Below are 72,089 nucleotides of genomic sequence, written 5' to 3' on the forward strand. Positions count from 1 at the left end.
ACTGGGAAATACGGGACTACCACCACCTTCCCGCTTGCCTTTACCCGTGAAGCCTCCCTCCTCCCTCCCTTCCTCCCTCCCGCCACTCACTCCTCACCTACACCACCCACTTCCATTAACAAATAATCCCTTCCAACTGATGAAAAGGCGGATCTAAGACCACAACATCCTTCATACCATCATTTGATTGCGAGCATGGCGGGGATAAAAAAAATGTATCAGCATCGAAGAGGTTATGATAAAAAGAAAGTTGAATAAAAGGAGAGCTGGGTATGTCCGAAGCAAGAGTGACTTGGGACCAAGGGAAAAGAGCCACATACACATGCGCGTAGCCACTACGCTTAGTAACACACTGGCACACTCACTCACCACCACTCCTCTCTCACTTTATTGTGCAAGTGATGTGACTGCCCATGAAGAACTTTATTATCCTTACCCCCCTTTTTTGTCAGCAATCAACCTTATCCATCATAGTTCTATGTATGTCTAGATTAGTTTTTAGTTCTTTTTTCTAGCAACGAGGGCATTAAACGATACTTGTTCCTAATTTCCATACATTTCACTACTGTACTATGTTCAAATATAAGATAATCATAGTCCTCCCATTATATAAATATTAGGTTAATTTTAATAAGTTCTCTTTTATTCATTAATCTAACAGCCTGCACAAATTTTGTTGTCTTCAAATAAATTGAGAATCACACACATAAGCACTCAGAAAAACAACTACAAAAATATTACATCCTATGCGAATAGTTATTGTTTGCATATCAATCTAAAATAATATGACCTCCAGTATATCTATTGGGAATACTGAAACCCCGTATATGAACAACCTTCCAGGATAAATCTTGAAAAGAAGTATGATTATCCTTTCCTATTGAAAGTAATACAGCGAAAAACAATTCCGTTACTGAAAACAAGCTAGTTCAAGTGTGTCTTAACTTGTCAAATGTTGAATACATATCAGCTTCATTCAGTCGTGCCAACGTTCCACTAAATATACATAAACAACGTCACAAACTACAAACATCAATTACAAGTATATAAAGTCATTTGTAGTGAAAGTGGCAAATTCTTAATAAATTAAAGAAATTTAAAAACTGTGTAAAGAGTTCAAGCTCCCAAGGAACTAGACTCCTAGAGCTTTAGACTTGTCATGATTAAACTCTACGGTGAATTTATCCGCATTTCACTAAGGCTTCCCCTATGATCCATGGATATTAACAATATACGGTAATTACAACCAAACAAAATTTCGTTACTCCAAAATATATAAAACAAGAAAAATTTCTAATTATTCTTGGACTCGACCCAAAATTATAAAGTATGTTCCTTTCCTGCAATGATACAATATACAACTACTTTAATATCTAAAAACCTAAAGGGTTAGTTAGATTAAAAAGTCAATGCCTGCAAGAGTTTCTGCATCACCTAAACTTTGAAAATTACCATCTTTCATTGCTGATATTTTTTCTATAGCAGTCATAATACCATCCTGCTTGCTGTGAAGATAGATGATGCTAAAGGGAAGACATTTTATATTTTAAAAAAAAAAGAAAAAAAAAAAAAAAAAAGATTCTATGACCCAAATCCAAGGCAAGCGTTGGAATAGAAGCGTCAGTAAACATTAAGTTGGTATCCTTATGCTTTTGTGAATATTCCAAAAAGGTATATCAAATTTCTTATTTTTTGCTTTTAAAAGAAATAAAATATTCACAAGAGATCTCTGGAAGTTTCCAGGCAGGGGTAACTGATACCTTTAAAGGTAGCTCCCGACTCCTGAAAAGATTCGGAGTATTCAGCAGGTGTTTCACTCCAAATCCATAAGGCTTTTCGGATGTAGAAGGGGCCTCATAACAAGAAAAGCTATTCTCTTCATTGGCAGTTTGAAAGGCGAGTAAGTTAGGCAGGCTCTGTAGCCTATACATGGCGAGTCGACGTATATAACGACTATAACGTTCTTGAAAAAAAATGAGATAAATTGTGCCATGGGAAGAGATTTTCCTGATACTAGCCACGACCGAAGAAAGTAGTAAGTAAATTTAATGGGTATTGTAATCCAGACTGTGTAACATACAGTAGACAGTTTTCGATTAACATTAAATATAAAAATCGTGTATTATGTTTTTCTGATTGAAATTTACCTTAGTAATCTCAAGGAAACAAATGTATCTAACACAATCTGCCGCTACGCTATATCTCGAATGACGCCTGGTCCTTGGAACATAAGCATATCAATAAGCGATAAGGTAATCTAAACTAATTTAAATGTATTCGCACCTTTTTGCTAATTAGATTATTAGTTTTCAAGATTATCTTTTTTATAATCCTTTTAGGACCAATATGCTTTTCTATATAACAAAAATGCCTGCAATAAATTCCTGCAAAACCATAAACCGGACAAAAACGAAAAAAAAAATTGTGACAAAGCCAGATACATAATCAAAAACGTCTAATCCTAAATGTACAAAGTACGTAAAGGTATAATTATGTTACCTTTCAAAAAAAAAAAAATAAAAAATAAATAAGTAATATCTTAACCTTAATCACTAGAATTTTGTTCGACTTGAAAATTTTGTTAAAAACTATTCACAGACAGAAAATATCATCAAAATAATAAAAATTAACTTTTTATAATATAGCAGAGGAAAAGTATCAGCTCGCAAGACATCCTTCCTGAAAATCTCAAGACAATTCTGCTGAGCTGCGTCCAGAGATTTGTCCCAAACGATCGGCTTCCTTATAATTTTTGTCTTCATCGATGAGGGTGTTAAGATATTTGGTAACTAGCCAAATTCTCTCTCTCTCTCTCTCTCTCTCTCTCTCTCTCTCTCTCTCTCTCTCTCTCTCTCTCTCTCTCTCTCTCACAAAAGCGCAGTATCAATTTATCAAGATAACATTTTTGTGAAAATCATTCTATTGTCTTTATTTCAAAATAAAAACGAATATATCTAAATGATATATACAGACAATCAGCGTTAAATAAGTAAAGTCAATTGAAACAATAACTAGGCATCATATAATTTCATTGCGAACACAGAACAAAAAATATATTTTAATCATATAGATTTGTTTTTATTCACAAGAAATGTAAAATTATTCATAAAACAAATACATGATTCCTGTAATGTTTTCATAGAAACAGATATAAAAATGGTGTTAAATGATAGAAGAGTGAAAATTTCAAAGTAATCAATCACGTTTACAATCTCCGCTAATTACTTTGGAAACGAATAAAAACAAATGAAGCAGTTATATTCACCCAAAGAATTGATTATAAAATTTTGAACTATATCAACCTTTCTTAAATAGCAAAGAAAAAAACACAGACTATCAATATGTAACACACACGAAACCTATAGAAAAATACCCCTCCATACAAATGTTACTCGTTTATAATAAAGAAAATAAAAAGGCATTCCCTGCTTTGCTAATGTTTAACATTATTAAAAGGGAGGAGATTATCCAGCCGACTGAGTCGAACCTCTTACAGAGCTGGCTCGAATAAATTAGGAAAGGAGTTCTAAGTGATAAAAGTAAATTAGAGAAAAACCTGCTATAACCAAAAATTCGAATTTTCTTCATTACCCGTGTGCTTCTTAAAAAAGTTAAGATCTTAAAAACAGAAACTTTCTGAATCCGATAAAATATAAGTTTTTTCTGACTAAAACATACTTTCATTGCTTTCTAAAAAAGATTGCAGAGAAAATGTTTAATAGCTAAAATCATGTCACACTCACTGCACTTGAGAATTATCTCCTGTGGTGTGCACATAAAAAACCATGGGTCAATCTCGCATGAGTAATCCCTAATCTTGATGACTTCAAGTTCATTTGTCTTTCTAGTCTGATGATTCCAACAGGATGACAACTGGTTTTAATTGCTTGTTTCAGTTAAACTTCTTATTCATTATTCCACATAGTTTGCCTTTTAGTTATCGTAAAATATTTGTGGTTACATAATCCTTATTGGAGAGTTAAATGTCAAGTTCTGATAAATTCAACATGGGCAGGAGTTCAATATAATTAATTATTCACCCTAGTAAATGATATTCATTAAGAAGCTCTTTGATTTGTAAAACCAATTGGTAGTTGTGTGCATAACCTTTAGAGGCTTCCAAGGCCCTTCCCGAATTACAGTAGATGACAAATTTAAAAGTTAGCTGATCTTCAATTGTTTTAATATTGTTGAATGTTATTAAAATAACTACTAGTTCAGACCAAAATGCTAATGCATCGGTAGGTAATGGGAACCGACTTGTTCTGTCAGAGGTTACTGCAGCACAGACAACACCCATCAAGGATTTTGAGCTATTGTATATATTGTATATAAAGGGGAACTTTCCTGTAAATATGTTCTAAGGCATTTCATTTGTGGTGACGAAGTATAATTATATTTCTTTGATAAATATAAAAGATGGAAACATATTCTAGTTTGCAACATGATAGAAGGTGGAGAAAAAAATAGAGGACTGATTAAGGTTTTTGTGGATTGTAATAACCTATTAGCCCTAACTGGAAAATAATTTTGGTATTGTTAATAAATGTCACTCAAGCTAAAAAGCTCCTTTGGAGGAGAATTGGCGGATAGTATAAGGATCTTTGAAGCACTCCAGAGTTACACAAATCTGAGTCATTTTGGTGAATATCTACAGGTTCCACAACAGTCTCACGCCTGAAATGTGCACTGGATTTTAAGACCTTAAAGTAGCTTTAGATCCTGTTCCATATATTGGTGTCATCATATATACCCCCGATAAGAATACTTTTCAGATCATCAGTAAAGTTCATCTCTTAGCAACCCATAATAGAGATTGTTTCAACATTAGGTTGAGAGCATTATTACATTTACGTTTGATATAAGAAATAAACATTTTCCAAATTGAGGGGGGTATCGAACTTCAGTCATAAAAGTTTTACCTTATCTTGGGATTGGATCTGAGTGCTGCCCAATATCGATTTATGTCTTGGTTTTATTTCCATCTGCTATTTTTGCAAAACAATACTGCTGGAGTTTTTCTTTTTCTGTGGAAAATAAGAACCCAAACATAGACCAAGCTTTAAGAAATCTATGCAAGTGACGAAGAGTATTTGAACAATAGTATATTGCAAAGTAGTCCACATAAAGGCTACTCTATATTCTTATGACATATGAACACATATGTCATTAATTGGCAATGCAAAGTGTGTTCCCTTAAAACACTACCCCGATATCAAGGTTGAAAGATTCAGAATAAATTGTCGTTACGAGTTTAGCATTTTCTTTCACCAATAAACTTTCTAATAAAAATAGGAAGGTGTCCTTGAAAACCCTTATGATTAAGGATTAAATTATTGAATTCCTCCCAGTAATATAGTATTGTAAGTCTTCTGAAAGTAAATAGAAAACATGTTACAGTTACCTACTTTGGTTAAAAAGCTTTACTTCTGGACTTTTCCAATTGTGAGCCACAATCCAAAGCTGATAAAATGCAATTGGATGTAAACACAACTTCTGTATATAATTTACAATTCTAATCAGTTTGCTTACAATATTTCCTAACATCAGGGGCTAGGTACTCTTATAAATATTTTAGGTTTCTGATTTTTTATTCCAAATTAAGTGTTTTCGTTTAACAATTGGGTTAGTGTGTTCGACCACCATCGGACACCCATTGTATTGTTTTGGTCGAGCATTTGTCAGAAACAGATTCATCAACTGCTTGTGTGATGAAGTTTACAAAAAAAGTCGTTAATTTCACCATGATCTTGTGAATAATTAAAAGGAGGCACCTGACCTGCATAAAACTTGAAACTTTCCTGGGCAGCTTTACTTGCATTGTACCAATAACCAGAAGTCGGTCTATTCTCTAACGTGATTATTAAAATAGGGAAACGGTCACTGCTATAAAGGTCGTCTATGACGTTCAAATTACATCCATCAACAATATTAATGGAATAAAGACTTAAATCCATTGATGTGTTTCATGACTCTTTGAATAGTAAGTGCTAGTATCACCTTCATTTAAAATAGAGATAATAATAATTCACTACGAAAACATTTTGTAGGGAATTGTGGGCATTGAAGTCTCTTATCAATAAGAGATCTTTTTGCATATTTGGGAATTCTTTGGGTTAGTTTTGCGAATATAGTTACAAAGTTTTTTGTACATATAAAATAAATATTACAGTTACTTAAATGTAATTCAAATCCAAATAATTGAAATTTTGTATGTTAGATATCATAACAACATGAGTTACATTATTATGGATATAGATTGCAGTTCCAAATGTATTACCATCAGGAACCGCGTGAGTTATTGGTGTAATTTCCTATTGAACTGCAGAGCGGTTATAATTTTTCAATATTCTTTGAACATCACCTAAAATTAAACATGTTTTAAGACCATTACTATTCCACAGAACTATGTATGGATTGACTATTAAGGCAACGGAAATGGATTTCAACTGAGGAATACATTATTTTTCCTTATCTTGCTGAGTTGGGTTCCTGTTTGAATGCACAAAAATTACTTTTCAGAATAGATTTGGGTTCTTTGGGTATAGTTTATCGATGTTTATTTTTATTATTAATTTATTTCTGATGATCATTCATATTATGGTTGTGTTTTACAACAAATTTTTCATTATTAGAAGTTGTTCTTACTTGCTTCCTTATCAGATGACCAATACACGTACAACTAGTATTGTGAGTTTTTAATTTACCATACTGGCTTTTACCAGTGTGGCAATATTTTCATTGATATTACTAATTTTATGCACATTAATATTTTAACGTCCTAAAATTCCGATATCAAGAAAATCATTGTAGCCTCAGGAAATTTGATGGGGAAAGGGTAACTATTAACTGCTATTTGCATTTTCACTTACCATATTGAAATACAAGTGTTTATATAGACAATTTCTGAGTAACAGCAACAGTACGAGAATGGGGTGGTTTAGTAGAATTCAAATAGGTGGACACCGTATTTGTATCTGATGAAACTGTAGGAATAATTTTCTCATTTATCCAGATGGTTGGTTTTTCACGGACTTTATAATGAAGTGGTGGGAGTCATCAAGATTCTGATGTTTAGCACCAGTAAACGAATAAGCAGTCATTGAATTAGTCGAATCCGGCTGATTTGACAATACATAAGCATAAGTTGAACTACTACTTGATTTTTTTTTTTTTTTTTTTTTTTTTTTTTTTTTTTTTTTTTAATAGCTGCAGCAAAGATGATACGTTCATTATTGGCAAAGATGATACGTTCATTATTGGCAGATTCAAAAACAGCGTTTTACAGCTTTTATATCAGACGCTTTCATGAGTTTGGAGAGTGAGCTTACTTACAGTGGAAACCAATTTATTTTCTGGACAATCAGTAAACGTGGTAACTTTTGAGCAAGAGAAACAATGTTTTCCCTTAATGCAATTGACAGTAACATGGTCTAACTCATATTACACACTTTCTTGTATGACGCCACATTCGAAATTGCTTCACTTATGATCCTAAAGTAGTTTCCATAACTTCACCATATATGGCATAACATTTAGGTTTATAATTAAATTCTGAATTAATTTTGTTTTGGACACTGCAAATTCACATGCTAGGCGAGGTAAGAAACTTGACCATATCTTAAACTTGAAAAAACAATATTAGCTTTGAAAAACTTAGCATCGGTAATGTATTCCTCCAAATCAAGTTGCTTGTCTTTAGAGAGCTTTAATTTTATTCTTTCAATATCTAAGTCTCTAAAGAGTAAATGAGTCGTCATAATTCACAGTGGGAGCAATGTCTAAACAATGTAAAAATCTTACAATTCCATTCATACTGCATGAACTTTATATCCCCTGCCCTCCCTCAAAAGACGGAATAAACACGAGGTACTGGTTTCCCAAGAATTAGTTTTTGGTGCTGAAGTATCAACAGGAAGGACGATATGGCCAAAGCAAAGTCAAAATACACTCCTCTCTGGCAGTAACGGAAGTCATTAAGTGTCTGGGGCTCAACATGGGATCAGTGGATAGCAGATATAATATCTTCTATTAGATTTCTTATTCTTGATTTATATAACAATCTCTGGCACCGTAGTTCAATTAATTCTTTATGCATGTTGCATATGATTTTTCATAATTCTGACCAACCTTTGCATTTGGATCTTCCCGGATAGTACTATCCTGTTAGTAATACTAGGTATGCAGTTAATTCTAATAGTCATGCCTTCCCCATCATGAAGCTCAACAATACACAGTATTCTAGAAATTTAATTCCAGCTGTGAACAGGTTGTGGAATGATCTTCCTAATCAGGTAGTTGAATCGGTGGAACTTCAAAAAGTCCATACTTGCAAGAAATATTTCTATGTTGAACAGACTGACATAAGTCTCTTTTTATACTTTATATATGACAGATCTGTTTTAATGTTACTGTTCTTAAAATATCTTATTTCAATTGTTCTTTACTTCTCTTGTACATTATTCAATTATTTTGTTCTTGTAGTTTATTTATTTCCTTATTTCATTTCCTCGCTAGGTTATTTTCCCTGTTGGAGCCCTTGGACATAATTATAGCATCCTGCTCTACCAACTAAGGTCGTTATTTAGCTAATAATAATAATAATAATAATAATAATAATAATAATGGGGATGATAAAAATGAACAAAATAAATAAAAAAATGTTTCATGGCAAGAAAATTCTAGACCATCTGATAACCTAAAAAAAAAAATAACCTCCAACAATGACACCCGTGAGAGCCTACTCCCATATGTCCACTCTCTACCATACTCCCGAAGGGAGTAGGTTGGCCAGGGCACCAGCCACCAGTCGAGATACTACCATTAGAGAGTTATGGGGTCCTTTGACTGGCCAGACATTAGTACATTGGATCCTTCTCTCTGGTTACGGTTCACTTTCCCTTTGCCTACACGTACACCCAATGGACTGGCATATTCTTTACAGATTCTCCTCTTTCCTCATACACCTGACAACACTGAGATTACCAAACATTTATTCTTTACCCAAGGGATTAACTACTGCACTGTAATTGTTCAGTGGCTACTTTCCTCTTGGTAAGGGTAGAAGAGACTCTTTAGATATGGTAAGCAGCTTTTCTAGGAGAAGGACACTCTAAAATCAATCCATTGTTCTCTAGTCTTGGGTAGTGCCATAGCCTCTGTACCATGGTCTTCCACTGTCTTGAATTAGAGTTCTCTTGCTTGAGGGTACACTTGGTCACACTATTCTATCTAATTTCTCTCCCTCTTGTTTTGTTAAAGTTTTTACAGTTTATATTGAAATATCTATTTAGATGTTGTTGCTGTTCTTAAAATGTTTAATTTTCCTTGTTTCCTTTCCTCACTGAGCTATTTTCCCTGTTGGGCCCCTGGCCTTATAGCATCCTGTTTTTCCAACTATGGTTATAGCTTAGCAAGTAATAATAATAATAATAATACCATGACTGGAAGCCTAACCTGTTTGGTGGTGCTAAGAGCATCGCAAGAATATAATTATCCCAAAGCTATTCACAGTATTAGGCAAAGCGGGCAAAATGCTAAGAAACAACTGGAATCCATGGGCCAGCATTTTTGAAGAGATAGCCTCCAAACACACACCCCCCCCCCTCACCCCCCTGGGTGTCAATATGGGAATACTGAAATTTCTGAGGTCCAAACAATATCAGGTAGTTAACAAAGCCCCCACAGCTCCAACAATTGATTTAAAATTAATCCCAATCCCAGTATTACCAATAATCTGCAGTTCTAAACAATGAAAATGAGGTATAGAGGTTGGACAACGAGGTGGGAGGCAGTTGATAACATATAAAATAAGAAGTAATAATAATTAATAGAAGTACATAAGAAAAATATTTGACTCAAAACTGATGAAAAACTATTCCACAGTTCGATAGCCCTCTTTTTCCGCCACAGTCATCAACATGGAAACAATGCATCCAAGTCACGACTATCTCTCATAAAGGGTATTTACTCATGTTTATAAACAAAAAATCTGCTTCACAAGAGGGGAATGTTAATAAGGCAAAACATCCCGGTCTAAGATGTTAACAGTAGCTACATTAAACATCAGTGTACAATACAAATGCATAAAAACACGGATGTAAAAAATTATCTAATTATGAGAAATTCTCGCGATATCTGATAAAAGAATAAGAAAAAAATTAGAAAACTAAAAGGACTGTAATGAGATTAAAAGTAAAATTAAATTAAATATAAACAAAAACTCCACATATTTCATAGTGCAAAGCACCATGACATATTTGAAGAACCCTATTTATCTCTAACCAGTTCATGTAATTAGTTTTCGTTATAGACACAATTCTGATGTCCTTTAAAGCTGAATATATGTAATGTATTACAATATGGTCATAACAAAAACAGGAGGAAGGTTACCCACTGATGTTAGCTAATTTCTTTTTTTTTTAAATAAGGAAAAATGAATATGGTTTTAAAGCAAAAAACACGAAAAAATATCTTTTACTGATATTTTATAATATACATACATACATACATACATACATACATACATACATACATACATACATACATACATACATACATACATACATACATACATACATACATATATATATATATATATATATATATATATATTAAAGCCTGGAAAGTCATTCAGTGTCCACGAACAACAGGAGGAAAAGAAGCAATTGCTGTAAGTATTACAAGTTTCGAGGAAGGAAGGAAGCAGGAGAACGAGGGTATAGTAGAACGCTAAAAACTGAGGACAGGTGGGGGCCAGATCGATACTACAAAGACCCTTAATTAATCACTATAGCGTACCGCGTGAGGTGCAATAATGGCACTACCAGTATGATGATGCGTATATTCTATATTCTGTACTCTATAATCTCATTTTGGTTACCAGAAGTTCTCCATCGCATGCTTATCCTTTTCATTTCGGTTTCATGTCTTGGGAAAACACTTACTCCCTGTCCGAAGTACGTATATACATTAACAATCTCTAGATGTTCGTACATTATCCTTATTTGTTTTCTCTCTCCACTTTCTTACATATAGAAATTTATAAACTTACATATAAAAATAATGTATATCTATATCTATCTATCTATCTATCTATCTATCTATCTATCTATATATATATATACATATATATATATATATATATATATATATATATATATATATATATATATATATATATATAATCACCTCCTACGCCTATGGACGTAAAGGGCCTCGGTTAACTTTTGCCAGTCGTCTCTATCTTGAGCTTTTAAATCAATACTTGTCCACTCATCATCTTCCACTTCACGTTCCATAAGTCTTCAGCCATGTCCATGTAAGCCTGGGTCTTCAAATTCTTCTAGTGCCTTGTGGAGCACAGTTGAAAGTTTGGTGAACCAATCTCTCTTGGGGAGTGCGAACAGCACGCCCAAAACATTTCCATTTGCCACTAACCATGATCTCATCCACATATGACACTCAGGCAATCTCTCTTACATTTTCATTTCTAATCCTGTCCTGCCATTTAAAACCCAACATTCTTCTGAGGACTTCGTTCTCAAAACTACAAAATCTGTTGGATATTGTTTCAATGTCATACCATGACTCATATCCATACAGTAACACCGATGTCACTAAACTGATATATAGCCTGATTTTTAAACAATTTCAGGCGATTTCATTTACAAATTTTACTTAACCTAGCCAGTTTCTGATTTGCTTTTTTCAATCATTCATTAAACTGAAATTCTAAAGATCCTGTATTAGAGATCATAGTTCCTAAATATTTACAGGATTCCACCTAATTAATCCTTTCTCCTTCCAATGTTATTTAATCTTCCATTGCATATTCCGTTTTCATCATCTCTGTCTTTCTTCAATTTATCATGAGCCCAACCTCATGTGATATTTCATGCATTCTGGTAAGCAAGCTTTGCAAGTCCAGTGGTGTTCTGCTAAGAAGAACAGTGTCATCAGCATACTCTAGCTAAGCTAATTTCCTGTTACCAATCCAGTCCGATCCTTCTCCATAAACCATAACTGCTCTATGCATTACAAAATCCATGAGGAGGATAAACAATATAAGCGACAACACATTCCCTTGGAGTACGCCGCTGTTCACCGGAAATTCATTTGAAAGGACTCCATTAACATCAACTTTGCACTTGCTATGCTCATGGACAGACTTAATCATATTTACATAATTAAGAGGAACTCCACAACAACGTAGGAATCTCCGCAAGGATTTTATAGTCTAAAAATGCCATCAAAAATGGATTTCTATATGCTAAACATTGCTGTACCACATGCCTTGAAATGAAAATTTGGTTTGTACAACTTCTTACCTTTTCTAAATCCTGCTTGTTCATCTCTCAGCTTTCCGTCAATCTTTGTCTCTCGTCTCTTTAGAATGAGCATACTATATATTTTCATGATAACTGACTCAAGTGCAATGCTTCTATGATTATTGCAATCAGTCAGACCTTTTTTTTCACCAACACTCCTAGCTCGCATTCATTAGGTTTTGCCTCTTCACGCCGCAATCTACGAAATACTCTTTCAGGTATTCTGGGAGGTACTTCATTTTCGGCCAATATCATCTCAGCAGTTATTCCATCGTATCCACGTGTTTGCCATCTCTTTAGTTTTTTAATGATACACTTCAAACACACTGAATTCATACAAGGTCTTCATCAGCTTCAGGTATATTAATAAAATTATTCCCTCCATATCTCCAATTCATGACTTCACTAAAGTGTTCCATATAACGCTGCCTTTCTTCATTTCCTGTTGTTATAATAGACCTAGCTCTCTTTTTGATAGGGTATATGCTTCTTCCTTGCCCCAGTAGAGATTTTATTAATAATTCTATGAGCAATTCTTACACCAGAGCACTCCCTGAATTCATAGCTTTGTCACGCTCATCTGCTATCCTGCCATTCTTGGCTTTTCTTTTGACTTCACTATCAATACTGGAATAGTTAGCACCCTCTACCTTTTAATTTTCATTACTTCCCCGAAATCTTTCCAACAATCAATTTCTGTCCATGTCTCCTTTTTATAGAAGCCAAGGTATCACTTGATATTCACGGTTTTCTCCTTGTAACTGCATGCCCAAAAACTTCACTACCTACTGACCGGTACATATTCTTAATATCACACCATTCTTCATAAATTATCCCCTTTTCGTATCTTTTAAAGTCCTCCTTCTCTGTTTATTAATGGCTATGTGATCTATTTGATTTTTGTAATTGCCACATGGTTAAGTCTATGTATATTTGTGGATGTCCTTGTGCTAGAATAATAATAACAAGATTGTTTGTTGAACAAAATTTTATGAAATGTGCCCCATTTTAATCCATAACATTCTCTACTGTACACCATGATTATTCCTTCCAACTGCTAGCACTGAAGTCATCGATCAAACTTTCATATATCTCTCTCTGGGATCACATCTATTAAATTTTGCAGTTCTTCATAGTATTTATCTTTCCTTTCTTCCGGGGAATCAATTATTGGTGCATAGCAAACTATAATACCCATAATGCACTGCTTTCATTTAAACTTTGAAGGTAACAATCTATTACTTATAGCCCTCCACTCCGTTAATGCGTTTTCTGCTCTTCGTGTAATCATCATTCTTAGCCCTTTTCTTCCAACTCCATCTGTTCTTCTTGAGTAGATATATATATATATATATATATATATATATATATATATATATATATATATATATATATATATATATATGTATGCATAGATATATATATACATATATATAATATATATGTATATATAATATATATACGTATATATACATATATATACATTGAATATATGTATATATAGCCTTGATCTAAGATTTCTTTATGATTTCCCTTTTATCGTGTTTCAGTCAGTGCCAAGATAACCAAACTATATTTCATAAATTCATTCTCCACTTGCTGTAACTTCCCAATCTGATTCATGGTTCTAACATTGCAATTACCAATTTTCAATTTTTCTTTAGTATTTATAAACCGGGAGATTCTTAGCATCCAGCTACGTCCTGGACGGGTCCATTCTGTAATTTTTGCTTTCCATAAACTGACTAAATCCACAGAGGATTCATTGGCTAATTTCCTCAAAGGATAGCCAGTACCTTGTGACGCGTAGTGCCTATCTAACTAAACCAAATGACCCCTGCAGGCCCATACTACAGTAATTTCAGTAAGATCAGCCGCCACGTATCAATAGTAAGAGCTGAAGAGACATATAGTCTATAGTCTTCAACCCCATCCGTCACCCTGCTGGAAGGGACTTTATCGACATTTAGGGGGCATTTTCTCCACACCCAAAGTTGTCGTTAGTCCACCAAGTGGCTCATCCGCTTATATAATCGTTGACAAACAAGGATTGCTAAGATATATATATATATATATATATATATATATATATATAGAGAGAGAGAGAGAGAGAGAGAGAGAGAGAGAGAGAGAGAGAGAGAGAGAGAGAGAGAGAGAGAGATCCATATATATACATATATATACATATGCATATATACAATTATGTATATGTATATACATATGCATATATACAATTATGTATATGTATATACATATATATAATGTATATAAATATACACAGAGATATATATATATATATATATATACACACACAAATATACATATATATACACATACATACATATACATATACATATATATACATAAATATATACAGTATATATATATACATATACACATACGTATACATAAATATATATATATATACACATTCATATATATTTCCAAATACATATATATACATATACATATATATATATATATACATATACATATATATATATGTATATATATATATATATATATATATATATATATAGATATATATATATATATATATATATATATATATATATAGATAGATAGATAGATAGGACATTGCTGCTTAAGGAAGTGAAAATGGTTGAGGGAGCATCTTGCTACTAAATCTGACCATACTTATAAGTGTTTGTAAAAATGTCCAATTTCAAAATGTAACATAGAAATGCAACGATAGCCCTACCTATGAAGCGAATTTTGGTTCGTATCTGAAGGCTGTGTGGTAAAAGAATACATCTCTGATCTGCAACTGACGAGAATAACAACTCCGTCGCGAAATAACGGAACGCAGTAATAATTACTTGATTAAAGTGGCATGCTTCATGATAGCCTGCACTCGAAATGTTGCCTTGCTAATCACAAGAACTCGACTATTTCTAATTTTACCTCAACTAGTAAATTTCAATTTCATTGTATTAGGGATTGAGCTCAGTTTAAGAACTAACATTTTACTTTCTATCTTGATAGTGGATAATTTATGAAGAAACTATTCCAGCAATCGATATATTCCGTTTCGGCATTTATCATTACTATAAATGTTAAAAAAAAAAATTATTGACCAACAGAATTTTTCAGTAATTCAAAAATTCTTTAGTTACTGTTCCGTACAGTACAAACTAGTTATGCAAACCCTGTTATTCAGAAATATGAAAGAGCTCGAACACATTTTGAATATGGTTTTCCTCAAATATGTAATACTCTATGATTCTCAAATTCTTTCCAGAACATAAAGGACCATCCATAAAGGAAAACTACCCTATTTTAAGGCCCACCCATAAAGGAAAACTATTTTTTTTTTTTTTTTTTTTTTTTTTTTTTTTTTTTTTTTTTTTTTTTTTGCTTATCAAGTGATGAACGCTAAATGCTAATAGGGGGAGAGGGTGAATGAATAATTTCCTTGATGACGAAAAATCAGCAAGCCATCAGGGGAGCCTTAGCGTCTCATAAAAGCGTTATTAAAGGATTTACTACTACTACATATTTGTCTTTGTACAATATAATCATTCAATACGTTTTCGAGTACTGGAATTTTAAAACAAAAAATTTCTAACACATACCTGTTCTACTATCAGAAGTGTTATCTTAATGCGAAAAATGAAACAAATTGAAAGCTTAAAAACCTGGCATTCAGTTTATAAAATAAAGAAAATCATCACAAAGGGAAATTCACACGCATGCATACACATATATACATATACTGTATATACAAATACAATATTTACATGAATATACATAGATATATACACCAATATATAAATATATAAATATATAAATATATATATATATGTTTATATATACAGTATATATATATATATATATATATATATATATATATATATATATATATATATACGCATATACAAATATACATTATACTGTATAATATATACATATATTATATATATATATATACATATATATATATACATATATATATATATATATATATACATACATAAATACATACATACATACATACACACACACACACACACACACACGCACATATATTATATATATATATATATATATATATATATATATGTATATATATATATATACATATATATATATATATATATATATATATATATATATATACATATATATATATATATATATATATATATATATATATATATATAGTTTTGGGTGACTTCAATGCTAAAGTAGGTCAAGAGGAGAGAATCAGCAGTACGTAAATTTAGAGTACGCGCAAAGAATACCAGAGGGGACATGCTTGTAGATGAAAGAAACAATCTTAAAATCATGAACACCTTTCTTAAAGTGGAGAAACTTAAAACGAAATAGATTTTACTCTTAGTGAAAAGGTTAATTTAGTTAAAGATGTAACAGGGTTAAACAAGTTAAAAGTCAAGCGACCATAAAAAGATGAGAAGCAAAATTTTTTTAGATCTAAGGAAAGAAAAAGAAAAAGTAATTTTAAGATAGAAAATAAACACTTGTAAAAAGAGAAAAAAAAAAACTGATGAGTTTTGTTTAAAAATACAAATTAGATACTCCCAGCAACATGATGAAATGGAGGAAAGTAAAGAAGAAATGAACAAGTTATTTAATCAAATTTGTATTGGAATCAGCACAAGAGATCGGTGGGAAAGTTTCTAAACAAGATCAGAAAAGACCAAAAACTAATAACGATTAGACTGGAAATGGGGATAAAATTCACGAGATGAAATAGAATTAGCAGAAATATCCAAAACAATAAACAAAACAAAAAAACCAAGACATTCGTTAACACAATCAGACCAAAATTGATCAAACATTAAAAAAAGTAAGAAGCATCAAATTGATGAAAAGAAGACTTGTAAAGGACGCCAACCGATGTCTGCTTTAAAGGACGAAAATGGATGCTATAAAATAGTGATATAAGAAATAGCTTTGCCAACAGATAATGAAACACCTGTGCCGGTACAAAGCGCAGCAGCATATAAAAAACATTAAAATGCATAAAATGAGGCAAAGCAGCGAGAGAGGATAGCTTAACAATTGATTTAATAATAAATGGAGATTTCATAGTAGTTAAACTGGCTGAACTTTACATAAAAATGTGTAAGAATGCTCTATACATACAGCATGGAATAATCTTATTTTATCAATTCGCAAAAAGGGAGACAAAAGATCTGAAAAACTACCGCCCAATAAGTTTACTCCCTATAATATACAAAATATTTAAAACAATCTTACTAGGCCGATTAGAATGACGGCCACACTTTAATCAACCAAGAAAACAGGCAAACTGTAGAAGTGAGTATCTAACAACTGACTTTATCCATGTAATTAACCAGTTAATGGAAAAATCAACAAAGTATAACAAACCACTATGTATGGCATTTATAGACTATGAGAAAGCTTTTGATTCTGTCAAAACTTCAGCAGTAATGAAAGCCCTTAAAAGACAAGGAATAGATGAATCTTATGTTTGAACACTTGAAGATATCTATAGAGGAAGTACAGCAATCCTAAAACTACATATAATGAGAAAATAGACTGGGAGCCCCCGCCTTTCCTAAATTATTCACCTAAATTATTAGGTTTAGTAAAATTTGTAAATCAAATCCCCTGAAATTACATATGAAAACAAGGCTGAATATCAGTTTAGTGAGAACGGTGTTACTATATGATGAGACGTGGTAAGACAATGAAACAATCTCCAACAGATTTTGTAGATTTGAGAACAAAGTCCTCAAAAGAATATTAGGAGTTAAATGGAAGAACAGGATTATAAATAAAACTATAAAGGAGATTACTCGAGTGTAATAAAATATCTGGATGAGATCATGGTGAGAGGTAGATGGAGATGGTTTGGGAAGACTTTTCGCACTCCCCAAGAGAGATTAGTTCACCAAACTTTTAAATGGGCTCCATAAGGTACTAGAAAAGTTGGAAGACTCAGGCCTATATGGCTGAGGACGATGAAGCGTGAAGTAGATGATGAATTGAGAGGTATTGATTTAAAAGCTCAAGATAAATCACCTTTGCGTCAATAGGCGTAGGAGATGATGATGATGATGATGAAGAGAAACAGGCTTCAAGATAATCTTAAGATGCTCTAGGAGAACCAGAAAATTTTAGACGAACTGGGGAAACATGGTTTAACCAATATAGAATGTAATCAGAGAACCACATTTGCAGAATAATTTAAGTGCGCTAGAACAAGTTTTATGCACAGAATTACATGCAATGAGAACACCAGATTTACACAACTTTCGATGTTTTATGAGATCTACGCTTACATAGCAATTTCAATGTGCTATGAAAAATAGGCTTATGGAGAACCTGACTTGAGACAATTTTGGAGGCACTGGATTGGATTACAAAATTTAGAAACCAGGCATTGGGACTGGTGAGATTCTTCAGTGGCGTCATGAATACTTGGATATTAACAAATTAAACAATAAGACAAAAAAATATTTTAAAATCCTCATTCACTCAAAAGCATATCATTCAAATATTAAGAAAAAATAAGTAAAAAAATTAGTCAAATTTCATTAAAAAGACCAATTTCATATAGATACCTAATAAGACCATCTACTGAACATAAGCGAAATACAGCGACTGACTTACCATAAAGACAGATGATTCAGAAATTCTGCGGAACACAAGAATGTGTCACAATGAGCGCACACTGGTGCACTACAACTGTCATGAATGAATTTGTGTCGGAGGTGGCTATGACCGATCCTTAGTCTGGTTAAAATAACTTCAACTTCCGGTTGCTAAAAAAGCACTTCAACACGGGGGTTATTGGTAAGCCTGGTGTTTTTTATTATTGGCCAAGAAGCGAAACAATCATCTCTTTTCATTTCCTTAAAATACTACTGTACGCAACCCGTCAAAAATGACGCAGATACAACCCTTCCCACTCCCTCCCCCTTCATTAACTAAAACAGGCTGATACGGCAATTTGTGAGTGATTGTGGATTCCGAGTGTCGCTCACTGGGGTATGCCTACTTCCTCATGCCTCTACTGGAGGAACAAAGAGAGACCGAGTAGTCATGCATTTGGCAATGCAGCTCAGAAGGACAGTAAAGATATATATATATATATATATATATATATATATATATATATATATATATATATATATATACAAACTCACTCTCTCTCTCTCTCTCTCTCTCTCTCTCTCTCTCTCTCTCTCTCTCTCTCTCTATATATATATATATATATATATATATATATATATATCCTGCGGCTTTTGACGCAAATTGTCTACTGGTGAAGTCTACTTCACCAGTTTTCTTTATCTTTAACTTTTGAATCAATACTAATTCATTCATCATCTACTTGACCCTTCATTGTCCTCAGCCATGTAGGTCTGGGTCTTCCAACTCTTCAAATGCCTTGTGGAGCCAAGTTGAAAGTTTGGTGAACTAATCTCTCTTGGGAGTGCGAAGAGCAAGCCAAACCATCTCCATGTGCCATTCATCATGATATCATCCCCATATCGGACTTGAGTAAAATCTCTTACAGTTTCATTTTTAATCCTGTTCTGCCATTTAACTCTCAATATTCTTCTGATGGTTTTGTTTTCAAATCTACAAAATCTGATGGATATTGTTTAATTGTCATACCACGACTCGTGTCCATACAGTAACACCGATCCTACTAAACTGATATATAGCCTGATTTTTATATGCAAGTTCATGCGATTTGATTGCCAAATTTTACTTAACCAAGCCATTTGATATTTTAAATCTTTCACTAAACTCTAATTCTAAAGACCCTGTTCCAAAAACTTTTAATGATTCTACATCATTTATGCTCTCTCCTTCCAAAGATATATCAATTCTGACACCATAACCACTCTTTATTCATAGCTTTGCAGCCTCATCTGCTTCCTGTCTAAATATTCTCTCCAGTTATTCTTGGTTTTACTTTTACCTCACTAACAATACTGAAATTCTTAGCATGCTCTACATTGTAATTTTCATTACTTCCTCGAAAACGTTCAACCATCAATTTCTGGCTTTGTCTCCTTTTTATAGAATCCTATCATTTGATATCAATGGCTTTCTCCTTGTAACAACACGTCCCAATACTCCACTACCAACTGACTGATATATGTTCTTAACATCACACCATTCTTCGTTAATTGCATGCTCTTCGTCTCCTAAAGTCTCTGTCTGCAAATCGAGTCCTACATTCAATTGCAAATGTTTCATTGCGCTTATCTTCTAGCAGCTTAGTTGCATCAAACCTAGGTATTCTATTTACATTTTTGTTGGGTGCTTTCAGTTTTAATTTCAGTGTAGCAATGAGGAGCTGGTGATCACTACCGACATCGGCACCTGTGTAGCTTTTTATATTTTTCAGAGTCCTCCGCCTCTCTTTATTAATAGCTTTGTGATCTATTTGATTTTTGTAATTGCCACATGGTGAAGTCCATGTATATTTGTGGATGTCCTTGTGCTAGAAAAGAATACCTCCAATAAGATTGTTTGTTGAACAAAACCTTATCAAATGTGGTCCATTTTCATTTGCAACTTCGTCAAGACCCTCAACACCCATCACAATCTCTATACCTTGATTATTCCTTCCAACTTTAGCACCGAGGTCACCCATCACAATTTTCATCTCTCTCTCTCTCTCTCTCTCTCTCTCTCTCTGAGAGAGAGAGAGAGAGAGAGAGAGAGAGAGAGAGAGAGAGAGAGAGAGAGAGAGAGAGAGAGAGAGAGAGAGAGATTGCAATACAAACCCCTCTCCCTGGTATGTATTATACATAAAAAATAAAGCTTCGAATCAAAGAGCAAAAGTATTAGTCACTATAAGCTTTTAACATTATAACTAAACAAACATACACTATTTATAATGTACGTAAAAATAACCAAATAAATATATATTGAAAAACAAATATAGCAATCTTATTTCATTTGTATTTGGAGAACTTATCACGCAACAACTGCAAGTAGTAGCTTTTTATAATCAGGCGCATGCCAATTTGCAATTTTCATCTATTACAGTTTTCGAATGAATTAATTCTATTTTAAAAAGTAATGGTTCAAGAATTTTTACATTTTACTGCCCCAAGATTGTAAAAAGTGCTCCCATTTGACATTAAAGTTCAACCATATAAGGTTAAAACTTTCTTATTTACTTAGGTTTAAAAATAACATGAACTTGACAATCAAAACAGAGGAGCCTTTGTTAATCAGCGGCCAATTACTTCAGCGAGCATAAAATATGGACACTAACTGACCTAAACTTCCCCTTAACCTAACCTACAAGCTGGGTCCTTAACTACGAGGGGGGGGGGCGGCCTAGCGACCCCCTGCGACTTCCCTTACACTGCTAAATTCTTAGGCAGCCGTCATCATGCATACTGTATAAGTGTACGCTATCATACATACACCCCAACATAGATTACACAATTTGAATCTCAAAATACTTACAGAATGTATGACAAATTTCGTAACTAATGAAGGAACCGCTACCCACCTAAAGAAAAGAAAACGTATTTAATCTATGAGACAAAAAAGAAAACGGAGAGTACTAAATTGTATCATAGGCTAGACCAATTTGATTCTTATAACAGGACCAGTTACATGCATAAAGAATGGCATTTTTTTTGGCGTTTCAATGTTATGATTATCTTAACTAATATAAATTGATATATAAATTGAAGCAAGTAAATATGTAGAAAATGCACGATAAAAAGAAATTCTTATATAAGTCTGTGGTAAATAAAAATTCAATCGTATTTATACAACCCGTCTCTTTAAATAGTTATCTCAACAGAGAAATTGTCAGATGGAATGTCCATAAACTTTCCCTGCCAAACCAAATATCTCTTAAAAACTTTACAATGCCTAAAATTATGCTGTATGTTTAACAAAAAAAAAAAAAAAAAAAAAAAAAAAAAAAAAAAAAAAAAAAAAAAATCACACACTGCATCTGAGAACTGCTTCATGGGATGTGCACACTAAAAATACACATAGTCCATTTAGTATGACCTATACGTAACCTGGCTGAAATTACTTCGGTCCTTTTTATTTGATTGGACGATTCCCATAAAGAAACAATTGGCTTTATTTGTTTCAATTTATTTGTGTCAGATTCATTACTCCACTGAATTTGTCATTTTGTGTCAGGGTGTAACTACTCACCGCTAGTTAGCGGAGAGGGATCCGGCTCACACCAGCACTAGCCCCTAACCGTCACTTGTTTAATTGCGACAGGACTTTCAGGGGGTTGGTGCTGGAGAGTCAGTATGTGCTAAGAGCTCCAGGTTTGTATAGCTATGAAAAATACAAATTACTTCCAAATTTGTCATCTGTTCTTGAGCAAAATACAAACCTTCCACTCTTTACTGAGGAGAGACACCTTTAGGTGGGTGGAAGTCCAAAACTAAATAGCTGGCAACTGTCCCAGGACAGTTGTGATATTTTGAGGGATCCTGCACCACGTTATCCTCATAGGATAATGGCCTGGGTAATCATTACTGGAGAATAAGGATTTAATCTGTTGAATATACATCGTAGCTATTCGGACCATGCCCTCTGCCAATGCATATTTCTTCCTGCCTTCCCCTGACAGGAGTACAGGGACATAACACACACATACATGTATATGTGGTGGTCCAAAGAGTGTGAAACTCACCCACAAAAGAACAAGGTCAGCTGTGTAGGGTTCTCCGAATGCTGCACCACAAGAGAGGGGAAGATGAAGTAGGAAGTAGCCAGTCACTGCCACATTCATCCTAGACTTACTCCGTGGGTAACCTCCGCCCTTGAACCTTTGATATTTGTCCCACAGGGGAGCCAAGGTGTTGAGATCACGTTATGAGCAACCACCAAGGGACCTATTGAGAATGTGTCTGGGCACCTGTGGGTTATGTCTTGCAGGTAGTGGGAGGTGAACATGTTTTTATGTTTCCACCTTCCTGCTTGCAACCTGCTGAACAGAAAAATTCTTTTAGAATGCCAGGGAAGTACTTACTCCCGACAACATTGGCACAGGGACGTCTTCCTGTCGTCGAGGTGTCTGAGGCCCCTGCCCTTTCTAATACTCACCTGATCCAAGAGGAGATCGAATTCTTCGTGATTCTCCTCTTGGTCATCCCCGTGCTGATGAATAGCTTGATGATCTGGGGTCGAATTCTTCTCATCCTTATGAGATATAACTTCATAGTCCTTACAGAGCATGGTAACAGTCGATCAGTATCGTTTGTTACCAATCAGACACTCAATCCGAAAAGTCCCGAATCTAGGATTCGCTAAGGACGGATTTTGAGTCAGCAATAAACTCAGGGACGAAACTGAGTGTGATTTGCGACCAATCCCCCTGAATGGGTGATGTCATATGTAAGACCACGTAGCTCACGGACTCTTCCTGCAGAAGTCAGGGGAAAAAAAAAAACCGTCTTTAAGGTCAAGTCCTTATTCAAGGCTTCACGTAGAGGCTCATAAGAGCCTCCTTTCCGTGAACGTAAAATCCTGACAACATTCCAAGGAGGTGGTCTAACTTTTGACTGAGGGCAGGAACGCTCAAAGTTCCGTATGAGGAGTGACAATTCCGTTGAGGAGAAAATGTTAACTCGATTCAGGTCGAAAACAATCTTCAAGGCTAAATGAAAACCTTTCCCTAAAGATACTGAGCGAGTAATTCCAGTCTGAGGAACAGTAAAAACTCAGCTACTGCTGGAATACAGGCACTGTTGGACCACTTCGCCTGATACAACGCAGACGACGACTCCCGGGGGTATCTTGCCATGTGCCTAGCAACCACCTTCGATAAGCCTCTCTTGCGAGTAGTTGGTGGATAGCCTCCTCCAGGTGTGAAAAAGGGGACGAGTAGTTGCTGGATAGCCTCCTTCAGGCTTGAGAGAGAGAGAGAGAGAGAGAGAGAGAGAGAGAGAGAGAGAGAGAGAGAGAGAGAGAGAGAGAGAGAGAGAGAGGAGTTGAAGTTTTCTGGCCTCCTGACATTGAATAAGATAGATAAATAATACAGCAAAGAGTTATAAATGTATTATACGAAAATTATGAAAGATTATAACACATCTGGGTGCTTATGTAATACTATATTAATTATATATTGTAGATGTTTTGAATAAGTTAAGATATAGTATACACAATACTCTGTTATTGATTCGTACGTGCACCAGCTGATCTGATCACAGCACTCAAAATACTTAGATTGATAAAATACACCGGAAATTTAAAACTAAAGTACATAAATGTTTTATTAAAGCATAATTAACTTTCTAAATAATGGTAATTTTCTACAATGCAATTATGCCAGAGAGAGAGAGAGAGAGAGAGAGAGAGAGAGAGAGAGATTTCAGCTGTTGAAAAGTAATGCACATTTTGGTTTGCTTATTTAAAAGAAGCAATTATGATCAAGATATATGACAAATTCGTGGATAATTTGTATTTTTCCTAACTATACAAACCTTAGCTATTTAATAGGGGTATTACTTTCGGCGTAGCTGAAATGACGAGCCATTAATTTTTAACGAGGGTTTACTACCCACACCGCTAGTTAGCGGGGGTAGGGGAGGGTACCTTGCTAGCTCACCCCCCTCTCAAACACCTGTGCTTGAGCTCACTTTGCTTGGAGGTAGGACTTCAAGGGGGATAGGGCTGGCGGGCAAGTTTGGTTAAATAGCTAAGGTTTGTATAGTTAGGAAAAATACAAATTATCTACGAATTTGACATTTGTTCCGTAACTAGAATACAAACCACGCTATTTAATAGGGGTGACTCATCCATTAAGAAGGGTGGACGTCCCAGCCAGTCAGGCTTTTGGCTTTGCCCGGGGACTCCTTATTTGAGTGTGTAAGCACCCAAGAAAAAAGGAGTCCCTGCACCTCGCTAAAACCTTCCTATGCAAGGTCTGCGGCCTACACAAGCTGTGTGTGAAGGTATGAAGTGTGACTCGTCCTAGAAATTGTTCTGAATTTCTTTAGATGGAAACTTGTAAACTAGGACTTTCCCAATACCACCCCGTCAGGGTATGGGGACGTAACAGTATTAATCTTAATACTAGGAACACAAGGGAGCATGGTTTACCTGCAGTGGTTTTAGGTCAGCTATGCAGAGAACCCAGGATGCTGCTTTCCCCAAGAGAGGGGATGATGAAGAAAAGAATAAAGGCCAGTCAAACCTTTTCATTCATGCAGACTAAAACCGAGTAACAATGCCCTCAACCTTCTGCTACTTGTCCAATAAGGAGCTTGAGGTTTTAAACCAGCTGTTGTGCAGCCACCACAGGACTGATAGAGAACTTATCGAGTCTCCTGTGTGTCAAGTCTTGCAGATAGTGGGATGCGAACGTTGTTTGACCTTTCCACACACCAGCTTGATGAACCTGCGACACTAAAAAATTTCTTTTGAAGGCCAGTGACGTAACTATGCCCCTGATATCATGTGCTCTGGGGTGACGTGATGGAGGAGGGTCTGGGTTCAGTGCCAGGTCAATAATTAATCAAGCGAATTCATGCAGACAGTGTTCTTGGTGAACCTCCTCTTAGTCCTTCCTGTGCTGACGAATAGTGCAGGCACACGAGGACTGGCTGCGGCTGTTCTTTTGAGGTACAGCCTCAAGCTCCTTACTGGGCATAGTAAGAGATGGTCTGGGTCACCTGTTACAGTACGGAGACTAGAAATCCAGGAGTCGAATCGAGGATTCACTACTCCTGGATTCTGAGTCTTAGTAATAAACTCAAGGACGAAGCTGAACGTTACCTCCCCCCATCCCCTTCAATGGGCAATGTCATACGAGAGACCATGAAGTTCGCTGTCTCGCTTGGCCGAGGCCAAAGCTAGCAGGAACACCGTCTTCCAGAATAGCTGGCGATCTGACGCCTGGCGTAATGGTTCATAGGGAGGTCTCTTAAGAAACCTGAGAACTTGAACCACGTTCCATGGGGGAGGTCTCTTAAGAAACCTGAGAACTCGAACCACGTTCCATTGGGGAGGTCTCACTTCCGACTGAGGGCAGGTAAGTTCATAACTACGTATGAGTAGAGAAAGTTCTAGCGATGAAGAAAAGTCCATTCCTTTCAGCCTGAAGGCGAGACTTAAGGCTGAGCGATAGCCTTTCACTGCCGAGACTGAAAGGTGCATTTCTTTACGCAAATACACGAGGAACTCCGCTATTGTTGGAATAGTGGCACCGATTGGAGAGAGACCCCTTCCACGACACCAACCACAGAAGACTTTCCACTTTGCCTGGTAGACTGCTGCTGAAGACTTTCGCAGGTGTCCAGACATCCTGATTGCAACTTGTTGCGAAAATCCTCTCTCAGAGAGGAGATGCTGGATAGTCTTCAGGCGTTAAGACGTAGTGAACCTATGGCTTTGTGGAAGATGTTGGCATGTGGTTGTTTGAGTAGATTGTGTCGTGGAGGGAGTTCTCTTGGTGGCTCTGTTAGGAGTTGCAGAAGGTCCGGGAACCATTCTGAGTGATGCCATAGCGGAGCTATGAGGGTCATTGAAAGATTGACCGATGTTCTGGGCTTATTGAGTACCCTCCTCATCAGACAGAACGGGGGGAAGGCGTAAACGTCAATGTTGTCCCACCGTTGCTGAAAAGCATCTTGCCAGAGAGCCTTGGGGTCTGGGACTGGGGAGCAGTAGAGCGGAAGCCTGAAGTTCAGGGCCGTTGCAAAGAGGTCCACAGTCGGAGAACCCCACAAAGTCAGCACTTTGTTGGCTACTAGATGATCCAAAGACCACTCGGTACTCAGTATCTGAAATGCTCTGCTCAGGTTGTCAGCGAGCACATTCCTTTTGTCCGGAATGATGCATGCCGATAGTGGTATCGAGTGGATTTAGGCCCATCTCAGTATCTCTACTGCTAGATGGGATAGTTACTGCGAAAAAGTACCTCCTTGTTTGTTGATGTAGGCCACTACTGTGGTGTTGTCGCTTATCACCACCACAGAGTGACTTGCCAGGTACTGTTGGAACTGTTGAAAGGTCAGAAAGACGGCCTTCATCTCTATGAGATCTATGTGGAGGTACTTTTCTGACTCTGACCAGAGGCCTGAGGTCATGTGGTGCAGCACATGGGCCCCCACCCTTTTTTTGAAGCATCCGAAAACAGCATCAAATCCGGGGGGAGGACGAGAAGATCCACTCCTTTTCGTAGGTTCTCGTCTGTCACCAACCACTGGAGATCCGTCAGTTCCACAGGTCCCATGGGGCTCTGGATGTCCGGGGAGTCGTACGCTTGATTCCACCGGGACTTGAATCGCCACTGGAGGGATCTCATCTTGAGGCGACCAATGGGAACTAGACGGGCCAGCGATGAAAGGTGACCGAGGAGACGTAACCACGATTGGGCTGGAAGTTCTTCTCGTCTGAGAAAAGGTCTTGCGACCTTCCTCAGTCTTGCTATCCTGTCATCTGATGTGAAGGCTTTGTGGAGAGTGGTGTCTATAATCATGCCTAGGTATACCAGTCTTTGAGTGGGAAGCAGTGAAGACTTCTCGAGATTTACCATGATCCCCAGATCTTGGCAAAGTCTCAGAAGTTTGTCTCGGTGTTGAAGACGGGTTGACACCGAGTCTGCTAGGATTAACCAGTCGTCCAGATAACGGAGGAGATGGATGCCAATCCTGTGTGCCCAAGATGATACTAGGGTGAACACTCTGGTGAAGACTTGTGGTGCTGTGGAGAGACCAAAGCACAGGACCTTGAACTGGTACTTTCTGTTGTCTAAGCTGAATCTTAAGTACTTCCTTGAAGACGGATGGACTAGGATCTGGAAGTGCGCGTCCTTTAGGTCCAGTGTGCACATGAAGTCTTGCGGTTTTATTGCTAGTCTGACCGTGTCTGCAGTCTCCACGCTAAACGGAGTTTGTTTAACAAACTTGTTCAGAGCTGAGAGGTCAATGACTGGCCTCCAACCTCCAGACGCCTTCTTTACAAGAAAGAGTCGACTGAAGAAGCCTGGGGATCCATCGAGGACCTCTTGGAGAGCACCCTTCTTCAACAGGGTCTGGACTTCTGCCTGAAGGGCTTGCCCCCTTGCTGAACCCATGGCAAGGGAGTTCAATGACACTGGATTCGTCGTCAGGGGAGGTAGAGATGTTATGAACGGGACGCGATATCCTAGACTGATCACATTGTACAGGAATTGGCCCCGAGATGCTTCCACCTGTTTGAGCAACTTTGTAGGCATCCCCCCACTGGTGGACATGCAGGGGGACTGCCTATCCTAGTGTTTGCGGCCTGGGGTGCTCCCTCTAGGATTCTTGCCTCCCCTAGATGACTTTTTGCCTTTCCTTTCTTTGACAGGAAAGGGCTTAGACACCAAGGACTTCACTGCTGTTGTCGTCGTAGTGGTCTTGACTGGACGGGACTGCTGTGGTGCTGGAGGCTTATAAGGCTTGGATCTTAAAGCCCTATGAAGGAGGAAGTCTTGATGAGACTTCCTCCACCTCTCAGCAGAATGTTCCACATCCTTAGGCTCGAACAAGACGGATCCCTCTAGGGAGGATTATCTGATCCTATTGATCTTGGCACTAAGGACATTATCATGGAATCTCTCAGCTAAAGCATCCCAACGTTTCAGGATGGTATTTGCCTACAAGTTCGAGCCTTGGTGGGCAAGAAACTCGATCGTGCGAGTACCTGAGAGAAGGAAGGTTTCCATAGCTTTCCTGGTACGTTATTTGGAGAAGTCCTCAGAACGTATCAGGATCCCTAAGGTCCCTAACCAGATATCGAGCTGCGAAGTGTGCCACGAAGTGGCTTGCATCGCACACTTCTCAACTTTCTCCTGGTTGAGGATCTCGGCTACCTAGAGGGAGACCTGCCGGTTGGAGTGTCTCTCAGGAGGGACTCCTCTGGTTAGCTCTTCCAGCGAGTGATGAAGAGGAAGAGCTAAACAAGGCTCCTCCAGTATCTCGAAGCACCTCCTCTGCTGTACGCGAGGAGGTGGGAGGAGCTTGTTGGTAGCACTGGAACGGTTGGAGGAGGACATCTCGGAGAGCTGTTGTGAGATCTTGTCGCTGGTACTCTTAACCCCTTGAGACCAGGGCAGTGTTGCACTGGTCTTGGGGGGTTTCTTGAGTACCAAAGACACGGTCCAAGACCGTGCCCTTGCCCTCTCGAGGAGGGATCTCTGGGTCGGAAAACCCGCTGAGAGCCCTCAGAGTCAGAACTTGCCAAAATGCATTTTCTGACTCTTGCTGGTCTCCTCCTGCTGTAGGACTTGCAGCGAAGTCTCCTTCTATCCCCAAAGGCCCTTCCTGGGGAGAGTCGCGGACATTCCCTGAGAGGCTAGCTGGCTCCATCCTAGTCCTAGTGGAGGACTTCGGCAATATTTTGGAGTCCTTAAATTCCTTCCTGGGAAGGATGTAGGACTCCAACATTGATGAGGGTGGCATGTTCCTTTCAATCCCCGACTGAGTAGACCCCTCGGTGAGAGGAGAGGTTTCCCCCATTGGTGCAATGGGGGAAAGTCTCTCTTTGCGTGATTCCCTTGGGGATGGGAAATCTTCGTTCGAAAGGGATGGAGAGGCAGTCTGAGGAAAGGAAGGAACCTGCCTCGAAGGTCTGCGTGGAGTCAGTTTCGCCCTTGGGGAAGTGACCGCGTCTGGAACTCCTCTTTTTCTCTTCAAAAGGGTAGAAGCAGCCATGGTTTTGTGTCCCAATTCAGAGAAGACAGGCTTGAAAGCTTGTGTTACTGCTCTGATCAGTGCACTGAACCAGGCCTGTTGGCTGACAGACGCGCTGTCAGACATACCCTTTGAAGGGACAGGGATTGAAGGATCCCTTGGAGGAGTCACCATCATTGGTGGGTTTGCCTGTGGTGGCTTTGGGATCCTGGACCCCTCTGGATGTTTCCCTTCTTCCACAATGCGCTTGGATGGAGAGCAATGAGGTGATGGCGACCCTGCCATGCGTTGTTCAGTAGTCTCGTGCACGGGAGGATAATGGCGCTCGCGCGAGGGAGAGTAATGGCGGAGGGAGAGTAATGGCGGAGGGAGAGTAATGGCGGAGGGAGAGTAATGGCGGAGGGAGAGTAATGGCGGAGGGAGAGTAATGGCGGAGGGAGAGTAATGGCGGAGGGAGAGTAATGGCGGAGGGAGAGTAATGGCGGAGGGAGAGTAATGGCGGAGGGAGAGTAATGGGGGAGGGAGAGTAATGGCGGAGGGAGAGTAATGGCGCGAGGGAGAGTAATGGCACGAGGGAGAGTAATGGCACGAGGGAGAGTAATGGCACGAGGGAGAGTAATGGCGCGAAGGAGAGTAATGGCGCGAGGGAGAGTAATGGCACGAGGGAGAGTAATGGCGCGAGGGAGAGTAATGGCGAGAGGGAGAGTAATGGCGAGAGGGAGAGTAATGGCGCGAGGGAGAGGGAGAGTAATGGGGCGGGGGAGAGGGAGAATAATGGCGCGGGGGAGAGGGAGAATAATGGCGCGGGGGAGAGGGAGAATAATGGCGCGGGGGAGAGGGAGAATAATGGCGCGAGGGAGAGGGAGAATAATGGCGCGAGGGAGAGGGAGAGGGAGAATAATGGCGCGAGGGAGAGGGAGAATAATGGCGAGAGAGAGAGGGAGAATAATGGCGCGAGGGAGAGGGAGAATAATGGCGCGAGGGAGAGGGAGAATAATGGCGCGAGGGAGAGGGAGAATAATGGCGCGAGGGAGAGGGAGAATAATGGCGCGAGGGAGAGGGAGAATAATGGCGCGAGGGAGAGGGAGAATAATGGCGCGAGGGAGAGGGAGAATAATGGCGCGAGGGAGAGGGAGAATAATGGCGCGAGGGAGAGGGAGAATAATGGCGCGAGGGAGAGGGAGAATAATGGCGCGAGGGAGAGGGAGAATAATGGCGCGAGGGAGAGGGAGAATAATGGCGCGAGGGAGAGGGAGAATAATGGCGCGAGGGAGAGGGAGAATAATGGCGCGAGGGAGAGGGAGAATAATGGGGAGAGGGAGAGTAATGGCGCGAGGGAGAGGGAGAGTAATGGCGCTCGCGCGAGGGAGGGAGAGTAATGGCGCTCGCGCGAGGGTGGGAGAGTAATGGCGCTCGCGCGAGGGTGGGAGAGTAATGGCGCTCGCGCGAGGGAGGGAGAGTAATGGCGCTCGCGCGAGGGAGGGAGAGTAATGGCGCTCGCGCGAGGGAGGGAGAGTAATGGCGCTCGCGCGAGGGAGGGAGAGTAATGGCGCTCGCGCGAGGGAGGGAGAGTAATGGCGCTCGCGCGAGGGAGGGAGAGTAATGGCGCTCGCGCGAGGGAGGGAGAGTAATGGCGCTCGCGCGAGGGAGGGAGAGTAATGGCGCTCGCGCGAGGGAGGGAGAGTAATGGCGCTCGCGCGAGGGAGAGTAATGGCGCTCGCGCGAGGGAGAGTAATGGCGCTCGCGCGAGGGAGAGTAATGGCGCTCGGGCGAGGGAGAGTAATGGCGCTCGGGAGAGGGAGAATAATGGCGCGAGGGAGAGTAGTGGCGCTCGGGCGAGGGAGAGTAGTGGCGCTCGGGCGAGGGAGAGTAGTGGCGCTCGGGCGAGGGAGAGTAGGGGCGCTCGGGCGAGGGAGAGTAGGGGCGCTCGGGCGAGGGAGAGTAGGGGCGCTCGGGCGAGGGAGGGGGAGAGTAGGGGCGCTCGGGCGAGGGAGGGGGAGAGTAGTGGCGCTCGGGCGAGGGAGGGGGAGAGTAGTGGCGCTCGGGCGAGGGAGGGGGAGAGTAGTGGCGCTCGGGCGAGGGAGGGGGAGAGTAGTGGCGCTCGGGCGAGGGAGGGGGAGAGTAGTGGCGCTCGGGCGAGGGAGGGGGAGAGTAGTGGCGCTCGGGCGAGGGAGGGGGAGAGTAGTGGCGCTCGCGCGAGGGAGGGGGAGAGTAGTGGCGCTCGGGCGAGGGAGGGGGAGAGTAGTGGCGCTCGCGCGAGGGAGGGGGAGAGTAGTGGCGCTCGCGCGAGGGAGGGGGAGAGTAGTGGCGCTCGCGCGAGGGAGGGGGAGAGTAGTGGCGCTCGCGCGAGGGAGGGGGAGAGTAGTGGCGCTCGCGCGAGGGAGGGGGAGAGTAGTGGCGCTCGCGCGAGGGAGGGGGAGAGTAGTGGCGCTCGCGCGAGGGAGGGGGAGAGTAGTGGCGCTCGCGCGAGGGAGGGGGAGAGTAGTGGCGCTCGCGCGAGGGAGGGGGAGAGTAGTGGCGCTCGCGCGAGGGAGGGGGAGAGTAGTGGCGCTCGCGCGAGGGAGGGGGAGAGTAGTGGCGCTCGCGCGAGGGAGAGGGAGAATAGTGGCGCTCGCGCGAGGGAGGGGGAGAATAGTGGCGCTAGCGCGAGGGAGAGGGAGAGGGAGAATAGTGGCGCTCGCGCGAGGGAGAGGGAGAATAGTGGCGCTCGCGCGAGGGAGAGGGAGAATAGTGGCGCTCGCGCGAGGGAGAGGGAGAATAGTGGCGCTCGCGCGAGGGAGAGGGAGAATAGTGGCGCTCGCGCGAGGGAGAGGGAGAGGGAGAATAGTGGCGCTCGCGCGAGGGAGAGGGAGAGGGAGAATAGTGGCGCTCGCGCGAGGGAGAGGAAGAATAATGGCGAGAGGGAGAATAATGGCGCCCGCGAGAGGGAGAGGGAGAATAATGGCGCCCGCGCGAGGGAGAGGGAGAATAATGGCGCCCGCGCGAGGGAGGGGGAGAATAATGGCGCCCGCGCGAGGGAGAGGGAGAATAATGGCGCCCGCGCGAGGAAGAGGGAGAATAATGGCGCCCGCGCGAGGAAGAGGGAGAATAATGGCGCCCGCGCGAGGGAGAGGGAGAATAATGGCGCTCGCGCGAGGGAGAATAATGGCGCTCGCGTGAGGGAGAATAATGGCTCTCCCGCGAGGGATGATGATGTGCAGCATGGCGCGCAGGAGAGTTGGATGCTGGGCGCGTATGTGCGCGGGCAGGAGACTGTTAGCGCGCGGGAGAGCGCCATTGCGCAGGAAGCTGATGGCGCGCAGGTGGTTTGCGCGCAGGTGAGTGTTGGCGCGCATCTAGGCGCGGGCGCGTCGGAGAATGTTGGCGCATAAGCGCAGAGCACGTGGGCGCAGTTTGCGCAGGCAAGGCCTGGCGGGCAGGAGAACGTGGGCGCATGAGGGCGCGCATAGTGCGTGAAGGAGCTATGCTCCTGTTGGAGCTTATGCGCGTGTTGGCGCATACGCCCTTGATGCCCTGTGTTAGGGTTTAGTGATGGGGCCTGACGAGCTACTAAGGAGCTTTCGTCAGGTCTCATTGGCGCGTGGCGCGTATGGTGTTGGTGCGCAATAGCGTGCTTTGGTGGAGCTTTGTTAGGCCCATGTAGAAACGGCGACGGCAGGTCGGCAGGTCTGTCGGATGGAAGGTCGACGTGCCCTTTAAAAGGACGACCTTCCACCGAAGGAGATCACAAACGATCTGCAGAAAGGTCCAGGACCAATGCAGGAGCAGTGATGGATGACTGTCACGAGGCTCCTCTGCGGTGGACTGCATCGAAGATGTTGAACCAAAGAGGCGCCTCCTCACCGCAGGTAAAGAAAGGCCTCTATGGCAAAGAGGAAGGCGAGCCTTCCGACAAATGCAACCTCTGTGGGCCGTTGGATCAGCAAGCTGACCTTCTGCAGTCCTCCGAAGAGGAGTCTCTGTAAGTCAAAGAAACACTAGCAGGAGAGACTGACGATGGACTTAGTTTCTCCCTCGTAGGTTGAACAGGAACGGGAGAAACCAAGCCGTCAGCTACCGTAGAGTTTGGAGTGGCAGAGGTGATGGGTGATACCGCATTAGATACCTCTGACACCACAAAGTCGACAAGAGACAGAGGATCACTCTCTAACGGTGACGACGATTGCTTGACAGCGGCACCCAATCGGATGTAGTTAAGCAAAACCTCCTTGGAGGGCGAACCCGTAAGCCCCAAGGAGGACAAAGATGAAAAAGGGAGGTTAGTGACATATCCTCCCCCTGGGGGAGAGGTGGAGCTGCTTCGCTAGGGGAAGCAACGTCATCTCTCGAGACCCGAGGTTGGTTAACAATACATCGGTCTACGCTACCACTCGACGGTCTCTCAAAAGAGACCAACCAGTGGGAGCTTCGGAGGAGGTTTGGGTAACGGAAGAAGAGGCCTTGGGTTTTTCTCCTTTCGAAGCAACCTTCGAAGGAGAAATATCCTGTTTGGACTTCTTCCGTCATCGCGAAAACCTCTCCCACTGGGAAGTAAACCACTCCCTACATTCACTACACTTGTTGTTGCTCTCACACCGTTGGTCCCTACAAGAAGGACAAAGGGCGTGAGGATCAGTCTCGACCGCCGACATGAATGTTCCACCGGGGCGGTTGGGAAACCCAGGGCAGGTGCGCATGATCGCAGAGGCCAACTTCACGTATACAGAACTAGAAAAAGAAAGACAAAAGCAATTAAATGCCTCCAAATGATAATGAGGATGAGAGCGGACATGTCCGACCACCATCCGAGCCAAGAGCAAATTGAGCTAAAACACAGTTGTGTGAGAAGGGGGGGGGGGTAGCAAGCTATCCTCCCCTACCCCCGCTAACTAGCGATGTGGGTAGTAAACCCTCGTTAAAAATTGATGGCTCGTCATTTCAGCTACGCCGAAAGTATTACTCCTATTAAATAGCGCGGTTTGTATTCCAGTTACGAAACAATTAAGGTTTTAGTTTATAAAATAAGCTGTATTTCTGTTTAAGAAAGTATAGTTATACAGTAACATACTAAGCAAGAGACAACACATGAGAAGTTGCATCATGTTTCAAGAAAAGTCTAGGCTACGAGTTGTCTGAACGAAAACATCAAACACTTACACTAAGTATAGTTAAGCTGTACTGTAGTAATATCACTGTACATAAAGTATAGTAATATACACTACAGTATCAGTGAGTAGTAGGTTACAGTACAGTATTACTAGATAGGAACAACTTTTGTTATACAGAACAGTAAGGGGATGATGACGACTCTGTAAAACTTTACCTTAACACAAAACTGTACTGTAACCTTACTGTGTCCAGTACATAGTGTACATGTGTGCAAATGTACTGTACACTGTACATATGATTAAAAACTGTTGTAGAAACCAAATTAAAATAATATTAGGCAGTATTTACAGTGTTAATCATTCGCTCAGGCACCCGCTTATGGCAAGGGGCAGTGACTTTTTAGGTTAGGAGTTAGCCCACCCTAGAGCAGCATTTATTCGCGATAATTTCGGTTTCGTGCCTATGTCTGTAACCTAACTATCGCAAAGAAAAAAAGCTGACAGTATGACATGCAAAAAGAGACTAATGGGTCCCCACTTAAGATGGGTAGTGGCTAGGTTGATACATATCTGTACTTTAGGTTGCGATTGGTTAATGGGAAAAGCAGAGTTAAACAGTGCTGTACAGTCTTTTAAGTAACCATGTCCAAGCAGGTATTTGTTGTATTAAAACTAAATGTAATAAGGTAATCACGACAAACACAAGAAATAACTGAAACAGGGTGAGCTAACCCGTTTGAAATTGACATACAGTAATGGGAAATGTATATGTATATAGAGGGGTAGAATGAGTGAAGACACAAACACTGAATTAATAGGTTAAAGTCAGGTCCAAAATGACAAATTCGTAGATAATTTGTAGTTTTCCAAACGATACAAGCCTTTAGCTATTTATTAGGGGTTATTACTTTTAGCTGAAAGGACGAGCCATTAAAATTTTAGCGAGGGTTAACTACCCATTCCGCTGGTTAGCGGGGGTAGGGGGGTTAGCTTTTTACCGCTACCACTCACACACTGTTGATTTAGCTCACTTTGCTTGGAGGTAGGACTTCAAAGAGGATAAGGCTGGAGTGTAAGTTTGTATCAATAGCTAGAGGTTTTTATCGTTAGAAAAATTAAAAATTATCTACAAATTTGTCATTTATTCCGTAACTGGAATAAAAACCTACACTATTACTAGGGGTGACTCACCCATTAGGAGGGTGGACGTCCCTGCCAAACTGGCTTGTGGCTTTAACCGGGGGCTCTTTATTCAAAAAGGGGGCTCCTTATTTTGAATAGGTTATGTGCCAAAAATACGGAGACCCGGCACCTCGGTAAACCTTGCTACGCAAGGTCCGTGGCCTATGCAGGCTGTGTGCTTAAGATGTTTAGAAGTGTGACTATCCATGTCCAAGTAAAAGTTATTCAGGGTCTTTGTAGGAAAAACTGTTGTAACCAGGACTTTCCCAATACCACCTCGCCAGTGTATGGGGACGCAACAGTTTTAGCTTACTAGGTACACAAGGAAGCATGGTTTAACTGCAGTGGTTTGAGGTCGGCTTGTGCAGAGAACCCAGGTTGCTGCTTTCCCCTAGAGAGGGGAGGATGAAGAAAAGAATAGAGACAAATCAAACCTTTTCATTCATGCAGACTAAAACTGGGTAACAGTGCCCTCAACCTTCTACTACTTGTCCAATAAGGAGCTTGATTATTATTATTATAATTATTATTATTATTATCAAATGCTAAACTACAACCCTAGTTGGAAAAGCAGGATCCTATAAGCCCAAGGGCCCCAACAGGGAAAATAGCCCAGTGAGGAAAGGAAACAAAAAAATAAAATATTCTAATAATAGTAACATTAAAATAAATATTTCCTATAAAAACTATAAAAACTTTAACAAAGCAAGTGGAAGAGAAACTAGATAGAACAGAGTGCCTAAGTGTACCCTCAAACAAGAGAACTCTAAACCAAGACAGTGGAAGACAATGGTACAGAGGCTATGGCATTACCCAAGACTAGAGAACAATGGTTTGATTTTAGAGTGTCCTTCTCCTAGAAGAGCTGTTTACCATAGATAAAGTCTTTCTTCTACTCTTACTAAGAGGAAAGTAGCCACTGAACAATTACATTGCAGTAGTTAACCCCTTGGGTGAAAAAGAATTGTTTGGTTTTCTCAGTGTTGTCAGGTGTATGAGGACAGGAGAATCTGCAAGGAATAGGCCAAGCCGCCAGACTATTCAGTGTCGGTGTAGGCAAAGGGAAAGAACCGTAACCAGAGAGAAGGATCCAATGTTGTACTATCTGGCCAGTATTATACCAGCTGTTGTGCAGCCACCACAGGGCCCATAGAGAACATATCAAGCCTCCTGTGGGTCATGTCTTGCAGGTAGTGGGCTATAAATGTATTCTGACATTTCCACACCACAGCCATTAAAACCTGTGACAAAGAGTAGTTTCTCTTGAATGCCAGACGTGGCTATGCCACTGACATCATGAGCTCTGGGGCGACGTGAAGGAGGAAGGGCATGGTCTATGGACTTGCAAATCCAGGCATAATTAGTGTTTTTCGTGACCCTCCTCTTGTTCCTCCCTGTGCTGACGAAAAATGCAGGTACACGGGGACGGGCTGCGGCTTTTCTCTTGAGATACAGCCTTTAACTCCTCACTGGGCAGTGTAAGAGATGATCAGGGTCATCAGTTAACCGAGACTCGAAATTCGGAAGGCGTCGAAGCAGGAATCCACTACTTACGGATTCTGAGTCATGGCTACAAACTCAGGGACAAAGCCAAATGTTACCTCTCCCCATCCCCTTGAATGGGCGATGTCATACGAGAGACCATGAAGTTCACTGACTTGCTTAGCCGAAGCCAAAGCTAGTAGGAACACCGTCTTCTGAGTGAGGTGCCGATCTGCTGCCTGGCATAATGGTTCGTAGGGATGTCTCTTAAGACACCTGAGAACTCGAACCACGTTTCATGGGGGAGGTCTCACTTCCTTCTGAGGACAGGTAATTTCATAACTCCATATGAGTAAAGAAAGTTCTAGCGATGAGGAAATGTCCATTCCGGTCAGTCTAAGGGCGAGGCTTAAGGTTGAGCGATTGCCTTTAACCGTCTAGGATGAAGGGTTCATTTCATCACGCAAATACACGAGGAACTCCGCTATTACTGGAATAGTAGCATCGAGAGGAGAGATACCCCTTCCACAACACCAACCACAGAACACTTTCCACTTTGCCTGGTAGACTGCTGCTGATAATTTCCGCAGGTATCCAGACATCCAGCTCGCAACTTGTTGCAAAAATCCTCTCTGAGTGAGGAGATGCTGAATAGTCTCCAGTCGTGAAGTTGTAGCGAAGCTACGGCTTTGTGGAAAACGTTGGCATGTGGTTGTTTTAGTAGATTGTGTCGTGGAAGCAGTTCTCTTTGAGACTCCAAGGTTGTAGAAGGTATGGAAACCATTCCGCATGATGCCATAGCAGAGCTATGAGTCATTGAGAGGTTTCCCGATATTCTGGCCTTGTTCAGTACCCTCCTCATCAGACGGAATGGGGGAAAGGCGTAAACGTCGATGTTGTGCCACCGATGTTGGAAAGTATCTTACCAGAGAGCCTTGGGGTTGGGACTGGGGAGAAGCACAAAGGAAGCCTGAAGTTCAGGGCTGTTGCGAAGAGATCCACAGTCAGAGAACCCCACAAAGTCAGGACTTTGTTGGCTACTATATGATCCAAAGACCACTTGGTACTCACTATGTGCGATGCTCTACTCAGATTGTCGACGAGTACATTCCTTTTGCCGGGAACGAAGCGTGCCGATAGTCATATTGAGTGAATCTCGGCCCATTTCACACTGTATCTCTACTGCTAGATGGGATAGGGGCTACAAAAAGGTACTTCCTTGTTTGTTAACGTAAGTCACTACTGTGGTGTTGTCGCTCATCACCACCAATGAGTGACCAGCCAGGAATGGGTGGAACTGTTGAAGGGCCTAAAAGATGGGCTTCATCTCTAAGAGATTTATGTGGAGGTACTCTTCTAACTCTGACCTGAGGCATGAGGTCATGTGGTGCAACACTTGGGCCATCCTCCCTTTTTTTGAAGCGGAGGACAAGAAGATCCACTCCCTTTCGTAGGTTCTCGTCTGACACCCACCATTCGAGGTCCGTCTGTTCCGCTGATCCCTTGGGGATCAGGATGTCAGGGAAGTCAAAAGCCTGATTCCACCGGGACTTGAGTCGCCACTAAAGACATCAAATTCTGAGGCGACCATTGGGAACTAGACGGGCCAGAGTTGAAAGGTACCCAAGAAGACGTAGCCACGACTGGGCTGGAAGTTCTTCTCATCTGAGAAAGGGTCTTGCAACCTTTCTCAGCCTCATTATCCTGTCATCTGATGGGGAGGCTTTGTGGAGACTGGTGTCTAATATCATGCCTAGGTATACCAGTCTCTGCGTAGGAAGCAAGGAGGACTTCTCAAGGTGTACCATGATACCCAGATCTTGGCAAAACCTCAGGAGTTTGTCTCGGTGTTGAAGAAGAGTTGACACCAAGTCCGCTAGGATTAACCAGACGTCCAGATAATGGAAGAGACGGATGCCAATCATGTGTGCCCAAGATGACACTAGATAGAAAACTCTGGTGAAGACATGAGGTGCTGTAGAAAGACCAAAGCACAGTACCTTGAACTGGTATTTCCTGTTGTCAAGGCTGAATCTTTAGTACTTCCTGGAAGTCGAATGGATTGGGATCTAGAAGTTCGCGTCCTTTAGGTCCAGTGTGCACATTAAGTCCCGTGGTCTTACCGCTTGTCTGAATGTGTCTGCCGTCTCCATGCTGAACGGAGTTTGCTCGACAGACTTGTTCAGAGCTGAAAGGTCGATGACAGGTCTCCAGCCTCCAGACGCCTTTTTCACAAGAAAGAGTCGAATAAAGAAACCTGAGGACTAGTTGAGGACCTCCTGGAGAGCGCCCTTCTTCAACAGGGTCTGGACTAATGCCCTGAGGGCTAGCCCCTTTGCTGATCCCATAGCAAAGGAGTCTATTGACACTGGATTCCTGGAGAGATGTTGTGAACGGGACGCGATACCCTGAACAAATCACAAAGATTGCCTAGGGTTCGGCCCTGAGTTGCTCTACATTTATTGAATATAAATAAATTCTCATCAATATGGCATCTGCGCAATCGTGTTAACAGATATTCTTGTGGCTCTGTGCAGGGCAGTTAGTTCTGAAGACCACCATGGGACTGGTCATCGTTTGAATAACCCTGTTGTTTTGGAAATTGTATTTACTCCTGCTGTATGGAGAGTTCCATTCAATAAGTCTAAGGCCTCATCAATATTTTCAAACTGTTCTGCAACCCCCTCAATTTCACTTAGCTCACGAAATTTATCCCAGTCTGACTTGCCAAGATTCCATCATGGTGATCTCTGTAAAGGTGAACCATTGTTGGTGTTTATAATGATTGGTGCATGATCACTAGTATGCCAATCATCTAATGTCCTCCAACCGAAATTGAGAAGGAAATCAGAGTTTACGATTGATAGGTCAATACATGACAAGGTACCCATCTGGACATGAAAGTGTGAGGGGTCTCCTGTATTAAGGAGTCCCACATCATTTTCCACAATTGATGATATGATATTTCCCCTCGTGTTTGCTAAAACATCAACCCACAACAGATGTCTACCATTCAACTCTCCAAGTAAAAGAAAAGGTTGAGGGAGTTGTTGAATCAACTCTGCTGTTATCACACAAAATGTTATCATTTGGAGGCAAGTACAGAGAACAAATTGTATATTTTCTCCCTATATCAATCTGTACAACCACTGCAGTGGTGTACGAATAGACAAAGATATTTGGGGGACATTTCGATGAACGTATATGAGACTTCCGCCATGGCTCCCCACTTGGTGATCATATGGTGCCCTATAACTAATATATTCACGAGGACAAGGAGTATTATGATCAAGTTTGCTCTCCTGTAGACATATAATTATGGGGGAATACTCATGAATAAGGAACTTAAGTTCTTCATATGTGGCCCTTAAACCCTGACAATTCCATTGCAAAATGGAGGGAAAAACTATGGTTTATATCTTGGTAGACCCCTTGGATGGAGTCTTCCTATTAGCAGTTTTTGATTTAACACTATTTCCAGGTTGGTTTATTAAAGAGGGTCTTGATAGACTGGGTTTTGCATTTATGATTATATTTTTTTTTCATCTAAATGTCGAGAGGGATGGTGTACCTCAACTTGAATTTCTGATTTACTTAAATTGACTTCCAGTTGATCAGAGACATCAACAGACAAAGCATCATATTTATTTGACATCATAATTTTGATATTTCTTATGGAAGGGGACGAGAGAGATGGAGGGCACTCTCTTTTCCAATTAATAGGTGGTGAGCTACCAGGTTTTTACACCTTCCACAATGCAAGTGCACCTGGTAACTTAGTGCCAGGTGGAATCTCCATCAAATTGGGCAAAGACATGACCTGAGAGAGGTTAGTATTATTGCTGGTAATGGTGGACGAAGACTGTATAGAAATGGGCAATGACACAGTTTTAATACACCGTGGTAGAGCCTCAGAAAGCAATATGTTTACCTAGTCATGCAGTACTTTATTATTAGAAGTTTTATTTCTTTTCTTAGAATTACTGGCAGTGCTAGGTGGGTTTGATGTCTCCTGTGGAAAATTTCCCTTTGATTTTAAGGCTTTTGCATGGCTAGTTGATTTATTCAACAGTCTTTTTGCATGTCCCACACTTATGTGTTCTTTTAGAAGGCAGTCTCTAAGAAATAAAACATATGCCGTCACAAAATAATATCCTTGCCATCCGTAACTGCACAGATAGTTAACCGCATAATCGACTCCCAAGGCTATTCCTAAATCAGGGGCATGATAACAATACCCAATACTGGGCGAGAACTGCAGCCAGAAACGACAGTGTCAGTAAAGACGGCAGCAAAATGAAACAAAGATAATTTGTATCAAAACATCATGTCGTAATAAAGTGTGGCAGTATAGACCATATTGAAAATATAGCAATATATCACTATAATATGTCCCGGAAAAGGAATGCTGTCGGAGATGACGAAGCCGTAAGTACCGGCATTGCCGACAGTCTCACAACTCTCTTTATAAAGGAGAATGCTGCCGGGTTAATAGGCTAGAACCATGGAGGGCCTAGGCCTCAACACAATTGCAAAAACACACCATAATAAATTTAAGTTCGATATCAGTAACGGGAAAACCCACCACGAGGAGGTAAAAAACCAACAAAATAATTACTCTATCAATATTCTAAGAGGCTAGGACACGGCATCACACAACTGTCAGCACACCAACAGGAAAAAAGGATCACCCTTCACAAAGGGGAACTCTAAAGGTATACTGTAAGCCAACCTGAGGCGTATGTAGCACTATGGCCCAACGGACACACCGTTAAAGTATAGACCTGGCCAGATACCACAAGACGAAAAAGGAATCCCAGAGACTAAAAGAAAAGGCATTAGCCAGTCAGCGAATCAACTGAACAAGATAATGAGCTCACCCTTCGCAAAAGGGATTTCCAAAACTGTGCCTTCCTAGCCCTGAGAGAGACTGACGTTTGTAGCACGATGGCCAAGAGCCCAAAAGGTAGGAGCACCGAGAAACGCTAACAAGCGAGTCCAAAACACTCAGAAACTAGTATGACTGAGTAAAAATCGTCCCAAGAGAAATAACCACTGCCAACGAAACCGGAATTCAAAACAAAAAATTTGGAAATAATTTGTATTTTTCCTAACATACAAACCTGGAGCTATTTATTAGGGTATTACTTTCGGCGCAGCTGAAAAAAGAGCCCTGATAATTTTAGTGAGGGATAACTACCCCATCCGCTGGTTAGCGGGTGGGGGGTAGGGTAGACTGGCTACCCCGCTCACTCACACCTCTCGGCTGAGTAACCACTTTGCTTTATGGCAGAACTTCTCGCGGGACAGGGTGGCAGGCCAATTTGTATAAATAGCTCCAGGTTTGTATGTTAGGAAAAATACAAATTATTTCCAAATTTGTTATTTGTTCCAACACAGATACAAACCTTCACTATTTATTAGGGTGACTTACTCTAAGGAGGAAGGAAGTCCTCACCAACTGGCCTTGGTCATGATCCGGGGTCCTCTTTATTTCGATCTGTGATCGATAGTAGAAGGGACCCCACCCTCGCTAAAATCAAGTGCCGATATGAGGTAATGCACTGATAGCAGCCTGCAGAAGCTTGTGTGTGAGTGGAACTAACAGTGTGGCTTGTCTTTAACATAGGAACTCGAGTACAGAACCTATTGTTCTTAAAGACTTATCCAATACTGTACCCTCCCTCTAAAAGGTATTGGGGATGTAACCAAATATTCTTCTATACTTAGGAGGCAAAAGGGAAATGGGTCTTACCTGGAGCGAGGTGAGGTCAGCTCTGCTGAGGCTTGCGGAGCTGTTTTCCCCAGAGGGGAGAAGGTGAAAGGAAGAAAGGAGCCAGGCATTCTTACTCATTCACCCCCAGACTAATCCGGGTAGCCTTAGCCCTCAACCATCTGCTATTTGTGAATCAAGGATCCTGAGGTGTTTAGACCATTTGTTGTGTGACCACCACAGGACCAATGGAAAAGGTCTCCATGTTCTTGTGGGCTACGTCTTTGTAGGTAGTGGGCCGTGAAGGTCGATTATCACTTCCACATGCCCACTTAAAGTATCTGCACCACAAGGTAGTTTCTGGAACGCCAGGGACGTAGCAACGCCAGTGACGTTATGAGCTCTGGGTCTTAGGATGGAGGAGAGTCTAGATTAAGAGTAACCTCAATTGCCTTCAGATCCCAGAAGGGAAGGAAATCCTTGAGGTCCTCTTCTTGACCTTCCCCGTGCTGGTCAACAGTGCCGACACACGGGGGCGAGCTGGTATCGTTCTTTTAAGGTAACCCTAGAGACTCCTCACTGAGTAAAACCCCAGTTGATGTATTTCCGGTTACCAAACGAAGACTCTTCATTCGAAATGGGCTGCACCTAGGGTACAGCACACTCCGATTTGAGTCTTGGCAATCCACTGAGGGACGCCGCTGAGAATTACTTCTCCCCGTCTCCTAGGGTAGGAGACATCAGAGGTTGGATCATAAAACACACTAACTCTCTTAGTCAAAAGCCCAAGTGAGTAGAAAGGGCGTCTTCCGTGTAAGGAAGCGATCTGCTGCTGGGCCTAAGGTTCGTAGAGAGGGGCCTTCAGAGACTGAAGGACCCGAACCGCGTTCCCAGGAGGAGGTTGAGATCCGACGGGGGACAAGTTATCTCAAACTTGCATAAGTAAAGGCATCGATGGGAGAGAATCCCCTTCCACGACATCAGTCACAAAGGACCGAACACTTCACCTGGAAGACCGACGCTGAAAAGTGTCTGAGGAGCCTAGATCTTTTCTTTAACCTGCTGCGAAAGGCCTCTCTCAGAGGGGTGGTGTAGGATCGTCCCAGGCGAGAAGTCAAACCAAAACTACAGCTTAGGAAAATATTAGCATGTGGCTGCTTGGAAGATCGTGCCGTGGGGGAAGATCCCTCGGAATCCGTCAGGAGCTGAAGAAGGTCCGGGAACCATTCTGTGGGTTGCCATAGCGAAGCTATTGGAGCTCCGTCAGGGGCTGCAGAAGGTCTGGGAACCATTCTGAGGGATGCCATAGCGAAGCTATTGGAGTCGTTGATAAGATCCTGCTTATCCTGACTTGGCTGAGGACTTTTTCACCAGACCGAATGGGGGGTAAAATACAAGGCACACCTCTAGGCCGCCCTACCGATCTTGGAATACATCTTGTTTGAGGACCTGGGGAACGGTTGAGTGGGAGCCTGAAGATCAGGGCCACTGCGAGCATAACCACAGTCGGGGACCCCACAAAGTTAAGACTTTGTTGGATACAAGATGATTCCAAGACACTAGGAGCCCACTATCTGGGTGGTTTTGCAAGCACATTCCTATACCAGGAATGATGTGAGCAGATGGGGGCAACTAGTTGTCCTCTGTTCATCTGAGGCTTCGTACTGCTATATGGTTCTCTAAGAGAGGTGAATGCTGGTACCTTTCTGAATCGGCCAACAGACGAGGATGGAATGGTATGTCATATCCCCCCGCCTCTCTCTTTTGGTGCATTATAGAGAGCATCAGGTCCAGAGGGAAGACGAGAAGACAGGCCTCTTTGCAGAAGCTCTCATCTGCCACCCATCATCCGCGGATTGTCCCGCGGTGAGGGGGGGGGAGTGCATAGCAATAAACCCACCTCGAGATGATGTCGGGACGTGTAACTAATTGCACGTTCTTGCAACGAAGGGGAACAGCCTGTTCTCCCCCCAACTGCCACTAATCCAGTGTGGTTGGCCGAATACGACCTATACCAAACGGTAAACCAGTTAATCAGTACAGCATACAGTGGTACCTCTACATACGAATTTAATTCGTTCCACAACCGACTTCGTTCCTCAGCCTAAAAACCCATAATAAATCCTTAATAAATGGCTACACATAATTACACATAACAATAACATAACTGCATAATATGAAAGAAGCATGTAAAAAAGATAATTATAAAGAAATAATAAATAAAAAATGTTTTATTGCCACTTTACCTTAGAGACAGGCCAACGCAGGTGTAGGATTTGCTACGCCAGGAGGAGACGGACGATCGGCGAGAAGGTAGACATGGTGTTAACATGCTCTTTAAATAAATACTCCCTCTCTCTCTCTCTCTCTCTCTCTCTCTCTCTCTCTCTCTCTCTCTCTCTCTCTTGTTCTTCTTCACTGTTAGTGTTAGAGACGTCTATTAATTTTTTCTGTGAGAGAGAGAGAGAGAGAGAGAGAGAGAGAGAGAGAGAGAGAGAGAGAGAGAGAGAGAGAGAGAGAGAGAGAGAGAGAGAGATTGAACAAAAATGAGAGATTAAACAAAAACGTGTTGTGTACATATGATTTTTAACAGCATTAACGAGTTGAAAGACAGTTAAATGTAACTAAAAACACAATATCAGCGAATCTGAATTCCTTTATTAACTAAAACAAATATTGATACAAACACTCATGTGCGTATGCACAAACACACACACACACGCACAAGGAGACACGATCGGCGAGGAGGTAGAGATGGTGACTGCGATAACATACCGTAACTTACACTACGGAAATTTTAATCTAACTTAGCTTATTTTTTTTTTTTTTATATTCCATATTTTTTACTTTTTTTCTTTTGATTTTTTATTTTCATCTCTTTCAGTGACGAGTTACGGTATGTTATCGCAGTCACCATCTCTACCTCCTCCCCGACGGTCTCTCTTACTGCGTAGCAATTCTTGCACCTTTGTGTGTGTGTGTGTTTGTGCATACGCACACGAGTATGTTTGTATCAATATTTGTTTTAGTTAATAAAGGAATTCATGTTAGCTGTTATTACTTTCTTAGTTACATTTAATTGTTTTTTCAACTCGTTGACGCTGTTTAAAATCATATGTACTCTAAACACATTTTTGCTTAATCTCTCTCTCTCTCGGAAAAAAAATAATAGACGTATCTAACACTAACAGCAAAGAAGAACGAGAGAGAGAGAGAGAGAGAGAGAGAGAGAGAGAGAGAGAGAGAGAGAATTTTATTTAAAGAACATGTTAATGATATGTTTAGAGAGAAACAGAAAAAGAGAGAAGTCTTATTTAAAAGAGCTTGTTAATGCTATCTTAGTTTTCTTTGCTTCACTTTTTTCTTTCTTTCTGTTCATCACGCTGGCCCTTCTCACAAATGATCGTTGCCAACAATCTCTTTGTCCTTTATCCCTTTCAACAAAAGGCGTTCTATCTCTTCCAGGGTATTGCTACGATGTCTTGTAATAATGGTGATCCCCTTCGATGATTATTTGCTTTAATGGCTGCCTTCAGCTTAATGATCCTCGAGATCATAGGTCTATTCCGACCATATTGATTAGCCATACAGTATCAGTCACATGCACACTGCTCTCATGTTTTTCTATAATTTCTTGCTTCAATTCTAATGAAAGAATTTCCTTCTTCCTGTACTGAAACATAGCTTCTTAGGCACCATGATTACAGGTAAAATCAAAAAGGAAATGTGAGAAAAGGAAGAAAATAAGCACTGTTAATAACAGACCAAACAGAGGACAACCACACGATACACACAAGAACAGAGAACTGAGCACTCGACGCTCAATGGCGTAATGTTTACTTCGTATGTTGGAGCAACACTTCGGATGTCGAGGCAGAAATTTGGTCGAATTTTACTTCGTGTGTTGGAAAATTCGTATGTTGGGAAATTCGTATGTAGAGGTACCACTGTATGTTATAATAGCGAATCTCCATAGAGATCGGTTTCCGGACAAGAGACTACTATATACGGTAATCACCGAACGTATCTAACCAAACCCAAGAGGGGATTGAGACTTATCTTCAATCTATTGTTGGGTGGGGAAAGAGTATAAGTCTACTACAGAGTAGTAACACCGAACTGTGCGCATGACAAGTATACATGCGTAGTTCGACTTGAAAGTCGTGTCCGGAACTCAGTTGGAGAATGTTGGAAACATTGGTAACAGAGGTTTCTCCTTCTTAGGACAAAAAACGTTGTACTTCTCCGTCTCCGATCGGTAAACTAGCATTACTGTATATTAAATGTTCCCTACTAGAGAACAGAAATGCTTATGAGAAGTTTCCAGCCAAAGCCTTTGTAGGAGACTAAGACTTCCGATCAGGGGAAAGGATAAAATGCCTATAAGGAAGCAGAACGTAATTGCCGTATGTCTGGCTAGAGAAAAGTAGCCAAGTAATGTACTGAATAACCTGGTTTCGGTAAGGGATATAAATATACAACTTAATAGAACGGAGTTCTAATTGGAAGATGTATTTAGCCCTTATTGGCAGAAAGATCGCTTGCACGCATATATGTACTTGTCCATTTGCGTTAGCGCATGCGTATTCTCTGCCTCCAGAAAACGTTTGCAACAAATCCGGTTGCGGGAATAATGTATGTGCGACGAATCGTAACACTATTGCCGAAAGAATTTTGATCGTTGACTAACTGTATTATTTTCTTGAATGAGAGCGAACATGTTCTCAAATAAAATATACAGTTATAGAGGCGATCATTTCCCCTTTGGTTTACCCCTCCTCCTCATGTGAGGGGCTAGCCAGTGTTCATTACACAGAAACGGATGTCTGTTTACCTGTGGGTGGGGTTTGAAACGTTCGTAATGTAATGAAAAGATGCCCACGCTGTTGCTATCGTTCTTTAACGTCAGCTAACAATGTTCCTTCGGGGCTAATTGTTTGATACAATGACCCCGTAAGGATAGAATAAAATGTCTCGAAAGACTATCGTGTAAGACAGCAAGTCGTTATGCCCAGGGTAAAATGACGGGGGAGGCTGCCTCCTTTAAATGGTAGAACCGAGTTTTAAGACAATAACCTCGTGGTTTTGTCTTGGCTAGAGTGCATGCTCCGGGAAGGCTTACGGCCTTCATGAAGTTTTAACACCCATTGAAGTTTTGTAAAACCTTCTCAGCTTCTCAGGAACGAGTCTCCCGAAAAAGAGTGAAGTCTCGTATGTGGGGGTTTGCTTCAAGAAGGCCAGACATAATTGCCATCGATCGCTTACCCAAAGGGGTTGCCATCAAACGCTTTCTCGCTAGTGAGAAAACTACCGTCTAAATCAGGCAAGGCCTGCCAGGAGAAATGAACTGGAATGTAAAGAATTTTTCATTCCCCGCTCATTTCCGTCTGCTAACCAAACCACTCGAAGAGGGAAGATGATGGTGGTTCGTAGTAATCACCTGGGAGTGTAGGGTGACGTATCAAGTCACACCTTTGGAAGACCCATCCTGTAGAGGGGGGGGGGGTCGACCATAGAGTTTTCAGAAAACTCTGGATCATGGAAACGGAGAGATTCGTATGAGAACCTAGGGGTTCGGAATCTATTTGTGAATTCCTTCCTCACGACCTTAAGGGATCTTGTGCCGAGAACCTGCAGGAACTCTGTCGCTGATTCCAGATGGAATTTTCAGGAATCGTGTTACGTGACCAGGACCCAAAGGAACTGTGTCATAGTTACCTGTAGAGATTCGTAAACCCTTAGGCAGCAGGCATCCCCTCTGTCATCAAAGTAAAACTCTTGATGACGATGGGCGCGCGCGAACAATTCACGTTACGAGAGTTCGAAAACTCTGTCATGAGAGTAAAACTCTTGTGCACTCGTGAACACTTCGCGCAACGAGTCCGAAAAACTGTCATAAGAGTTGTTTGCGCACTTCAACTGACTGCGTGCGCCTCGTTGTTCGTGCACCGCCAAGTTGGTCGTGTGTGCGCGCCATTATGGTCGTATGCTCCAATTCGATCGCGTGCGCCAAAATGTTCATGCGCGCCCGCCAAAATGGTCGTGCGTGCCTGCCAAAATGATCGTGCTCGCGGGCCAAAATGGTCGTGCGCGAGCGCCAAAGTGGTCGTGAGCGCCAACTTGGTCTTGCGCGCCACACCAGTCGTGATCGCCAATTTGGTCCTACGCCCCAAATTGGACGTTCGCCGCCAATTTTAATCGTGCACCGCCAATTTAATCGTGCACGCCAATCCGGTCGTGCGCGCCAATTTGGTCATGCACGCCAAACCGGTCATGCGCGCCAACTTGTGCGCAAGAGCTCTGTGTGGTGAGAGTACTCACTACTACGTTAACCCGAAGGTTCACGATAGCCTGTGTTGTGCGAGCGCAAACGGTCAATATAACGAGAGCCCGCAAACTCCGTCATATAAGTATGGTCACGAGAACCCAAAGGTTCCGAGTGAACTGCATTGTGAGACCCCGAAGGATCAGCACAAACGAGAAACTAAAGTGTCCCTCTCACTAACACCGAAGTGTTGGGGTGACTAAAGTTACGAGAGCCCAAGGATTCTGCGTAACTAATGTTACGAGACCCCGTAGGGTCAGCGTAACGGGAAACCGAAGTTTCCCTGTCACGAAACACCAAAGTGTCGGTGACTAAAGTTACGTGAGCCCAAGGGTTCAACGTAACTAATGTTACGAGACCCCGAAGGTTCAGCATAACGAGAAACCGAAGTTTCCCTGTCAAAAAACACCAAAGTGTCGGAGTGACTAAAGTTACGAGAGCCCAAGGGTTCAACGTAACTAATGTTACGAGACCCTGAAGGGTCAGCACAATGGAGAAACCGAAGTTTCCCTGTCAAAAAACACCGAAGTGTCAGAGTGACTAATGTTACGAGAGCCCAAGGGTTCTGCATAACTAATGTTACGAGACCCCGAAGGATCAGCGTAACGAGGAGCCGAGGTTCCTCTGTCACGAGACCCTAACAGGTCAGCGTGATTGATGGCACAAGTTCCCGAAGGTTCAACGTTACCATCGTTACGAGAGCCCGAAGGTTTAGCGTAACTGAAACCAGAAGGTTTCGAGCGGAGTCCCGAAGGACTCTTACTGTCATGAGAACCGCAGGATCAACATGAGAGCCCGAGGGCTCAACGATCACTCCAGCCCTAAGGGTGATCGAACGAGAACTCGAAGGATCATGGAGAACCAGCAGGTTCAAGATAGCACCTCCGCATAAGAGGTTTGTTCTCCCGAAGGAGAATGTCGCTTAAGAGAAGGCTCTCGCTCCGCCCCTGAAGGAGAACCATAAGCATAACGGGGGACCGCTGATGCCCAGAGGAGGTCTTCTCTCGAGGACGAGAGACTCGATCCCCCGAAGGGATTACCTGCTTAGGAGAAAGCTCTGCCACCGCCCCTGGTGGATAAGCAAGCTCCTACAAGTTATTTCTCGCGAACGAGAGGGAAGCTCTCCCGAAGGATATCGCCTAAGACAAGCTTTCTCCCAGCTCTATGGGAATAAAGCGTAGGCGTAAAATATCTCTCTCGCGAACGAGGGAGAAGTCCTCCCGAAGGAGGACATCGCCAAGGATAAGCTTTCACCCAGCTCTATGGGAAAAAAGCGTAGGCTTAAGAATCTCTCTCTCGCGAACAAGAGTGAAGTCCTCCCGAGGAAGGGACATCGCCTAAAACAAGCTTTCTCCCAGCTCTATGGGAATAAAGCGTAGGCGTAAGAAACTCTCTCGCGTACAAGCGAGAAGTCCTCCCAAAGGAGGACATTGCCTAAGGCAAGCTTTCTCCCAGCTCTATGAGAAAAAAGCGTGGGGCGTAAAAATCTCTCGCGAACGAGAGAGAAGTCCTCCCGCAAGCGGGACATAACCAAAGTAAAGCTTTCTCCCAGCTCTATGGGAAAAAAGCATAGGCGTAAACAAAAATCACTCTCTCTCTCTCTCTCTCTCTCTCTCTCTCGCGGAGAGAGAGAGAGAGAGAGAGAGAGAGAGAGAGAGAGAGAGAGAGAGAGGAGAGAGAGAGAGAAAGTTCCCTCGAAGGAGGAACATCAAGTTGAAGGTTGACAGCGAATGCTACCTCGTAATGAGGGCAGCTCACGAACTACCACATGGAGCGCAGGATAACGAACAGGGCGGCCGTAGCACTCGGCCTTGTGTTCTACGTCGCTGTTACCTGTGAGAAAAAAAAAAAAAAAAGGAAGTTGTTATCAATTACAATTCATGCTCCGTTGCACAAAATACACTATTCGGGGAATAAGTCACCTTCCTTGTAAGATAATTCCTCGAAAGGGAGCTGAACTGTAATGCACTTTAATTCTGTAATGAAACAAACACACGGCAGTGTTGAGAATCTGCCGACCATCAGTCACAGGGAAGGGCGGCAATGACAACTCCCTTACGGCGGAGGCAGTTGGATACAATGTCAACAGCAATTAAAGTTACACGTATCTAACAATGTATATTTCCATTTATACATATAATCACTCATATACTGTATATGTAAGATAAATGAAAACACAAGAAAACAAAAAAAAAATAAAAATATAAACAAAAAACATCAAGGCAAGTCTTTGCGGGAGAGAAGGGCAGCATGTCCGTTCTCTACTGAGCCAAAAAGTAAAGTGGTTACTCAGCCGAGAGGTGTGAGTGAGCGGGGTAGCCAGTCTACCCCACCCCACACCCGCTAACTAGCGGATGGGGTAGTTATCCCTCACTAAAATCATCATGGCTCGTCTTTCAGCTGCGCCAAAAGTAATACCCTAATAAATAGCGAAGGTTTGTATCTGTATCGGAATACACCAAAAACTAAAACTGCGAGTCCGTCTCCAACAAGAACTTACCAACTCTAGCCGAAACTGATACGAACTCATCAAAAAGATTAAAATAATAAAATGCAATGGAAAGATATATAAAATTGAGTCCTTAGCATCGTAATGCTAAACATGAACTAGCTAACGTGAAACTTACCCCAAAAATTAGTAAACATGACAAAATAAGGGGCAATCAGGGACTAAGCCTAACGCTATGCTAGAAGGACTCGAAGCGCTCAGGCTTCCTCTAACCAAATGCTGAAATATAAGACCCCGAAGGGAGCTAAAACAAAATTATCATAAACCAAGACAAAGAGAGGTAGATACTCAACTTTGACTAAGAAGAGGAAGCCATAACACAAAACCAATCTTCAAAAAACAGTGAAAAGAGCGCCCACAAAAATCAACAGCACTGTAGCCACCAGCTGCGTACAAAGGAATGGTGAAGGGGGATCGTATAGGAGCACCGGAAGGTGATAGGATGTGTAACGGCTCCTTATTTATCCTACCCCATAGTGGATTAGACTGGTAAAGGTTTGCTTGGGGTGCAGATATCTATGGTTATCTTAGGATACGTCCCCGATTATACACGATATCTTCGGATAGTCGTTTCCGGGGGTTGGGCCCCCATGATACCTGACGGTAATTCTCTAGTAATATCAATCGCAGATATATTATACAGTAGAAAGTTGCCAGAAGGAACTTCCATCAGAACGACATGGCCAGAGCCCAAAAATGCTTTGAAAACAAATAAACCATTCATATGTTGGGACACTATTATGAAGGGGGGCCAGCCGGCTAATACTGTTTTTTAAGGACAGAACTTTGACATTCATACCACTAAGGTGACTTAGGAAACCTCCAAACTGCAAAGAATTTTTGCCTCTGACCTTCGGTTTTGCAACGCCAAGTTGATTTATCCTGAAAATGAGTGTTTTTCAAATTCTATCTCCTCCCTTGGTAATCAATATTAAGACCCGGTATTACTACCATATATAGCCCTGATGTCGACCTCCAATCAAATGACGAAGTTTTTCTAAAAGTTATCTTTTTGCTAGATATTTTTTTTTCATTATGGTAAAAAATAAACCCTAAAAATCAGGGGAAAAAATTAGTAAAAAAAAAAAAAAAGGTTGAATAAAACTGGAAAAAGGCCAACATTTATTTTATAATATCTTTCTAAGTTATATAACAAATTTCAATGCTATATCATTTAAACTAAGGGAGAACATGACAAATTCGTAGATAATTTGTATTTTTCCTAACATACAAACCTTAGCTATTTAAGAGGGGTATTACTTTCGGCGTATCTGAAATGACGAGCCATTAATTTTTAACGAGGGTCAACTACCCACACCGCTAGTTAGCGGGGGGGGGTAGGGAGTAGGGAGGGTAGCTTGCTACCGCTCCCCCTCACACACCTGTAATTGAGCTCACTTTGCTTGGAGGTAGGACTTCAAGGGGGATAGGGCTAGCGGGCAAGTTTGGTTAAATAGCTAAGGTTTGTATAGTTAGGAAAAATACAAATTATCTACGAATTTGTCATTTGTTCCGTAACTGGAATACAAACCACGCTATTTAATAGGGGTGACTCGCCAATTAGGAAGGGTGGACGTCCCAGCCAATATGACAAATTCGTAGATCATTTGTATTTTTCCTAACTATACAAACCTTAGCTATTTAAAGTGGGTAATTACTTTCGGCGTAGCTGAAAGGACGAGCCATTAAAATTTAACGAGGGTTTACTACCCCACCGCTAGTTAGTGGGGGGTAGGGAGGGTAGTTAGCTACCCTCCCCCTCACACACCTGTGTTGTAAGCTCACTTTGCTTAGAGGTAGGACTTCATGGGGGACAGGGCTGGCGGGCAAGTTTGATTAAATAGCTAAAGTTTGTATAGTTAGGAAAAATACAAATTATCTACGAATTTGTCATTTGTTCCGTAACTGGAATACAAACCCCGCTATTTAAAGTGGGTGACTTAACCCTTAGGGAGGGTGGAATAAGTCCCGGCCATACTGGCTTTTGGCTTTGCCCGGGGACTCATTATCTGAGTGTGTCAGCACTCAACAATAAAGAGTCCCTGCACCTCACTCGCACCTTGCTATGCAAGGGCTGCGGCCTACGTAAGCTGTGTGTGAAGGAAAAAAGTGTGACTCGTCCTAGGAAGTTGACCTGAAGTTCTTTAGATGGAAACTTTGGGCTAGGACTCTCCCAATACCACCTCGTCAGGGTATGGGGACGCAACAGTACAGTGACACCTCTACATACGATCTTAATTCGTTCCAGAAACTACTTGGTATGTTAAAACGATCGTATGATGGAGCAAATATTCCCATAAGAATACATGGTAATTGATATAATTCGTTCCTCAGCCTAAAAACCCAAAATAAATCCTTAATAAATGGCTACACATAATTACACAATACATTAATACAATGTCTGTATAATAAATACATATTACAAACCAAAAAAAAGAATAATAATGAAATAAATAAAAAAACGGGTTGTAATGTAACACTTTACCTTAGCGACAGGCCAGCGCAGGTGTAGGGACTTCTACGCAGGAGGAGACGGAAGATCAGCGAGAAGGTAGGGATGGTGACTTTGTACGATAACGTGTACGATAACTTACACTAACTTACACTACTACGTGAACTTTAACTTAACTTGGCTGATTTTTTTTTTTTCATTTTTATAATTTTATATTTTTTTCTTACTTTTTTCTTTTCTTATTTTTAATTTTCATCACTTTCACTCGATTCGGTCTTCCTTTTCTTTGCTTCACTTTCTTTCTTTTCATCATGATCACTAGACCGTTTTAGTAGAGATTTTTTAAAGAAACTATCGAGAGAAAGTTGCTTTGTACGGCTTTTAAGGATTTTTCTAAAATGCGTTAAGCAAACATCATCGAACTGCGCAACAACACGGCAAACCTGAAGTTTCTGTGGGTGATGCTTGTCGATGAAATCAACAACGTGTTGATGATATGCCAACATCTGTTTTATTTCCGCCGTACCTAAGATTTCACCTACCTCCTCGATCTCCTCCGACTCACTCAACTGCGCTTGGAACTCATCATGCTGCATGGCTTGCAGCTCCTTGAGTTCCTCGGTGGTGAGATCTTCGTGAAGCTCATCGACGAGTTCGGTGATGTCATCTTCATCCACCGCCAGACCCATGGACTTGCCAAGAGATACAATCTCTTCAACGTCTTCCTCGGCGGTAAGCACAGGTTCATTCTCGGAGCCAAAACCTTCGAACTCTCTGGGAGCAACAGCATCAGGCCAAAGCTTCTTCCAAGCGGAATTCAGGGTCCGACGAGTTACTCCCTCCCAAGCCTGATCAATGATCTTTAAGCAGTGCATGATATTGAAGTGGCTCCTCCAAAATTCACGCAAAGTTATGTTGGTGCTTTGCGTGACATTAAAGCACTGCTTAAATAAGTGCTTGGTGTACAACTTCTTAAAATTAGAGATGACTTGCTGGTCCATGGGCTGGAGGATAGGGGTGGTATTCGGTGGAAGATACAACACCTTGATGAATTTGTATTCGTCGATGATATCATTTTTGAGTCCGGGGGGGGGGGGGGTGAGCGGGTGCATTGTCCAAACAAAGCAAGCACTTCAAAGGCAAATTCCTTTCTTGAAGATACTTCTTGACAGCAGGGCCAAAAACTACGTTTACCTATTCCACAAAGATATGCATAGTAACCCAAGCCTTAGAATTAGAACGCCATAGAACATGTAGAAGGTCTTTATTAATTCTATGTGCTTTAAATGCCCTAGGGTTTTCGGAATGGTAAACTAACAGAGGCTTAATTTTGCAGTCCCCGCTTGCGTTGGCACAAAGCGCAAGAGTCAACCGATCCTTCATTGGCTTATGTCCAGGCATTTTCTTCTCTTCAGCAGTAATGTACGTTCGACTAGGCATCTTTTTCCAAAACAGACCGGTTTCATCACAGCAGAAAACCTGCTGCTCTACGTAACCTTCTTCCGCCACGATGCTTTCAAACTTTTTACTCCGCCACGATGCTTTCAAACTTTTTAACAAAGTCTTTAGCAGCCTTAGTGTCCGAACTCGAAGCTTCTCCATGACGAAAAACTGAATGAATCCCGGTCCGTTTCCTAAATTTCCCGAACCAACCTCGAGACGCCTTGAATTCCTCCGTCGTAGGATCGGCTGAACTCTCCCCCGTGTCACCCCGAAAGCCCGCCGCCTTCAAGTCACTGTAGATACCACTGGCCTTCTCACAAGTGATCGCCAACAATCTCCTTGTCTTTCATCCATATTAACAAAAGTCGTTCCATCTCTTCAAGGGTAGGGCTACGACGTTTAGAAATAATCGTGATCCCCTTCGAAGGTTTCACTGATTTAATGGCTGACTTCTGTTTTATGATCGTCGAGATCGTCGACATATTCCGGCCATATTGTTTAGCCAGCTCGCTAACACGTACACCTCGCTCATGCTTTTCTGTGATTTCCTGCTTTAATTTTAATGAAAGCATAGACTTCCTCTTTTTCTCACCACTGCTACTACTTCCTGACCCAAAACTAAGCTTTTTAGGACCCTTGATTACGGAACACAGAAAACAACACGTGAAAAGGCAAGATAAAAAACTGTTAAATCTGAGCGAATAGAGGACAACCACACGATGCGCACGCGATGAGAGGACTGATCAAGCTGACGCTCGATTGGCGTCCCTCCGATGTGCTGCCGTCTAGCGGCGTCAACAACAAACTACGCTGCACGCTTTCGAGAAAATTCCAAGGGTAAGCGTATTGTTTACGCCGTATGTTGGAGCAACACTTCGTATGTTGAGACAGAAATTTGGTCGAATTTTACTTCGTATGTTGGAAAATTTGTATGTTGGGACTATCGTATGTAGAGTTTCCACTGTATTAACTTAATACTAGGAACACAAGGGAACATGGTTTACCTGCAGTGGTTCGAGGTCAGCTGTGCAGAGAACCCAGGATGCTGCTTTCCCCAAGAGAGGGGAGGATGAAGAAAAGAATAAGGGCCATACATACCTTTTCTTTCATGCAGACTAAAACCGGGTAACAATGCCCTCAACCCTCTGCTACTTGTCCATTAGAGAGCCTGAGGTTTAAACCAGCTGTTGTGCAGCTACCACAGGGCCGATAGAGAACGTATCGAGCCTCCTGTGGGTCACGTCTTGCAGGTAGTGGGCTGTGAAGGTCGTTTGTCGCTTCCACACCCATGCTTGTAGAACCTGCGTCACTGAGAAGTTTTTCTTGAAGGTCAGGGAGGTAGCTACTCCCCTGACATCATGAGCTCTAGGACGATGTGATGGAGGAGAGTCAGGATTCAGGGACAAATGGATTGTCTTTCGAATCCATGCTGAGATGGTGTTCTTGGTAACCCTCCTCTTCAATCTCCCAGTCCTAACAAACAAAGCCTGCACTTGGGGATGGACTGCAGGTGTTCTCTTCATTTATAGCCTCAGACTCCTTACTGGGCACAGTAGGAGTTGGTCTGGGTCATCTGTTACGGAACGAAGACTCGAAATCCGGAAGGAGTCGAAGCGAGGGTCCGGCACTCCCGGATTCTGAGTCTTAGCAATAAACTCAGGGACGAAGCTGAATGTTACCTCCCCCCATCCCCTTGAATGGGCGATGTCATAAGAGAGACCATGAAGTTCGCTAACTCGCTTGGCTGACGCCAAAGCTAGTAGGAACACCGTCTTCCAAGTAAGGTGGCGATCTGAAGCCTGGCGTAATGGTTCGTAGGGAGGTCTCTTAAGAGACTTGAGAACTTGAACCACGTTCCATGGAGGAGGTCTCACTTCCGACTGAGGGCAGGCAAGTTCATTACTACGTATGAGTAGGGAAAGTTCTAGCGAAGAAGAAATGTCCACTCCTCGGAGCCTGAAGGCTAGACTTAAGGCTGAGCGATAGCCTTTCAGTGCCGAGACTGAAAGGCACATTTCTTCGCGCAAGTACACGAAGAACTCCGCTATTGCTGGAATAGTGGCATCGAGTGGAGAGATACCCTTTCCATGACACCAACCACAGAAAACTCTCCTCTTCGCCTGGTAGACCCCTGCGGATGACTTTCGCAGGTCTTCAGACATCCTTTCCGCAACTTGTTGCAAAAATCCTCTCTCTGCGAGGAGATGCTGGATAGTCTCCAGGCGTGAAGCTGAAGCGAAGCTACGGCTTTGTGAAAGATGTTGGCGTGTGGTTGTTTGAGTAGCTCGTGTCGCGAAGGAAGTTCTCTTGGAGAGACTGTAAGGAGTTGCAGAAGGTCCAGGAACCATTCCGTGTGATGCCACAGCGGAGCTATGAGAGTCATCGAGAGGTTGACCGATAGTCTGGTCTTGTTGAGTACCCTCCTCATCAGACAGAACGGGGGAAAGGCGTATAAGTCGATGTTGTCCCACCGTTGTTGGAAAGCATCTTGTCAGAGAGCCTTGGGGTCTGGGACTGGGGAGCAGTACCGCGGCAGTTTGAAGTTCAACGCTGTCGCGAACAGATCCACAATCGGGGAACCCCACAAAGTCAGGACTTTGTTGGCTACTTGACGATCCAAAGACCACTCGGTACTCACTATCTGAGACGCTCTGCTCAGACTGTCGGCTAGCACATTCCTTTTGCCCGGAATGAAGCGAGCTGCTAGTGTGATTGAGTGGACTTCGGACCATCTCAGTATCTCTGCTGCAAGATGGGATAGCTGTTCTGAAAAGGTACCTCCCTGCTTGTTGATATAAGCCACCACTGTGGTGTTGTCGCTCATCACTACTACAGAGTGGCCCGCCAGGACTTGGTGGAACGTCTGAAGTGCCAGGAACACGGCCTTCATTTCTAACAGGTTTATATGAAGGTACTTTTCTGATTCTGACCACAGGCCTGAGGTCCTGTGGTTCAGAACGTGGGCCCCCCACCTTTTCTTTGATGCGTCCGAAAACAACATCAAGTCCGGGGGGAGGACAAGAAGATCCACTCCCTTTCGTAGGTTCTCGTCTGCCACCCACCACTGGAGATCCGTCTGTTCCGGTTGTCCCATCGGGATCAGGGACTCCGGGGAATCGTGTCCTTGATTCCACCGCGACTTGAGTCCCCACTGGAAAGATCTCATTCTGAGGCGACTGTTGGGAACTAGACGGGCCAGGGAGGAGAGATGGCTGAGGAGACGTAACCGCGTTTGGGCTGGAAGTTCTTCCTGTGTGAGGAAAGGTCTCGCGACCTTCCTCAGCCTTGCTATCCTGTCGTCTGATGGGAAGGCTTTGGAGAGATTGGTGTCTATGACCATGCCTAGGTATACCAGTCTCTGAGAGGGCTGCAGAGAGGACTTCTCGAGGTTTACCATGATCCCTAGATCTCGGCAAAGTTCGAGAAGCTTGTCTCGGTGGAGAAGAGGGGTTGCCTTTGAGTCTGCTAGGATCAGTCAGTCGTCCAAATAACGGAGGAGACGGATGCCGAACCTGTGAGCCCATGATGAAATCAGGGTGAACACCTTGGTGAACACTTGAGGTGCTGTGGAGAGACCGAAGCACAGCACCTTGAACTGGTAGATCTTGTCGTCTAGGCAAAATCTCAAGTACTTCCTTGAAGACGGGTGGACTGGGATCTGGAAGTACGCGTCCTTCAGGTCCAGTGTGCACATGAAGTCTTGTGGTCTCACTGCAAGCCTGACCGTGTCTGCCGTCTCCATACTGAACGGAGTCTGTTTGACAAACCCGTTCAGTGTCAAGAGGTCATTGACTGGTCTCCAGCATCCAGACGCCTTTCTCACAAGAAAGAGTCAACTGTAGAAACCTGGGGACCCGTCCACAACCTCTTGGAGAGCGTCCTTCTTCAACATGGTCTGGACTTCTGCCCGGAGGGCCTGTCCCTTTACCGATCCCATGGTAAGGGGGCTCAATGACACTGGATTCGCTGTCAGGGGAGGTAGACATGAGATGAACGGGACGTGATAACCCTAACTGATTACGGAAAACGTCCAGGTATCTGCCCCGAGTTGCTGCCACCTTGTCGCTCAACTTTGTAGGCATCCCCCCACTGGTGAACATGCAGGGGGACTGCCAATCCTAGCGTTTACGGCCTCGGCCGTTCCCTCTAGGATTCTTGCCTCCTCCCCTGGAGGACTTCTTGCCCCTTCTGCCTTTGGCAGGAAAGGGCTTAGACACCTTCTGCTTCGCTGTCGTTGTCATTGTCTTCCTAGTGTTCTTAGCTGGACGGGGTTGCTGAGCTGCTGGAGGTTTGTAAGGCCTCGATGTCAGTGCCTTGTGGATGACGGAGTCCTGATTGGACTTCCTTCACCTCTCAGAGGCTAGCTCCACGTCCTTTGGCTCAAACAAGCTCTTACCGAGAACGGAAGTGTGTCTGAGCCTGCTAACATCAGAACTGGGAACCTTCTGGTGGAACCTCTCAGCCAATGCGTCCCGACGCTTGAAAATCGTGTTGGCCCACAAGCTCGAGACTTGGTGGGCCAGAAACTCGATGGTTCGCGTGCCTGCGAGTAAGAATGTCTCCAGTGCCTTCCTGGTACTTTCTTTGGACAGATCCTAAGAACGTACCAGGATGCCCAGAGATCCCAGCCAGATGTCAAGCCACGAAGTTGCCTGCATGGCGCACTTCGCAACTTTCTCCTGGCTTAGGATCTCAGTTGCGGAATAGGACACTTGGCAGTTGGAGAGTCTCTCAAGAGGGACTCCCCCAGTGAGTTCTTCCACCGAATGGTGTACTGGAAGACTCAAACAAGTCTCCTCTAGGATTTCAAAGTACCACCTCTGATGTACTCGAGGAGGAGGGAGGAGCTTGTTACCGGCACTGGATCTATTGGAGGCGGCAAGCTCAGAGAGCTGACCGTATCCTTCCCTTCACGGGGAGGAATCTCTGGGTCTGGGATCTCATTGAGGTTCCTCATGAGGGTCAGGACTTGCCAGAACGCATGTTCTGACTCCTGGTGCTCTCCTCCTGACGGACTGGCAGCGAAGTCGCCCGTCCCCAGAGGCTCTTCCTGGGGAGACTCGGGGACGTTCTCCAAAGGTCTATCTGGTTCCTGTCGGGTCCTTGCGGAAGACTTGGGAACAGTCTTCGAGTCCTTCGGCTCCCTCCTAGGAGGGATGCAGGACTCCAGCAATGAAGGATGTAAGGCCTTCGCCACCTCTACATGAGGGGACTTCTCAGGAAGCGGCGGAGTTTCCCCCATTGGTGCGATGGGGGAACGGACAGGATATTCCGGCTCTCCTGAGGATGGGTAATACTCATCCGCAGAGGAGGGAGAGAAAGTCTGAGGTGGGGTAAGAGCCTTACGTAAGGACTTGCGAGGGGACTCCTCTCTTCCTCTTCAGGGAGGAGGAAGTTGCCACTGATTTGTGACCCAAGTCAGAGAGCACAGGCTTCATTGCCTGCATAACCACTCTGACAATGGTACCACACCAGGGCTGCTGGCTGACAGTCGCACTGTCAGATACTCCCTCTGGAGGGAAGGGGATCGTTCGATCCCTTGGAAGAGTCGTCACATGAGGGTTTGCCTGTCGAGAATCTGCAATGAAGGAAGAAGAAAGATCCTTTGACCTGTCCGGAAACCTCCCCTCCTCCGGCGAGCGCGCTGTTCTGCGCTTGCGGGGAGGGGAGCGCGATGTTGACCTGTTCGCCTGTACCTCAGATGTAACTCGGGTGTGATCGCGTTGGGGATCGTTGCGCCGATCACGCTGGTGATCGCGAGAAAAGCCCTGATCTGGATCGCGCGTAAAAGAATCGTGCATAGCAGGATATTCGCGCTCACGCGCACTCGCGTGAGTGTGGGTGTGCGAGGTTGAGGGCGCGTGGTTGCGCGGGAGCGCAGGAGGGGGCGCGCGGGCGCGCATAGGAGATGGCGAGGGCGTTTGGCGCACAGCAGCTATCTTATGAGAAGGGGTAGAAGGCTGGATGTGAGGGCGCGCAGTGAGCTGATGGGCTACTGATGAGCGCGAGTGCGCGGTAGCATGTTGGCGCGTGTCTGTAACGACTGGGCGTGGGCGCGATTGCGCCGCCTGGTGATAGCGCGAGGGCGATTTCGCGCGTTGGCGCACCGGCGAGAGGTGTGCAGGTTGTGCAGCTGCCTTAGGCGATCGTGATAGCCGGGCGCGCAGGGGATCGTGGGTGCACAGGTGTGCGTTGTTTCGATGGGCGCGCAGCAGGAACTGGCCGTGTTGGTGGGGCGACTAGAACTGGGCGGGCAGCTGGAACCTCGCGTGCTACTGGAACACTGTGCGCAGTTTTTATATTATGCGCCGTTAGCAGAGTCCAGGGGAACCCGTGAGCGCCCGTGTGCTATCTTGGGAACCTCCTGGACTGCGCGCTGTGATGTAGAAGCGCGCTGGTGCGTTGGCGAGAGCGTTTGCGCTATAACAGGAACAGGGCGAGGTTGGCGCGCATCACTATTAGTAGTATAAGAGTGTTGGGGGTCCAGAGACACCTGTGAGCGCCTGTGCGCTAACTTAGGTGCCTCTTGGACCGCGCATTTGTCAGGAACTGCTGGGCAAGTGTGCGCAGGTGGGCGCGGGAGCGGTATCTCAGGAACAGCTGATGGGCGCGGGCGCGCCGATGGTTGTGGGCGCGCAGGGGAACCCTGGCGTTTAACTGGAACATTTGCGCGCACGCGAGCGCCGTGGCGCTAAATCAGGGTCAGCGGCAACAGCAGAAGGGCGCGCAGGTATAACCTGGTGCGCGACGGTATGATGCGCAGTTTTGCACTCATTGCCCTTTTGCCCCGAAGGGACCGGTGCCTGCGCAATGACAGGTTTAGATAGCACGTGGCGCGCATCCTCCTTGAAAGGAGATGGCAGGACAGCATGTCTGGAGGGTGACTGGATACAAAGTCCCGAAGGACGACCATCCTCCGAAGGGGATCGCAAACGATCCCTGGAGAGGTCTAAGGTGGTAGCTGGCAGGAACGGTGATCGGTGAGATGTCTCCTCCGCAGAGCACTGCGGGGATGACGAGCCGAAGAGGCGCCTCCTAACTCCCTTGTGAGGAGAAGGAAGGCCTCTACGGCGAAGGGGAGGGCGAACCTTCCGCCTTATACGCCCACGAGGGGCTGTTGGATCTGAAATCTGACCTTCGTAGGGCCTCCGCAGAGGAGTCTCTGTTAGTGAACTCCCCCGGGGGGGAGAATCACTGGCAGAAGAGACCGTAGGACTTAGTTCCTCCCTCGAAGGATGTTCGGAGGGGGAACCTAAGCTTTCAGCTACCTCAGCAACAATAGGCACAGAAGTTTGAGCAGAACCACTCGATGCCTCCATCACAACAACGTCAACGACCGACAGAGGATCTATCTCTGCTGTCGTCAGCGATTGTTTAACAGCCGCACCCAGTTTGATCATGACAAACAGGGCTTCCCTGGAGGGCGAACCCTGAAGCCCCAAGGAAGCCCAAAGCTGTAATAAATTATTATTATTAACAGGGAAATCAATATCTAAATCCTCCTCCGGGGGAGGAGAGGCAGCTGCCTCGCTATGGGAAGCAACTACCTCTCCCGCACCCTGGGATCGGTCAACAGCAATACAGTCTACGCTACCACTCGTCAGCCTCTCGGGAGCGACCGCTCGAGTGGGAGCTTCGGAGGAGGAAAGGGCTACAGAAGAAGAAGTCTTGGGATTTTCTCTCTTCAAAGGAGCCTCTGAAGGAGAAATATCCCTTTCAGCAGCCTTCTTGCGTCGCCGGGCAAACCTCTCCCACTGGGAGGTAGACCACTCCCTACACTCGATACATACATTAGACCTATCACACCGTTGGCCCCTACACTGAGGGCATAAGGAGTGAGGATCGGTGTCCAAGGCCGACATAAAGGTACCATAAGGGCGGCCGGCTTGTCCAGGGCACGTACGCATGATGAAAGAATAGAGGCCAACTTCAAACACACACTGAAAGAAAAAGCAAAACAGATTATGGCAGTCAAAAACGGAGGAGAGCGCAGACAGGTCTGTCGTCTCTCCGAGCCAAAAGTAAAGTGAAGCACTCACTATGTGTGTGAGGGGGGAGGAGTAGCTTGCTACCCCTCCCCCCCCACTAACTAGCGGAGGGGTAGTAAACCCTCGTTAAAATTCTTATGGCTCGTCATTTCAGCTACACCGAAGTAATTACCCCATGTAAATAGTGTGGTTTATATTTCAGTTACGGAACAAACTGCCTATAAGAAGGCAGAACGTAAATGCAGTATGTCTCGTTATAGGAAAGGAACCAAGTAATGTACTGAATAACCTGGTTTCAGTAAGGGATATAGTTATACAACTTAATAGAACGGAGTTCTAATTGCAAGATGTATATAGCCCTTATTTGCAGAAAGCTGACTTGCACGCATATGTACTTGTCCATCTGCGCTAGCGCATGCTTAATCTCTGCCTCCAGGAAACGTTTGCAACGAATCCGGTTGCAGGAATAATGCATGTACGACGAATCGCAACATTATTGCCCAAGGAATTTTCTCCTTTGGTTTACCCCTCCTCTTTATGGGAGGGGCTAGCCAGGGTTCATACACAGACAAGGATGTCTGGTTCCCTGTGGGCAGGGTTTGAAACGTTCATAAATGTAATGAAAAGCTACCCACGCTGTTGCTATCGTTCTAAAACGTAAGCTAACACTGTTCCTTTGGGACTAATTGTTCAAGACAATAACCCTGTAAGGGTAGAATATAAAGTCTCAGAGCCCTATCATGTAAAACGGTAAGTCATTGTACCCAAGGTACAATGACGGAAGCGGCTGACTCAATCCAACAGTGTAACCCAAGTTTATGACAACAACCTTATGGTTTTGTCTTGGCTGCTTACGGCCTTTATGAAGGTTTAACAATACCTGTTGAAGTTCTGTAAAACTTCTCAGGAACGAGTCTCCTGAAAAGGGTGAAGTCTCGTATGTGGGGATTTGCTTCAACAAGACCAGACATAAATTGCCATCGACCGTTTACCCGGAGTTGCCATCGAACGCTTTCTCGCTAGCGAGAAAACTACTGTCTAATTCAGGCAAGGACTGCCACAGGAAATGAACAGGAATGAAGAGCATTTTTTGTTCTCCCCTAATTTCCGTCCCTGCAGTAGAGGGTTTCTCGATGACGAGAAAATATCACCAGCCGCCTGGTAACCCAACCTCTCGAAGTGGGAGGGTGGAGGGAAAATGTCGGTGGTTCATTCGAAAATGAAACGATTGTGCTGGCAAGACCAGCCTAGCTCACATAGTGGTCAGCTGGGAGTGTAGAGCAACGTAAAAGTCGTGTTACGCTGGAAAGATTTATCATTCATCACGTAGGGGGGGGAGGTCGACCATAGTTATCAAAACAAACTCTGGATCGCAGGAATCGAGAGATTCGGCGCGACGAGAAACTAGAGGTTCTGAATTTATTAGTGAATTCCTTTCTCACGCCTCTAAGGGATCATGAATCTATTTCACACGACCCTAAGGGATCGTTGTGACGAGAACCCGCAGGAACTCTGGTCCCTGATTCCTGATGGAATCTTCAGGAATCGTGTCGTGTGAACCCAAAGGGATTCACGCAACCAGAAGTATGATTAGAACCCAAAGGAACTATGTCATAGTTACCTGTAGGGAGATGGATACCCTTAGGCAGGAGGTATCACTCAAGGTTTAGGAACCTCAGCAGATCTCTCAACCCTCTTGCCAAAGGGAGGCTTCCCGGTGGGCAAGATCGGCACAGGCTTACCCTTAGGGATAGGGGAGAACGGTACTTCGTCCGAGGATGAGGTAGCCACCAAAGAGAGGCGGGTTTGATTCCGCATGGATGTTAAATTGCGAGAACACTCTCTTGACTGAGACGTAAGAATGTCATGAACCGGCTCTTAGAGAGCGTCGAGCAACGCTGTTCTGTCGCATGACAAAGCATGAGGAAGAGCCGTGTGCAGAGGTGGGAATTCGGGGGGGGGGGGGGATTGCGAACCCCTCTGTCAAAAGAGTTAAGACTCTTGATGACGAGGGTCACGAGAACTCGAAGGTTCAGCGTGTTCAGCGTTGCGAGGCCCCAAAGGGTCAGAGCAATAAGAAACCTAAGTTCCCGTGTCACAAGACACCGAAGTGTCAGCGTGACTAAAGGTACAAGAACCAGGGTTCAGCGTAGCATTCGGCACAAGAGCCTACAGGCTCAGCGATACCGATGTTATGAGCGTAAACTGTGTTGCGAGACCCCGAAGGATCAGCGCAACGAGAAACCGAAGTTTCCCTGTCATGAGACACCGAAGTGTCAGCGTGACTACAGGCAAGAAAGCCCAAACGCTCAGGGTAACCTGTGCTACAAGACCCCGAAGGGTAACGCAACGGCCGAAGATTCCTTGTCACGAGACACCGAGGGGTCAACGTGACTGATGGTACGAGAGCCTTAAGGATCAGCGTAATCATCATTACAAGATCCCGAGGGCTCAGCGTAACTAAAACCACAAGGTTCCAAGTCGGGTGAACTCGAAAAGTCCAGCGTGACGAAGGCCCGAAGGACTTCTAAGGTCATGAGAACCCGCAGGATCAACATGACGAGAGCCCGAAGGCCTACAATCACCACGAGGAGAACCAGCAGGTTCAAAAAGACGTCTCCTCCCAACATGACGAGAAGAACGTCCAGGATGGAGAGGGGTCACAAACCCTTCCACCCTACAATCATGCGGAGAGGAACGCAGAGCAGACTCCGCCCGAGGGGGAGTCTGATCCAGCTCTAAAGATAACTCCTCCGCAGGGGAGGTTTGATCTCCCAAAGGAGAATGTCGCTTAAGACAAGGCTCTCGCTCCTACCCTGGAGGAGAACCATAAGCGTAAGGGGGGGGGGGGGGGACCGCCAATGCCCAGAGGCAGTCTTCTCTCGAGAACGATTGACTCGTTCCCCAAAGGGCAAACCTGCTTCGGAGAAAGCTCTGCCACCGCCCCTGGTGGATCAGCAAACTCCTACAAGTTTTCTCTCGTGAACGAGAGGAAATTTCTCCCGAAGGAGATAGCCTAAACCAAGCTTTCTCCCTACCCTACGGGGAACAAGCGTAGGCGTACGACATACTGCATGTTGGTTACTGAACAACTATCTTGCGAATGAGAGAGAAGTTCTCCCGAAGGAAGACATCGCCTAAGACAAGCTTTCTCCCCGCTCTATGGGAAAAAAGCAAAGGCATAATAATCTCTCTCTAGCCACGAGAGAGAGAAGTTCCCCTCGAAAGAGGAACAAGCCTTGGACTTGCTTTTCCCCTTTCAAGGGGAAGAAGCACAGTCTTCGGTGACGAGATAGCAGAAGCAGAACTCATCGAGCTGTCCGCAATTCTTCCCGAAAGAGGGAAGGTTGCTGAACGGCTGAAGTGGGGAAGCTTTCCTTCGGAAGGGGGGGGCAGCCCAACTCCGGGGAAGGTTAACACTCCCTTGTAAGGGAAGGTTCTCCACCCTCTAGAGGCAAACCTCCTGGCTGCAATCTATGCTTATCAACAAGCCTTGTTCAAATTCAAGGTTGACAACGAGTGCTACCTCGTAAGGTGGACAGCTCACGAGCAGGATAATGACCACAGCGGCCGAAGCCATCGGCCTTGTGTTCTACGTCGCTGCTATCTGTGGAAAAGAAAATGAAAGTTGTGATGAATTACAATTCATAACTCCGCTGCACAACATGAACTATCCGGGAAATAAGTCACCTTCTTTGTACAAGAATTCCTCAAAAGGGAGCTGAACTGTATAAACTTTAACTCAAGTAATGAAACAAACACAGGAGTGTTGAGGACCTGCCGACCACCCACACAGGGAAGGGCGGAAAGGTTGGGGAGTAGTATCAAAACAATGATAATTCCCATACAGCGGGCACCGCCGGATACGTTGTCAACAGTAATTAAAGTTACAAGTATTTAACAACATAAAAGTATACTTCCATTTATACATATACACGCTCATATACTGTACAGTATATGTATAAGATAAATGAAAACACACACAAGAGAAAAATAAATTGAAACAAAAACAATCAAGGCAATTCTTTGCAGGAGATAAAGGCAGCATGTCCGTTCTCTTCCGAGCCAAAAAGTAAAGTGGTTACTCAGCTGAGAGGTGTGAGTGAGCGGGGTAGCCAGTCTACCCCACCCCCCACCCGCTAACTAGAGGATGAGGTAGTTATCCCACACTAAAATTATCATGGCTCGCCTTTCAGCTACGCTGAAAGTACTGTATACCCCTATAGATAGTGGAGGGTTTGTATTTACACCGGAAAAAATTAAATACAGTATATACACGTGGGTATTGCAACAGTGAATACATAGGCCTACACGGAATTACTAGGGTCAAATCAAATAAAATACTTCAATGTGCAAGTGAAAAAGTATCTCGCCTCGTAGAATACTTGAATTTCCCGGGGAGAAATACATCTCGTCACGTATTGGAAGAAGTAAAAAGGGGGAAGGATTATGTAGAAATATACGCATACAAGTAATCCTATTGGTTGAAAGAAAGTGGGGGCGAGGTTAATGCACTAAAGTGTAAAGTGTAAAACTGGTTTATAGAAACCAAGGCATGTGCAGAGGCACGAATACGACCGCTTCACAAAATATTATATTAACAAATTAGAAATATCATGCACTATAGGATGCAGATAATTTTGGTAATTATCCATGGTTTTATTATGCATCCCAGAAAATAATGTATTGAGAAGAAATGGTTTGTTTTACCATTGTTTACATTTTACCCTGAATATTTTCCCTACTCTAAACCCTAGGTTCCCAACTGGGTAGCCCTATTATCAGCGGATATATTAGGGTATACAATATCTAGCTAACTACAATATTTATTAGCCTAAAAAATAAATGTCATTTTCAAAGAAAACGGGAGTTTTCCTACAGAATAAATTTCTTATAATTAAAAAGGTTGTCCTGACTGGAACTATAATAAAACCGGGGCAGATTAGGTCAGGTGGTATTTTTGTGTTAGTTTCCCTTTTAAAAATGTGTTTTTTCAGGCAACTATTCAAATTTTACACCTCATCCGTACTAATCACCTACAAAGGCTTCAAGTATTTTTGTCTCCTTACATGAAACCGGCCCACTTGAATAAAATTACCCTATAAAACTCCAGTTTCATGCTGGGATGCTGCATACGTGAGATGAGGAAACCGGAGGGGAATTCTAGACAAAGGCTCTGCCAGCAAGTTATCAAATTTAAGTACTTATTTTAAGCAGCATTAGGTCTAAAAGTGGTTTAAAAATAAAAAATCAAATTTGACCCGCCTGAAAAAAAACGAAGGCCCTCAACTTCACAACTCTCTCAAACTCCTCTTTAGACTGAGCTCTCGTTTGTTCGTTTGTAGATTAAACATAGATTATGTCATTATTACATCATCGACCGTATTCTACGTAGCAAGATGTCACCCAAACGTCATAGGTTTTAACCAAAGATGATTATCCACATTTTACTTGGGACTAGCATTTTAACAAAACTAGAATCACATGACTTGAATACCCAAGCAGGTGACAGTTTTACTAGAAAACTATCACTTCGACACTTTTCACAAAATTTCCACCACTAATTTTTCAGTTTTTTGCGAGCCATGGAGGTGTGTGAACCTTCAAATTCTGGTGCGGTTTCTCATTTACTATCAAGTTCTGGTGCGGTTTCTCCTTTACCATCTACTTTAACATCAATTTCTGTGGATTTTCTTCCAAGTTCTTGTCTCAATTGTTATTTAAATTATTAAGATTTTGTTTTGCTTTAACGTGGTAACATCGAAAGAATAAAAAGTACTGCCAAGATCACTGTGTTATTAAAAGTGAAAGCGACACTCTTTGCCCCACCTGTGGTTCTAAGTGCCAATTTCATATTAACAAAAAAAAAAGCATTTCAATGCAACAGAAGACATGTGGGATTGAAAAACAAAAAGTGAAAAAAAAGGTGTAGTTTTTACGTATCCAATTTTAAGGGAACTTGGTGCTAAATTTAGTTATAAATTCATTGAAAATTAAAGTAAATATCCAGGAGAAGGCCGCACCCGTTTTTCAAGTATTAATGACGAAAAACGGCAAAAATCGACCAGATTGGTGTAGCACATTACATAGAAACATAAGGAAATGAATAAAAAAGAAAGTAAGACTTACTCTTACACACAAAATGTAAGCATAAACCTACAACTACAATTATGGGGGACCCCCGTGGGAAGCGGGGTTTTTGTGTGGGGGGAGGAGGAGAAAAGTGATTTTCGGGGCACTACCGAACCTAATACACCCACCTAACCTAGGGCCCTGTACCCCTATCTAAGCCTACCCAGGGCCACAGTGATTTTCGGGGCCAAACGTGTAAGACGTCATAATGGACTAGTTTGTCTGCGGATTATAGTAGTTGCAGGGCTCATTTGAGCTAAAAACGAGACACAGTCAACAATGACAAGAGACTTAGAAAAATTCTGGGAGGAAGACAAGTTTGATAGTCGATATTTCTACTGTTATTGAATTTCACTAAATTATCTCACTTGTATACTATTATTTACATACATTCCTACACATTCTAGTAAAAATACATTGAATATCACTGACATCTTCATGCGGCCCTCTCCAAGACTTTAACCAAAATTAATTAAGAATCTCTCACAAAACTACGAATGATTGGTGCTCATTCATTCGTGAGGTTATTGTGCATTGGGTATCGAGTCGGAAAGGTGAAGCTCACCTTTACCCTCCAACCTAAGAGGCCTGTGTACACAAAGGAGTTTAGGCTGTCCTATATTTAATATGGCTGTGTAAAGGGGGGGGGGGTTCACAAGGGGAGCAAAGCCAGTCCCCCACTAGGTAAGGATACGGCTACTACGTTAGGTTAGGTTAGGTTTGATGGTTTGTTTTTGCGCATGTTAAAACGGATTCTATAATTCATTCCCCACCCAAAACCCCAGTTTCCCACTCGGGGTCCCAACACATTAGAAAGGTTAACAAATAGGATAAAAGTACTGTTCCTCCTCAAAAAAAAAAAAGGTCAGCTTTAGAAAAAGGGTTAATGTCTAGGAGAGGGCCGCATGAAGATATCACTGATATTCAATTTATTTTTACTAGAATATGTAGGAATGTATGTATATAATGGTATACCAGTGAGATAATTTAGTGAAAATCAATAATAGTCGAAATATCGACGATCAAGCTCACGCTACTCTTGTCTTCCTCCCAGATTTTTCTAAGTCTGTTGTTATTGTTGACTGTGTCTTATTTTTGCTCAAATGAGCCCTGTAACCACTATAATCCGCAGACAAACTAGTCCACTATGACGTCTTCACGTTTGGCCAATCACAGTGCGACAATACATTTTCTTTCCCAATGACGTCTTCACGTTTGGCCAATCACAGTGCGACAATACATTTTCTTACCCATCACAGTGCGACAATACATTTTCTTACCCAGCCATTTTATTTCGTTCCTAGACATCGAGGCCGTAGCAAGCACGTCATCTGTTATTGCATAAGAAGTTGAAATTCCATCTTCTTGTCCTGACTGTTTCCTAAGTTACAATGAAATTGTTCTTACTTATTCGGGGTTATATTGAAAAACTAGTGGATTTGTGCCAGAGACACAATTTAATTTTACAAAATGTTATTTTCATTAGTAAAATAAATTTTTGAATATACTTACCCGATGATCATATAGCTGTCAGCTCTGCTGCCCGACAGAAAAACATACGGGCGGAATACGCCAGCGATCGCTATACAGGTGGGGGTGTACATCAACAGCGCCATCTGTCAAGTAGGTACTCAAGTACTCGATGTCAACATAGAACCAATTTTCTCCTCTGTCCACTGGGTCTCTATTGGGGAGGAAGGGTGGGTCCTTTAATTTATGATCATCGGGTAAGTATATTCAAAAATTTATTTTACTAATGAAAATAACATTTTTCAATATTAAACTTACCCGATGATCATATAGCTGATTCACACCCA

This window comes from Palaemon carinicauda, chromosome 24 (genome assembly GCF_036898095.1).
Source record: "Palaemon carinicauda isolate YSFRI2023 chromosome 24, ASM3689809v2, whole genome shotgun sequence".
NCBI lineage: Eukaryota > Metazoa > Arthropoda > Malacostraca > Decapoda > Palaemonidae > Palaemon > Palaemon carinicauda.